Source organism: Spermophilus citellus, assembly GCF_964194105.1.
Source record: "Spermophilus citellus genome assembly, chromosome: 6".
NCBI classification, from domain to species: Eukaryota; Metazoa; Chordata; class Mammalia; order Rodentia; family Sciuridae; genus Spermophilus; species Spermophilus citellus.
This window is the reverse complement of record NC_138187.1, coordinates 116,416,831-116,477,953: the sequence shown is the minus strand read 5'-3', so window position 1 is coordinate 116,477,953 and position 61,123 is coordinate 116,416,831. Positions and strand designations below refer to the sequence as shown.

Here is a 61,123-nt window from a genome sequence, read left to right as displayed (position 1 = left end):
GAGCTTATTCCCACTGTGGTGACTGCTAGACTGCTGATTTTCATCGTACTATAATGGCAAAGCTGTTGGTTTCCAAAGCTATCTATGTGACTGAGGATCAGAGGATCACCAGCCAGAAAGCTCAAGATCCACAGAGCTTGCAGTCTTACCAACATTTAGCCATTTTGTCTTGTATAAACACTTCTCCAATTGTTGCAATGTTTTAGCTAATTTCCAGAGTTCTAAAAAAAGATTATTTTTAGTTATATTTTCCAGTGTTGTTGCTTTTAGAGAGAAACAGATTTTCAGAGATCCCTAATACCAACATTTAGTCCTTCTGGGTTTTCTCTGTTGGTTTTGTGCCATTGATCCTCTTAGATTTGTTGCCCTGCACATCTGGTATGATGCCTTCCCACATCTCCATCTAAATTATAAATACCAGTGTTAATCCAAGACTGGACCAGAAGCAATCGGATGCATATTCCTGAATCCAACCCTTTGCTTCCATGTCAATTACTGAGTGTCAGGGTTGAAGAATTCAATTGAAGAACATTACATTATCAATCTATATTTCATCATGTTGTCCAAAAATACATTATGCAGATAAGATAGAACAGAAGAAATAAGAGATGAAAAAGAAACAACAGGAGGGAAAAAGAGACTATGATTTCAAACTAAAACATTTGTGTTGAACTTCCTCGCACCTTCACTCCCCAAGCCAGTGTTTTCCCCAGGCCTGCCACTCTCCCAAATTTCTGGGAAATCTACACATATTCACTTAAAATCTTAAAGTTACTGGAAATTCACCCATTTAAGAAAATTTCACTGTGCGCTCTTATCCCACTAATATATGTATGTTTAGGATAGATAGAGCAAAGGGGAAAGAAATCTATAATACAGGGTAGTTTCTCAATGTTATCTATTGATTGGATAATGGAGAAAATGTTAATCTAAGGATCCTGAGAATTGCCAGACCATCATAAACCATCCTGGGATCACCAGATTGATGTCATACCCACAAACATTCCCTTGCCCACCCCTTACCAAGTCTCCTTTAGAAGAAGAGTCCAGGACCCCCAACACACCTCTCCCACCCTGATCTATCTTGAGATAGCCTGCATTCTCATTTGAACTTGTGCTCCTTGCTTTCCTAAATAAATCTATTTGTGCTTCTTCTACAATGTCTTGAAATTCCTTTCTGAGTTGTTTGTCAAGGACCCTATTGTCCCGAGTTGAAGTCCCCCTCCTTAGATCTGCTCCAGTGACACAGTCATTTAGAATGCTTTGCTTATAACAAAATGTAGCTTTTCAGTGTTACTCCTCTTATTTGTATCCTTTTATCCTGCTTTATTTTTTTACAGCATTCTTAACCATAACATATCATATATCTATTCATTTTTTGTCTGCCTCACCACTAACTTTCATGCTTCTTGAAAGCAAGAGTTTGTTTCATTTTGTTCTCCTAGGTTGTCAGTGTCTAGAAAAGTTCTTAGCAGTTAGCACCAGGTTCAATAAAATTTCTTGTGTAGCTCAAAGTTAGAATGCTTGCCTAGCATGCATGAAGCCATGGATTCCATCCCTGGTGTCCTCCCCATAGAAAATTATTTGTGAATTTAATAAGCAAATTACTTGATCAACTTAGTAATCTTTCCTTTGCTGGGGTGGGGGATACTGGGGATTGACCCCAGGGGCACGTTACCACTGAACAAGTTCCCCAGTCCTGTACTTTTCTTTCCTTTCCTCCCTAGACAAGGTCTCACTATGTTGCTGAGGCCTTACTAAGATGCTGAGGCTGCCCTCAAACTTGAAATCTCCCTGCCTCAGCCTTCTGGGTAACTTGGATTACAGGTGTGTACCACCATACCCAGCTACATAATAATTTTTTTAGGAAAAAATAATGTGATTAGCTTGACATAACTTGTTCTTTAAAAAAAATGTTGCTGTGGTGGAATACTATGAAGTTTTCAAAATGCAAACAACTGATTGACTTGAAACTTCAGTCCAGAGTTTCCAGGGACCAATATCATATGTACTAGTCTGAAATTTATAACCTTTTAAAAATTTGGCCTACTTTTGCCTCTAGATTTTGGAATTTTTCCCATTCTTCATAAATTCCCGAAAGTATAGTTAAGAATGAATCTAAGATGATATCAGAATGCTTTTAAGCACTTTGGGATAAAAAAAAAAAACAATGAATCTGAGCCTAAGAACCAAATTAATTTAAAACAACCACTTTTAAGTAGCTTCAGGAGTATACTGAGTTGGAACTCCAAATTTACATTACTTGTTATAATATTATTTGTAATTTCAAAACCATTCTCCCTAATGGAGAAAACTTGAGTAAAATAAGTGGGGGCCAATTCTTATTTCCTTTTGTTTTTAGCTCATATAACCTCATTTTCACTGAAGCCTGGTGCTTTTCACCACCCCACTCTTTATTTTTCAGTTGTAGATTTAAACATCCTATTTATTACCAGTCTCATCTGTTAGAAGTCTAATTTCACCCTGGACTCTAGCCATTCTACAACTACTCTTTGAAATTCTTGTTATTCTCTCAGACTTCTCTGGAAGTTTCAGCTTTAACCTATGTTTTTTTTAAAGACTGAATCCTACAAAAGAGTCCCCTTATAACTATTTTGGCTTTAGATGTTGTCCCTTCTTCCATTAAGATCATGTAAAATTGTTGGGTCTGGCATTTAGTTGGAAAATCTTTAGCACCATCTAAGACAAATTTCACATTATAAACATTGGCTATCAGATAAAAATTACATTGTTCAAATGATAGCTCTATAAACACCCACATTTTTCTCTTGTTCTTAGGTGATGTCAAAATTAACAGAACAATGATATAGTCCTGCTTCATGGAGGATTTATCTTCATAATGGAGCTTATGTTGAAAGCATTGGAAGAACCCTAGAAATAAGCTTATTAAACAATTATATTAAATATGTTTCAAAGCAAATTATAATGAGTTGTAACTACCAGTCCCTACTCATTATGGAATCGATCATAGATTTCTGATTGGGAGTAGGTTAGGCTAAATGTTACTGTCCCCTCCTCCTTCCTCCCATTTTTTCTTTTTCTTTTTTAACATTTGGCATGTTCAGTCTTGAGAGGGTTATCTGGAAAGAACTAAAACTAAGAAGAGTAAAGTTTCAGCTGCCAGGAAAGCTAATCAGTAGATGTAGCTAAGACTACCGCAGAAACTGTGTGATCTCCATGGGTAGATTATAGCACAGGAAATCAGAGCCCAGAAGGGGTCTAGCAAGAAGTAAAGGGGTTGCCCCATAACAATGGCTATGAGGATAATATGGACATTTCTAGTCATGTATAACAAGGCCCAACTTCTCATGGAAGTTGAGGAATGAAGCTGAAGTAAGGCACAAACAAGGGAAAAAAATGACAGCACCATAATACACCTTTAGTATACAACATTTTATAGTGACTGTGTTAGTCAGCTTTATGTCACTATAACAAAATACCCAAGGAAATTTTACAAAGAGAAAATATTTATTTTGACTTACTGTTTTGAAGGTTCCAGTTCATGATCTCTTGGCTCCATAGCTTTGCGCCTGTTGTGAGGCAGCACTTCATGGTGGCAGTGTGTGGTGGAACAAAATACCTCATCAGCTAGGAATAAAAGAGAAAGAGATAGAGGAAGGGGCTAGGGTCCCATAATTCCTTTGGAGACCCCAGTGACCTAAAAACCTCACAAGAGATCTTTCTTCCTAAAGTCTACCACCTTCCAATAGTGCCACCCTGGGGACCAAGCCTTTAACATTTTGACTTTTGGGGGATATTCAACACCCAAACTATAATATTGACATCTATGAGGAGGACATGAACACTTTGACTTACAGGCCTATATAGGAGGGCCAGATCTCCAGGAAGTTTGGATAGAGTTAAAGCAAGGGAGAAAACCACCAACTGAGAAAAGCAAATAGGACAGTTGTCATACACCTCTAATATGTAGAAGTCAACAGCTACTAGTAAGAAAAAACATCTCAGAGAGAGAGATGAGTGAAGAAGAAAAGTCAAACTAAAACAACTAGAAAGCATGTGAAAATGTTGATTTCACAAAAGAAATACAGAATTAAAATAGTAGCCTGGAGAAACATTCAGCCTAATAATTTAGTGTTTGTTTTAAACCACTAAATTTGTAGTAATTAATTAAACCCTATAGAAAACTAACCCACCATAGGTTTGAGACAAATTCCAATTAGATTCTGGGCATCTAGAGGGAGAAAATCACATCTGACTTCATGAATTAATGTTTATGATTGAATCAATGACGTCACCAAAATGAGAAACACACTGACAAGTCCTGAAAATTGGTTCCTCTGTTGCCACTGAGCCTAGATTAAGCTCTGTGTGACCATGTCCTCCTCATTCTCAATCCTGTTATGGTACTTATAATTGATCTCCAGAGGATACTGAGAGTTCATATAACTGTTGACTATTTATTGGTGAAATAAAGTAGATGAAAGGGGCAAAGCTTTCTTCCCCAGTGTGTTACTAACTCAATAAAATTGCTGAGAGTTTGTTGTCACCTGCTATTGACTCTGATTATGGTGCAGAAGTAGTGACACATAGCCTTTACATTTTCTAAGCATCTAGCACCAAGGGTGGAGAATGATAGACTTAACAGAACATGGGGGTATGACAGGGCCCTTGAGACCAACTAATACTCCATTGCCTTTCTTTTTCTTTTTGGTACTGGGAATTGAACCCAGGGGTATGTAACCACTGAGCCACACCCTCAGCTCTTTTAAAAAATATTTTATTTAGAGACAGGGTTTTGCTTAGGGCTTCGCTAAATTCCTGAGGTTAGCTTTGAACTCGCAATCCTCCTGCTTCGGCCTCCTGAGCCACTAGAATTACAGTAATTACACTTGTGTGCCCCCACACCTGGCCATTGCCTTCATTTTTTAAAAGAAGAACTGAAACCTACAGAATTTCTTGAAATTTAGACAAACTTTTTTTTTTTTTGGTGACTACACCTATATTTCCCTTTTAAATTATCTACTGTGTGACATCTTCTTGGAATTAACAAACAAACAAACAACAGGTTATATGATACTTGGCCCTAAATTGTGACATATTTAAAATGATATCAAAAAAGTGGTTTGTAGTCAGGCACGGTGGCTTGTGCCTGGGGTCCCAGCTATTCAGGATGCTTGAGCCCACATGTTGGAGTCCAGCTCATGCAATAGCAAAACCCTGTCTAAAACAGAAACAGAAAGGAAAGTAAACAAATAAAAAAGGTGTGTAGGAAAAAATGCATACAATATAAGAGGATTTTCTGTAGATTTTTAAAAAAAGATATGGAAAAGAAGTCAGAAATGAGACCATCCAAGACGATCTACAGAACATGTTTGGATTGTGAAAGAAACAGTGGATGTATATTTGGGAGGAATGAAGCTATTGCAAGAGGATGACAAGAATGAGCAAGACACTGACATCCTGGTTGTTGTCAACTAACAAATCTTCACTGAACATTATTGCCTGGTGCTGTTTATGAGAGAAATAACGGTGAACCTGCAGAAGCTGTTTTCTTGGTATTTGGTTCAGTGGTGATAGACAAAATAAGCATGTGTAAAAAATAAACAAAATCATTTCAAATATTCACAAATGTGCTAGGGAAAATGAAATAGGGTAGTGTTACAGAAAGGAAGGGGTAGGGGGACTGGGGTTGTGGCTCAGTGGTGGAGCGCCCGCCTTGCATGTGTGAGGCACTGGGTTCGATCCTCAGCAACACATAAAAATAAATAAATAAAATAAAACTATTGTGTCCATCTACAACTAAAAAAAAAAAAAAGAAAGAAAGAACAAAAAAAAGTGAGAGTGGCTTTCAAGGAGAGCCTCTTTCACAGCAGTGGAGTTGAACTCTGAGCCACACACAGAAGGTAGTCATGCCAAACTCCAGGGAAGGGTGTTCTAAGCAGAGGAAACAAAGCAGAAGTGCTAAGTCTCTGAAATGAGCACGCTGTAGAGACAGACAGATGACCAGTGGTGCTGGATGTATAGGGAATGAAGAAGAATGAAGGGAGGGAGGTGAAGTCAGAGGGCTGGCTAAAGTGGGGCCCTGTATGCCAAGGCATCTCGAGGGGCATTTTCAACTCTTGGACTGGAAAGAGGCAGAGAGCATACTAGAAGAGAACGGATGTGATTGAGTAGAGAGAGTGAGGCTCAGTCAGTGACGACTGAGAATTTCATGTACAAACACCAGTCAAGATTCTTGAACAGGGTATTATGAGGGGGCATTGGTATCTGGTAAAATTCTAGCCCATTATCTATAGAAAGAAGAAAAACAAGGAGAGACTGGAGAAGAAATGTGCATATTAGTTAGGGTTCTTTAGAGAAACAGAATTAATAATCTATCTATCCATCATCCATTCATCCATCCATAGTATCTATCTATCTATCTATCTATCTATCTATCTATCTATCTATCTATCTAATTGGCTCATGCAATTATGGAGGCCAGTGAGTGTTATGACCTTCCACCTGGAACTGGGGAAGAGAGCTGGTGTTGTAGTTGAAGTTTGAGATTGAAGACCTGAGAATCAAGAGAACCAATGGTATAAGTTCCAGTCTGAGTGCGGGAAAAGACCAACATCCCAACTTGAAAACCATCAGGTAGAGAGGGTGAACTCTCACTCATATAGATTTTTGTTCTAGTCAGGTCTCCAAAAGATGACATAAAGCCCATCCACCCTGGGAAGTGCAGGATGCTTCACTTAGTCGATGACTCAAGTGTTAATCTTGTGCAAAAACACCCCTATAGACATACTCAGAATAATGTTTAACAAAATATCTGGGCATTCCATGGTCCAGTCAAGTTGACACATCAAATTAACATCAACAATGAGCAAGAAGGCATGGGACCAAAAATGTATGTTCAAATGAAATGTGCACTACTTACTGTGATCTTTGGACAGTTACTTAATCATCCTAAACTTCCCTTTCCCCACATGAAATGGAAATACTAAGGATAGCTCCTTCCTGGGCTTGATTTTAAGAATCGAGTGAGATAATGTCTACAGAAGGCTTAACAGCATACATGCTCCAAGTTTGGGAGATGTGGAACTTGATGGACAAGAGAGACAAGTAAATTTTGAGTGGGTGGCTAGATACAATGAGAATCAAGGAATCATTCATATGGATTTGTAACACCAAATCCCCTTTTCCTGACTCTAGACTTGAATCACATAAATCGTTGTCAACCATTCACTATGTTTTACACGCCAAGGAAACCTGTGAGTGCCAGCCTAAGTTTTTAGTTATCTCCTGCTCACATGAAGATGAGAAGCCACCCAAGATCTCATCTGAAATGTTAGAATTCATGAAACAAAATTTGACCCAGCTATTTCTCTCCTCGGACTATACCCCAAAGGACTTAAAAACAGCATACTACAGGGACACAGTCACATCAATGTTTATAGCAGCACAATTCACAATAGCTAAACTGTGGAGTCAACCTAGATGTCCTTCAGTAGATGAATGGATAAAAAAATGTGGCATATATACACAGTGGAATTTTACTCAGCATTAAAAAAGAACAAAATCATGGCATTTTCAGGTAAATAGATGGTATTGAGAAGATAATGCTAAGTGAAGTCAGCCAATCCCCAAAAAACAAATGTTTTCTCTGATATAAGGAGGTTGACTCATAGTGGGATAGGGAGCGAGAGCATGGGAGGAATTTATGAATTCTAGATAGAGAAGAGGGGTGGAAGGGAAAGGGAGGGGGCAGGATTAGCAAGGATGGTGGAATGTGATGGACATCATTATACAAAGTACCTGTATGAAGACTTGAATTGGGTGTCAACATACTTTATATACAAACAGAGTTTTGAAAAATTGTGGTATATATGTGTATTAAGAATTGTAATACAAAAAAAACCACAAAAAGGTACATGTATAAAAGCATAAATTGGCGTGATCATACTTTATATACAGAGATATGAAAATTGTGCCCTATATGTGTAATAAGAATTGTAATGCATTCCACTGCTGTTGTGTATTAAAAAAACAAAACAAAACACCTTTGTAGATATTGAAGAACCACTGAGTTAAAAACAAAGTGGGTCAAAATGTTGAGTGTTATGCTATAAGGTGATCCACCTACAAATTTATGACAATATAGTTACAGCAGTCTCCCATTACTCATGGGGGATAAGTTCCATGACCCCGAGGGGATATCTAAAACAATGGATGGTGGCAAACCCTATGTATATTATGGTTTTTCTATAAATTAAACATTAAGGTTTAATTTATAAATGAGGGACAATAAGAGACTAACAACAATAACTAATAAAATAGAACAATTATAACAATATACTGTAATAAAAGTTATGTGAATAAAGTCTGTCTCTCAAAATATCTATTGTACTGACCTCATCCTTCTTCCTGTGCTGACATGAGATGATACAATGCCTACTTGATGAGAAGTGAGGTGACTGATTCATTACCGTGACATAGTGTTAAGTTACTATGTATCTCTCTGTATGTGCTGGTTGCACAAACACTATGATACTGCAACAGTCCATCTTGTAACGGGGATTGAATGACTAAAAGACAGATTGTCTAAACAGCATGGATAATTCACATCCCAGGCAAGATGGAGTTGGACAATGTGAGATTTAATTGTGCTACTTAGAATAGCACACAAATAAAATTCATGAACTCTGTATTTCTGGAATCTCCCCCTTTCATATTTTTGGACAGTGGTTGATGGTGGATAACTGAAACTTTGGAAAGCAGAGCTGCAAATAAGTGGGCGTGCTGTGTATACATATTCAACACTGTGAGTTCTCTAATAGGGACTGGTTAAGGATTGATATGATTGATATGATTATGGTTTTTTTATACATACAGACTTGAATGTATGATTTTGTCAAAATGAACCCACTGAATATCCTGTCAATTTACCTTCTGAATATCTCAAATTCTTTTCCTCATCTCCATTCATATCCACCTCCCCTGCTTTAGTTGAAGCCATCCTCATCTCTCTTGGGTACAGTTTTGTAACCAGGCACGAAACACTGATTCAGTGCTATGAAGGATTTTTTTCCCTCTCCCTTCCAGTGCTGGAGATTGAACCATGGGTCTCATACCTGCTAGGCAAGCATTCAACCACTAAGCTACTCTTCCACTCCTTTTTATTTTATTTTGAAGCAGTGTCTCATAAGGTTGCTCAGGCTAGCCTTGAGCTTTGCAGTCCTCCTGCCTCAGCCTCCTGAGTAGCTGGGATTACAGGAATGTACCATTGCATCTGGCTAAACTGAAGCCTTTTGTGACACTGGGTCTGCCTTTCTACTTCTTTGCAACTTTGATTCTCTTTCAAGACTCATGAAGAAAAATATTATGGGCATTTTAATACCTAAGAGTTATATGCACCTAGGTTGTGAAATATGAGGTTCAAAAGTGAAAGACTATTTTTCTTGTGTTGTCGGAAGGCAGTTATATCCTACAAGACTATTCAGTGCTGGCCAACATGAATAGAAGAGCCACAGGGTTTAGGGTAAACATCTTTGCTCCCCTCTCATCATTTAGAGTAATTGTGGATTAAGAGGCCAGAACTTGGAAAAACTCTAAAGTGCCGTCCTTCAATCTTCTTCTTCAGTGTCCTGCAAAGAGACCATCCCCTAAGGGCCCCACAGTGCTGCCTGTGTACCCCCAAAAGACTTGTCCCCTTATGCTCAGAACTTCCTCAGAAGATAGAAATCTTCTCCCTCTTCCCTTGCCTCAGGTATTTTCCCCAAAAAAGGGTCAGATAAACAAAACCATGGCACAGTGCCTCATCTCAAAGAAAGAATTCTTCTGGAGTATAATTTTATATATTCTGAAAGAAAGGGAAGAGGGGCTGGGGGTGTAGCTCAGTTGTAGAGCGGTTACCTAGAATGCACGAGGTCCTGGGTTTCATTCCCTGTGTGTGTGTGTGTGTGTGTGAGAGAGAGAGAGAGAGAGAGAGAGAGAGAGAGAGAGAGAGATGGTGGGGGGAGCATGCACATGCAAGCATGTGGGGAGGGTGAGAGAAATTCTTTTTTAAAAAATTAGAGCATCATAATTATACATAGTATTTGGGTTAATTTTGACAAAATCATACATTTAAGAAATTTGATTTCAATCCGTATTTCAATCTTTCCCTTCCCTCCTCCTATCCTCTCTCCTTCTCTATTGATCTTTCTTTCACTCCTTTATTTATTTTTGATTGGTATTATGTATATATACATATGTGAATTTTTTACATTTATATATGTATATGATGTGCTTTGTTAAATTCATTCCATATTTCTACTCCTTTCCCTTCTGTCCTCCCTCCCTCTCATTCTCCTTTTTATACTCTACTGATCAACCTTATGTCTTTATAATATTCAATCTCCTTCCCTGCCACATTCTTTCCCTTATTTTGCTCTAACTTCCACATACAAAAGAAAACATCCAGCTTTTGCTTTTTTGACTGTGGCTTAATTCACTTTAACAAGATTTCCTCCATTTGCATCCATTCCCCAGCAAATGCCATAATTTGAATCTTCTTTATGGCTTCTTTATACACATATATATGTGTATATATACCACATTTTCTTGGTCCATTCACCTGTTGATGGGCATCTAGGTTGATTCCATGATTTGGCTATTGTGAATTGTGCTGCTATAAACATTGAAGTGGCTCTATCATTATATATGCTAATTTTAGTTCTTTAAATTGAAGAGTGGGATAGCTGGTCACATGGTGGTTCCATTCCTAATTTCTTGAGGAGTCTCTACACTGCTTTCCATAGTGGTTGAAGAGAGAGACTCTATAGCCAAGAGTTTTCCTAAACCTCTGATCATATATTAATTGTGTGGCCACCAATATGGCTTTGCTTAACAGTGTTGTATGTTTTAATTAAGGAGGAGGAGAAGGAGGAGGAGGAGCAGGAGGAGGAGGAGGAGGAGGAGAACGAATTATTATTATTATTTCTCTATCTACAACAATATCCATCCCATTGGTTAAAACCAGTGTGTATTCTGATTGAGGGCAGAGTTCTTTCTCGGAATAAACTGCTTCCTCTAAAGAAATTGACCTGGTGGCACAGCACTGGCCAATGAGTCAGAAAACCTAGCCTCTGCCCTGTGCAACACCATTTCCTAACTATGTACCTTTGGGCAAGCCACTTAACCTCTCTGAGGATCTACTTCCTAAACTCAAAATAATTTCTTCTCTATATCCTTACAAGCGGTTATTTTGAAGAATAAGTGAGATAATAAAATGAGAACTGGCCTTGAGATCTGTAAAACATACAACATTACTAGTGAAGGATGAGCACATAATATATTAACACATAATATATTTCCATATTGTTGGCAATATGGAAGGAAATGGCTGTTGGTCAAAGCCAATTTTAGAAACCTGCATTTTTGCAAAAGGAGAGTCAGCTTTCATAACAACAATGTTGCTGGTACAGGGTGGGCACGATCAGAAAACAGTGTGGAGATAGTCCAGCAGGTGTCAGCAGAGAACCAACTTTCCTTACTCCAGCGCTCACTTGGGAGGGAGGCTGTGCTCAGGCCTGGTGCACTGGGACAGAACTGACAAGATTCTGCCGTGCATTCCAAGGCTATCCTAATTCTGGTGTGGTGTGAGTGGGCACACTGGGTCCACTGAAATAGGGACAACCTTTGGACTTTATCTACAAAGTCCTTCTCATTGACTCCAGGATCCTTAATCCTCAGAATATCTCTCCCCATTCTGGTCTTGTGTTCTGAGCTGTGTCCCTCCTCTGCCCTCAGACCTGTGCTCCAGCTTGGAAAACTTGTCTCAATTTTCTTTGCGTTATTTGTTTAGAGAAGTATTGTTTTGGGAGTAACTTTCATCTCTACCTCTGAAATCTGGGGTTGTTTTGAATATATAATTTTTTAAACCTGGAGTTAGTTCGGGCAACAAATCCAACTTCTCCAAAGTATATGGCTAATGTATTGGGAGCAGAAAAGCAGTTTCCAGCAACCAAATAGTAGCCTATGGAATAAAGTATTCAATTTTGTACATGCTATAGATGATCTTTCATATTTTATCTTGTGGGAACATGAAATCATCACAAATACATGTGCACTTATGTTATAATGTGCCATGTCACAATAGATCTATTGTAGGAACTTTAAAGTCTTGAGGAAAAGAGTAGAGGCCTAGAAAAATAGAAAAATCCAAGCACTGTGGTGTGTGTGTGTGTGTGTGTGTGTGTGTGTGTGTGGTGTCTATTGCAGGTCCCTAGAATTCTAAATCCTAGTATCTAGAACCCACAAAGAACAGAAATCCTGTATCCACCACTAAATGTCAATGAAGGGCCCAGTGGTCTATAAATCTTCAGCTGACAGAATGACAGGCAAAATGTACACAGATTCCTACATGCTACAAATCTCTGAGATTCTTAAATAGCCAAGTAAGCTGTGTTTCCTTTTCCTTTTCTTTTTGACTGGGAATATTTACTTCCATCTCCTTTTTTGAAACCAGTAGGCTCCATATTTTCAGTAATATTTAAATTTAAGGTGGGGTGGTAATCCAAGTGTACAGAGCAACCACCTTGCAAGAAAACATTTTTAAAAAGCAGATGGCAGAGCTGGCCAGTTTAAACCCATCCAGAATTACCTTGCACTCCTGTAATAAACAAAAATCCAGCATTCACTTTCATTGATTTTTTTTTTTTTTATGTTCCTGGGACTAGGACAAAAAATTTGCACTGGTGATTTAAGTATGAAGGCTCTGAAGACCAGGGAGAATCAATGGATGATGAGACCCATGGCTTGCCTAACTCATTGCATAAGCCCCTGATTCAGGTCTCTGCCTTTCATTTCTAAATCCCTATAAACCATGTTGTTAAATTACAAACGGGACCTTCTTTGACTCTGTCCATTTCAGTACAAAATAGTCTTTGGCTCTGTCTACCCAGGAGGAGAAAAGAGGAAAGCTGCAAGTGTAGAGACAACAGTCAGAAATGATCAGAAATCCTCGCTAAAATGCGGCATCAAAAAAAAAAAAAAAATGCGGCCACATGTGAGTTCAGGCTGCACGGACCAAGTTCAAGTTAAGTGGGTTTAACCGGGCCCTTTTCTTTTCCTCACCAGGCCCCAGGGAGCCTTTGCCTCTCTACCCCTCTCAAATAGATCTGGGCCAGTTCATTTTGCCACAGCCCGGAGCCGCTCGGAAAGCAAAGATTAAAGGGGAAAGTCGCGGCTGTATATTTATATTTTCATTGCTAGAAGGGAATTGATTTCCGCGCATTTATTTTGGTAGTTGTAATACACAAGGGCGGATTTGCGTCACCCGAGCAACTTGCCGGTGGAGATAAAGTTGCACAAATATTGAAAGGGGAAGTGCTAGGAGTCATTATAGAGTTTTTCTCCGGAAGAAATAAGGATTTCTGCAGTATCCTAAAATACTAAGGCTGCTTCTATTTTGAGACCAATCTCGCAGGCACATCCGCTCATTTAGTCCGAGTTTGAGCCCATCAAAAAACAGGAGATGACCTGAACTCAGTCGAGCCCTGGGCTTCCTGCTGCTTTCTTGGTTTGGAGGGGTAGGGAACAGGCAAGAGGAAAGAATCTAAGGGCTCAGACCAGGCGAGCGGCCTATCCGGGCGAGGCTTGGGATTGGGGAATGGGTGGTGGGGATCGCCCCAAAAACTTCCCTTTCGCCTTTGCCTCTGGGAGCTCTGGTATGCCCTGGGTGGCGCTGATGCGGTTGTAGTGAGGCCGAAGGCCTGGGAGAGCAGAGAGGCGCACGGGCGGGCGAAGTTGCAATTTGCTATGCTGCCGCGGACCTTGCAGAGAAAGAGGCGCGCGGCAGAACGAGGAGTCGGTCGGGAAACCAGCCCTCCCGTCCTCTCTTCTGCGGCGTTTGCCAGAGCTTCAAGTCTAGAAGCAGGGCTTTTGCGGGTCATGGACCGCGCAGGGAACTTGAGGGCGTGTGTTTTCCCGAGTCTGCATCCCGAGCTCGCCCCGGGAGGGTTTCAAGATTTGGAAAGTGTGAAAAGGGGCGGGGAGTCTTGCTTCTAAACGAGGAGGTGAAGGTATGGCGCCGCTTGGGGTGAAGCATAAATGGACTTCTTTTAGAAAAGCTCAAAGTTTGGGCTTAGGCCACGGTGTGAAAATTTACAGTCACACTGGAAGAGCAACCGAATTGGAAGTGGTACTAGAAAAGAGAGGAGAGGGCTCAGGGCCACCCCTACATACATTGGCTAGTGACTTTCCCTGGGACCTGTGAAACTGCAGAAAAGCTGTCCTCCTAACCAAAGCACACCAGAACCCTTGGCCAAGGCCTCCAACGGCCAGTACTTGTTACTTCTTTACCTCCAGCCAGACAGGACTTTTTGGCTCTCTTGCTTCAGGTGCCTCTGCCCTCAACTGACCACACTCCTCCTTTGTGGAAATATCACCTGGGACCTCTCTGTGAAACAGCAGCGCAAGAAAAACCCTTTAATAAGAGAGTGAAGGGGAGAGGAAGAAAAAGTGAAAGAAATATGAAATGAATGTTATTGTGTTAGATAGCAAGTGATTAGTTAATGACAGCCTCTGTGACAAGGGGTAGAAGCCACTAGAAATTAATCAGACCACGCAAATCCTGAATTTGAGATAGGAATGGCAAGTTCACTTGTATTGGGGGCTTCACTTTGTGTTTAAGGAAAATAAAAATGCCAAAGAACTTTTGTTAGGAGATGTTTATTAGGACAATCGAAAACAAAAGATTTCGTGGTTTCATTATTGTTATTATTTTATTTTCTTCCTGAAAATGTGCAAGAACAGCTCATCTGGGTGGCCTGTGGTTTGTTTGGGAGAGGGATGGGGAAATCCATTCTGACTATAATTTAAACGAGAACGAATTCTTAAAATAGAGATGTTGATGTTGCAGAAACCCTCCCCCCTACTTCTACCCACCCTGCGTTCTAAGACCCAAAGCACGAATCAAAGGCGTTGGCCACCACTGAGCTCCTCCTGCGACCAGGCCAAAGGGGATCTTGGGAGAAACTGTCACTGAATTGAAAGTAGAATTTAACCCCAAGGAAATCTGCTCAGGAGGGCACTTGCAAAACAACACACCACACGTGACCCGAGGATGTGGCGGTGAAGGGAGGGTGGCATTTCCTACAAGGTACAGCAGAGGAGGGGACATGCTTGCTGTACTCCCGGGTTTCGGAGGTCGGCTGTTGTCTCAGGCTCCGGGGAAGCGTTGCTGTGTCTAAGGGAGTCGTTCGGAGCCATCCATCTTATTTTGTTTGAAAAGTCACTAGTTCAAGTTGTCATTAGTGTGACAGTTCAAAATAAAACTAATTCGCGGCCTCCCCTCCTCCTGGTTTCTCTGAGGACTCCCCGGAGGCAGCGAGGCGGACACTTTGGTGAGTTGGGCCGCGACTGAGAGCCGCAGCATCCAGGCAGAGGCCCAGGAAAGATGGCTGTTGGGATAAAAACAAAGTGAAGGAAAAATCCGACAAGAGTGAGGAAAAAAAAAGGGGGGGGGGAATCCAAGGGACCGCCAGTTCTCTGGGTTCTCCACCGGGAGACACACTGTGCACCGGATAAAGTGCAGGAGAACCAGCTCTCCCCCTTCTGGGCCGGCGGTCCAGCGCTCCAGTTATCAACTCTCCTCGCCCGGTGGCGGTCAGAGCTGCACAAGTTAAAATTAGTTGCCGCTGGAGCCGCCGCCCAGCCTCTACGCAGCTGAGGGACTCGCAGGACCCTGCTCAGCCCACGCGGCCGCAGAAAACACTTTGGCGTGGCCGGGGGCGTGGCTGAGGTCTGGCCACGCCCCCTCTTTCCCAATTCCCTTCCAAGCCTGTATCCCATTGGTTACGGGGATAGCCAATGAGCTCTTGGATCGAGGTCCTACCCCGGGTCTGACTCGAAAGCTCCTGCCAAAACTTTGGGAGTTTTTAGAGAGGAGATTTTTTTTTTGTTGTCCCCCCCCCTCCTCCTCTTAATACGTTTTTTTTTTAAACTAACGGATTATTTTTGTTGTTTTAAATTTAGCTCTTAGGCTTAGCTGTTCGGGTTTTTCTTTGGGTCACCGGCCCCTGTCTCCCGGCTTCTCCCGCGTGTACGGAGCCGCGGTCCCCTCCCGCCTAGTAGTGGCTCCGGCGCTCAGTGTTCGCCTCTGTCCCGCGAGGAGCGCCGGCGCCGCGCCGCCTTTGACATAAGACCCGGGGCCGAGACGGTGACCGGCCAAAATCTGGCCCCCGCCTCCTCCGTCCGAGGCGCTAGGGCTCCCGGCCTCTCTTCTTCAGGGCGGGCGGAGAAGCGAAAGCGGATCGTCCTCCCCGGGGCTGCCGCCCCTCCCTGCGCACCCACCCATTCACCCACTCACTGGGTCAGGCCCGACAGCGGCCGCCGCGCGGCTCACCCGGCTAGTATGTTCGCGGCCGGGCTGGCTCCTTTTTATGCCTCCAATTTTAGCCTCTGGTCGGCCGCCTACTGCTCTTCGGCCGGCCCGGGTGGCTGCTCCTTCCCCTTGGACCCTGCCGCCGTCAAGAAACCCTCCTTCTGCATCGCAGACATCCTACACGCCGGCGTGGGGGATCCAGGGACGGCTCCAGAGGGACTGGTGGGGGCTTCAGCTGCCGCCCTAACCGCGCACTTGGGCTCGGTTCACCCGCACGCCTCCTTTCAAGCTGCCGCCAGATCCCCGCTCCGTCCCACCCCGGTGGTGGCGCCCTCCGAAGTCCCGGCTGGCTTCCCGCAGAGGCTGTCTCCACTTTCAGCTGCCTACCACCACCATCACCCACAACAGCAGCAGCAGCAACAACCTCAGCAACAGCCGCAACAGCAACAGCCCGCACCTCCGACCCGAGCCGGCTCCCTGCAGACCTCGGCCTCGGGGACCCGTGTGATCCCGCACCATAGCGGCTCGACACCGGCTCCCTCCAGCAAAGACCTCAAATTTGGAATTGACCGTATTTTGTCTGCAGAATTTGACCCCAAAGTCAAAGAAGGCAACACCCTGAGAGGTAGGTCTTTGGTGGAAGACTTCAGGCCTCGATGATCACAACCTTGTCCCACTCCCAAGGCCTCAGGCCGGTTTTGGAGGAGGTGCGGTTCAGTGTGTTTATAATTAAGGACAACTCAGTAAAATAGGGGAGAAGAAAACGAATCATAAGAAAATTACAGAACATTAAGTCTAAAACTCACCTACTCTCTGGTTAAAAAAAAATATGCCTGGGATGCTTCAAAATCACAAGATACAGAATGAATATTCACATAACGGTCGGTGTAAATGTTTGCAAAAATTACTATACTTTGTCTTATGAACCATATTTAGAGAGAGAACTATATATTTTTTTCTGTCTAGGAGAGCCTTGTTGGGGAACAGCTTTCCTTTCCATTTATCTGATTTCATCCCCAGCAACACACACACACACACACACACACACAAATTCATTTATCTGATTTCTCATAATATTCTACCCAAGCAATGTAGATAAATAAAATTGACCCTTGAGGGTAGACAACTGAGTGGGGATGGAGATTTGGGGTCTGTAAAATTCCTGGAAGTCTCCTGAATGTGACTTCCTTAAGGCTGTTTTCATGGAAAGCCATATATGTGGGTGTGGACATGAGGGACACACAGTAACATTTCCAGCATTGCTCTTTGGGGACTGTGGTGGGGAGGGAAGGTTTCCTCATGGAGAGAGGGGTCTCTCTGGACTTGCTCCAGTGAATCCAGGGTGTGGGGAAGAACAGGAACAAATCTCTGAAGAGTGTGCATTTGCCTATGTAACCAACTATTTTCCTTGTTCCCAGATCTCACATCCCTGCTAACTGGTGGACGACCTGCAGGAGTGCACCTTCCAGGCCTGCAACCCTCCGCTGGCCAGTTCTTCGCATCTCTAGATCCTATTAATGAGGCTTCTGCCATCCTCAGTCCCTTAAGCTCCAACCCAAGAAATTCAGTTCAGCATCAATTCCAAGACACATTTCCAGGTACCGAAAACATTCAAATTATGGCCCAAGCAGCAGGACATGTGACTGTCAGAAATCTCAGGACTGATTCCTCAAGTGGCAGACACAGTGTTGCAATTCTTTAATTGGGGTGGGAGAGGCTACCAAGTCTGGAGAAAGAAATGAGGAAGATTTCTCCTCAAGCTAGAGCTAGAGCTTGCTTTAGACAGCTGAGAGTGGAAGAGAATGGAGGGAAAGGGGATTGGGGGGGGGCAAGAAAGTGTGTGCAATGGCGGGTCACTTGGTGGGGGTTTTTCCTAGTTTTTTTTTTTTTTTTGAAGGATAGATTTGTGAATGAAGCCTTAAAAGACGTTGCTTATTAAAATACACACATTTGGGGGGTAACTTCAAACACTCCTGCTTTTAAGAGGTTTTGAATGCGTCGGCACATGAGGAAATACATACACAAAGTAAAATTTAGGGGTGCCATCCCTAGATCCTTGATGTCTCAGGGATGTTTTAATCTACTCTTTGCATGCCCAAATATTAGGATTATTTTTTTCTTGGAGTTGATTGACAAGCTACTTGGCTTTCCCACTCCACCCTTGCTTTAAGCTTTCTAACTATCATTCTAAGAGCGGTGAAATTCCTCCTTAGGAGAGGCCATTCAGTGTGTGTGGAGCCAACTGTTAATACGAAACACTTTTAAGCAGCCCAGTGAGACAGGCCTGCAGTTGTCTCTCTTCCCTCTCTTACCTTCTGCTCCAACTCCGTGGTAGGTCCCTATGCTGTGCTCACGAAGGACACCATGCCACAGACATACAAGAGGAAGCGTTCTTGGTCACGCGCAGTTTTTTCCAACCTGCAGAGGAAAGGCCTGGAGAAAAGGTTTGAGATCCAGAAGTACGTGACCAAACCAGACCGAAAGCAGCTGGCAGCAATGTTGGGCCTCACAGATGCACAGGTAAGTCAGCCAGGGATCCAGCACATAGTGCCCTACCGGGTGGGCGGGCAGCAGCGGGTGTCCTCCTCAGTCCCCCTCAGTCCCCACCGACTCACCTTTTGAAATCAAAACACAGTGTCTTGAATTAAAGGAGGTTTTGTGAAGTTGCAAAATTGAGGCAGGAGGAGAGGAGGGTGGGGTAGGGGTGAGGGAGAACTAGGAGGAGAATTGTTCAACCCCGAAGATGTCAACAAGCAGTATGTGTTTATTTTGGCCAACAGGCAAAAGAACCACTGAGAAAGCAAATAGACTGCGAGAGATGATAATTATGTACTCAACTGGAGTGCAGTTCGCTATAGGAGGCAGTTTATTTCAGAAGAGATAAAAGCCCAAAGTCAAGAGATTGTTGTTGGTTTTTTTAAAATTTAATTTTATTTTCCTTCTGCCCTTCCTCCTCCTCTGCTGCTGCTGGATTGTGAAATCCCTAGTTGTGAGGAAGTGAAAATATCATTTCAAACGGAATTACTTAGCTCCAGTAGGGTAGGGTCCACAGGTCCAAGTTCTAAGGGCTTTGGCTCTGTAGGATGTCTCTGTGGTGGGGGTTGGGGTGTCAAGAAAGAAAGTTTTCTTAAAATGCCCAAGAGAATTTCAGCAGGTTCTATCTACTTGAATTTTCCCCCCAAGACAATAGGAAACCTATTGTACCTGAATTAGTTTTCTTTTTCTTCGATTCAAGAACTGTCCTTTCCTTTCCTTTTCTTTCTCCTCTTCTTTTAGCTTTGACTTCAGGAGAGACACCTCGTTCCACCTATCTCAGCAGTAGCTCTGGCTCACTGTCACCAGCAGGGCAGAAGCCAAAGTTAGCCTTCTTTTTCTTAGATCCCTGTTGGTCCCCTGACTTATCTCTGTATCTTTCTGTTCTCCATTACACAACTCGGCTCCCCAGTGTGCGTGGCGTGTGCATACATTCCCCCCCTTACACACACACTGGAGGAGCCCAGCCGTTTTCCACCAGCTGTGGATGTTATTTTTAAAAGGGAAGCTGGAACTTGTGTGGAGGGGTTGGGTCCCCCAGGGAATCATATATTTATATAGATTCTCTGCTCCATCTTTTACCCTGTTCTTCCATTTTGCTCACATTAATTCCATCATTTCCTGATCCCCAAGAAAGATTAGTTTATCCCTGGCAGAGGCAGGGTCCTTATCAACTCTGGAGTAAAAATATGCCCCCCCCAAAAAAATCTCTTTTATCCAAAGCCTGGCAATACCCCTACTTGGCTAGGATTAACTCTTTGCACCTCTTTTCTCATTTGCATCCCGCTTTTATCCTTTAAAATAATAGCTTTTGCAGTGGCTTGCTTTGGATCATGATAATACAGGACCTTGTGGAGAGAAAAATTTTAACATTGTCTCACCAAAAACTTGAGATTCTGTGTATCATCATGGGGATATATCCCTTTTTCTGGGTCAGCAGTCCACAACTTTAATCAGGTTCTTATAGGAATCCTGACTCAAGTGAGGTCAAGAAATACAGATTTAGAGTAGAGAGTTTTAGTAGGTTTAGGGCCAGTTGCAGGAATCTGCCTTTTCAACAAACTATCTAGGTCATTTCAATTAGCAATAATCACGACTCGGATAAACCTCATTGGCTACGATACTGCCACTGCTCAAAGCTATCTAGGTCATTTCAAATCTGAGGTCTGGGGGCCACATTTTGAGAATGGTCCTAGTAGGTTCAGTGGTCCAAGATCCCTAGGCTCATTTTAGTCCTTGGCTGCCTCTGGGTCCCTTGTGCTTATATGGGATTTTGGTAACTGCACCTAGTAAGGTGCTTTCACTCTTAGAAGGTGACTGGCGGGTGCAAGAGAGTCAGCCTGTTATTCATCTTGACTCCCTGTCCCGCTCAGGTGAAGGTGTGGTTCCAGAACCGTCGAATGAAGTGGCGCCACTCCAAGGAGGCCCAAGCACAGAAGGATAAGGACAAGGATGCCGGAGAGAAGCCTTCAGGCGGAGCCCCGGTTGCCGAGGGCGAACAGGAGGAGAGGAGCCCCAGTCGCTCAGAGGGCGAGGCCGAGAGCGAGAGCAGCGACTCCGAGTCCCTGGACATGGTCCCCAGCGACACCGAGCGGACTGAGGGGGCTGAGCGATCTCTTCACCAAACAACTGTTATCAAGGCCTCGGCCGCCGGCACCCTCATCGCGGCCAGCAGCGGTGGGAGTGGAGGAGGTAGCGGCGGCAGCAGTTTCAGCTTCGGCAGCGCTAGCAGCCTCAGTAGCACCAGCACCTGCACGGGGAGCGCAAGCAGTCTTGGCAGTGGGGGCAGTAGCACCTCGGAGCTGCTCCCTGCACCACAGCCCACAGTCAGCAGTGCTCCCAAAAGCCCGGAGCCTCCCCAGGTCCCGCTGGGCAGCTTATAGACTTCAGAAGGACTCAGGGGACTCGTGGCTCTACGCGCAGCCTCCCACATACGGGCTGGATTTTGTGTTGGCGTTGGGCTGGGGCCAGAGATGCCGCAAAGACTACTCTTCAGTGTTCACTCCATGCCCCTTGGTGCCCGAGCTCAGAGCTCAGAGGCCATAAGTGTGTCCCCACCAAAGATTCCTATGGAACTCTTCTCTGGACATGTGCAGCCCACACTGTGAAGTGTTTGAACTGTTCCTGCTCGCCAGGGATCGTGGCATAAAGACATGCTGCACTTAAGAAGCCTTAAACTTGTAAATAAAATGTTTACCATGGTTTGTAAAAGGCCCTTGGCTTGCTGGGGTGATCTCCAAGGATCTTTAAACCAAATGTTAGGCCTGAACCAGGATCTTAGGTGGGGGGATGGGGCTTTTGGGGGAAAGAGGTTCAACTTGAGAGCCATCTTGTTGCAGAGATCGGAGTTAGAGGATTCACCTAATTCAGTGGGTAGGTAGCTGGTGCCAACCACCAGCTAACACGGGGTTTGGTCACCCTTTGCATGGCCTGAGAGAAGAATAAAGAGCAGGCCCTAGAATCTGTTAGGCCTGTTCAGCAGATGGTCTCCCCATTCAGAGGCTGGTTGCAATGAGTGTGTATCCCTTGCTTTCCCTGTTCCACAGTGTGCAAGAGAAGTGGAGAAGGCTATGTTCCTGGCTATGCTTCTGTCAATTTAAGGCATGGCAGTACTCTTTAGGCGGACACTCAGGGCCCTGGCAAGAATCTCGACTCTCTCCCAGTGCAAACTGCTCTTTGCTCAGGGATGGGGTAAAGGACACAGGGCAGGTCTGTAGTGTCTATTGGAGGAAAGGACAGGAATGCCACAGTTGTTAGGGCTGTAAGCCTGTGTCTGTGCTGGGTTCTGGTTTTAAAGATGCTAAAATAATTTACAGACAAGGAAGTGCCTTGTTAAAGGTTATGCAGAGCCCAAATCAGAATTTAGACTTCTTGGCTCACATTTTGTTAGTAATGAATCTATAAAATTGAACCCTACCACGCTTCATACTATATTGCACAAAATCTTCCTTCTTATTCCTCTGGGGCAGGCACCCCATTGAGTTATTTCTCTGCCTCATTTCTGCCCCAGCCTCCCTAGAGTTGAGACAGTTTCCCCACTCCACTGCAGCTACAAAATAGTAAACCTAAATCTAATTCACCTTGCTGCTGCTGGTAGGTTCCGGTTTTTTTTGTTTGTTTGTTTGTTTGTTTGTTTTGCCAAAGGAGGGGGGTCAACCTTTTCCAAGACCTGTTCTCTTCTACTTTCCTTCCCTGGAAATTTCTGAAATGTTTAGAGAAGAGCAAAAACAATCCTTTGAAAAAATTTGAAACAAAGAGATGGCCCTAAAATTTTTTTGGCACTGAAAGTTGAGGGAGATAACAAGGTCTCTCACAAATCCAGCATCCTATCATAGGAACTGTATGTTCAGTACTTAGCACGGGGGAGAGATGCTGAAATCAGAGAGCCTAAAATGTGCTCCAGTCTCCAGGCCAAGTGAGAAGGTTCCCAGAGGCTCCAGGGGTCTTGCTTATCTTCTGCCCCATCTTGACTCATTCCCTGGAGCTCCTTCCAGGACCTTTGTACTAGACCTATTGCCCACCCGGGTACAGAGCTGTGCCACAGATACAGCCTTCTCTCCCTAGGCTAAGCCAGATGCCTAAACTAATCTCAGAGCAGTAAGCACAGGGATGTAGGGCTGACAATTCTCTGTTCCAATCAACCTCCCAAGCCCCCAAATGGAGCTGAATTCCTGGAGGAAAGAGCCAAATGTAAAGGGGGTTAGGAGCAACCAGGGTTGTCAAGAATAGGGAAGAGTAAATTAAACCCGACCTTGGACTAGCTATTCTAATTGTTCCACAAGAGTGTTTGGGCCAGCAGCAGCCTCCCAATCCTTATGGGCTTCAAGCATCCCGGGAGTAGAGGCTCTGGTACCTTAGCTGTGGTATTCTCTCTGTACCTCAGTTTTGCCTTCATTATAGAGAAATGAATCTCTGACTCCCCAAATGTTGAAATTCTGGAACCGAACAAATCAAAGACCATTGACTTTTGAGGCATTTAAACCCAGTTTTGACATTAAGGAGATGTGCATGGGGGCGCATTTGTGTATATTAACTGGGGAGCAGAGCCCGGCTGGGGAGGAGAGACTGGGAGGGGTTAGGGCTTTATTGCAAACTGTACCCACCTCCACTGCTCGGAAGTGCTCTTCAGGAGCTCACTGCCCTCAAAATCCCTGCCGCATTTCTTCTTCATTCCGGGTTTAGAAACTGAAGAAACTAATTACTCGGGGAGGGTAATGGTGTGATTTCAAGTAGAATTTCGGCCCTACCTCCGCAAGGCTCCACCACACCAAAGGGCGCGGGGAAACTGGGATGGAAAGTAAGCGGCTGGAGTTGGAAGGTCTGGAAGTTCCTCTAGTGCTTCCAGGAGGCCCCCCTGCCTCTGTCAACCCCACCCCTGGTCCCTGAATATTTATCTTGTGAAACTCTTGAAGGGCTTTTCCCGGGTGGAGGAGCTTTTCACATTTTCATCAGAAATGGAATATCACAACCTCTGGTGAAGTTTAAAAGTTTATTTGGAGGAAGAGCAGCTGCAGGGCCTAGAATCCTTTCTGGGAGGAAAGGCGGCTTTTGGGGAGGATTGTTCCGCCCCCCACCACCACCACCTCGGGGCTGCTCTTTAGGGCATCGACTATTGGAATCTTTCTGGCAGCGCTCGATCCTGCCTAAGCAATTAGAACTGAGGGTTCTGGGACACGAAAGAGAAGGCTGAGCCTGGTAAATCTGCAGACGCCAGACTTCTGGGCTAGAGCCCGGAGGAGGCGGGTGCGCGTCGGAGAGCCGAGCAGAGCTGAGGCCCGTGTCTTTCACATGCCCCACAGGACTGGAGCTTTTCTCCAAGCAGTAATAACTCCTTTCTCCGAGCAGGGATCTTGCTCGCGCAGCCCTAGAAGTTCCCGCAGCACCAAGCCCTCTGAACATTTTCCCTAGGCGCGCGAAGCACATGGAGGCAAAACCAAAAAAACTGAACCGACCAGCGCGTTATTTCGCTGGGAGTGGGGATGGGTGAGAATCCAATACTCAGTCCCCTTTCCCCGCAGCACTTAAACACATAGATACACACAACAGAAACATAGACGCGAAGATGCATATAGGAACAAGAGACTGGTACTCAATTGTGGGTGATACCATACAAATTTCCGCGTTCTCCTCCATATGGCAAAGCAACGTGATGAGCCTCATGTTGTCATACTCTGCCTGCGTGGTGGATGGGATGCTAGTCTCAGTAGAAAAGTTTCCTAGCCCAAGTTCCGCAGACCAAACCATCAAAACCCAGGATGCATAGCCTTACATTTGCTGGCCTCATTGGAGAGGGGGAAGGGACTTAGATGCCAGTAGTTTGTCACTCTCTTGGACAGTCCCTACCAAGGCCAAAGCACAAGGTCCAGAGAGACATCAAAACCTTTATGGGGGGACTCCTATTGATACTCCAGCCAAGGAAAAGATTCCTTGTCCTCCCCACTACTCTACCCTCTTCAAGTACTGAAATCTTTTGTGTGTGTGTGTTGCTCAGACTTTGATTGTCACAAATCAGTCTGATCCCTTTGAAACTCAGAAAAGACCACAAAGTCCAGTACCTATGAGATTTTTTTTTTCTCTGACTGCTCTCCCTACCCAGGGTCTGGGTCTGGAGTGGAATGTTGGTGAGGCTTGACTGTGCCCCGCCTAAAGCAGGCTACACAAGGCAGAATAAGATTGTCCATCTCTTCCAAGCCTTTTCTTTGGGGTCCCAGAGGTCAAAGTAACCTGAGAGTGAACCCAGCTTCTTCTGCACAGACTCACAGCCACTTTCAGGAGCTTAGGGGTCTTAAGGAGGGTTGGGCAGGAACTAGACCTGCAGCAGTGGATTTTCTGAGGGTGTTTTAGACTTGAAGTTTAATCTGTGGAGTTTTAACCTATTCCGGGATGTAATCATAACTCGCCCCATGCTGAAGCCAATTTCAGATTCCAGATTGGTGAGATAGGCTTGGGGCTGTTCTGGAGTTATTAACCGTGGAAAAGAGGGCAGAGGCTGAAGTTTTCTCACTCTCCTTTCGTTTTTGTATGTTGAGTCGCCCCTCCAGCTTTTTTTTTTTTTTTTTTTTTAAGTAATAGGGGCAGGGTAACTACGAGCTTGGTTCTCCCCATAAAATTTAATGGCATAGCATTGAAGATATCCAAGAAGATGCTTAATGCCAGAGGAACACCACATTTCCTTTATTTAGCCTCTGGGGAGTGGGGATACTGCACACTCTAAGGTCTTTGTGAAGATGCAAGTATTGGGTTTAAAGGAGAACTTTAACTATAGATAGTGGGGAGAGGAATAAAAACCTTGATATAACACGTCTTATTTCCAGCTTCCACTTTCGATGTTGTGATGGGATTGGCCAGCAACTCCAAGACTAATGGAAGTTTTTCAGGTCATCTCCTCATCCATGTAGACGTTAAAGCTGTGATGCAGCTGCTCTTGGAGAATCCAGATAATTTACACAAGACAGAATACACTTTCTAAGATATCTCCAAGACGGTTTCCAACAGAGCAGCAACATTTGCTGGGATCTCTGCCTCACATAGACAGGCTGGTTTGGAGAACTGCTGGCCCTTGGGTCCCTTTGCTGTCCCATATGCTGTGTCATTTTAGAAACCAAGGATGTATGTCTCCAGAGCTGCTCCACAGATTTACTTCAGACTCCCTCATCTTAAGGATGTGACCAACGTCCCCAGAAGAATGAGTAAGAGGAGTAAGATAAGCCTTGGGGTCAATGCCTATTGAGTTCCACAAGAACGTGAAGGCTCCTCCAGGATTCCAGTCCGGATTTTTAAAGCTTAATTGTTTTTTTAAAATAGCGTAGGAGGTTCTGCTGTGGCCAGCCGTGCGACTTTGGGCTCTTGTTAGCTCCTCCCCTCCCCCTCCGTGGTCCCTTTGGGAGTCGCTGATCAGGCTTGGTTTTTCTCTAGTTGACACCCGGCTCTCCAACTTGCGCTGTCTCAGGAGCAGGTAAAACTTTGTTAACAGTGATTAGGGCGCCAGTCACACCTTGCTCTGGGACCCTGCACTATCCCAGGCGCTTTTCAGCTTTTGTTGATGGACGCTGACTCTTGGGATTCTGGGCAGGACGCAGAGCTCTTGGAGGCCCTTATAGTGCCTGCAGAGCATGGGGGCGTTGCTTCCTTCTCTCTCTCCAGAGCCTCGGACTTGCTCTGGAGGCTGGGGATACCAAACCTCCCACTCTCCAGCAATCCACTGCACGCTACAGACAAGGAACCAGAGAGCGAGATCCAGGCTTCAGGGGCTGCCGCAGCCACACTTCTCAGAGTTCGTGGATCTGGTGACTTGCAGTGACTCTGGGTAGGGGAAGATATAGCCAAGAGGCCAGTGGGTGAAGCTGGGAACAGAGTGCACTGGAAGAAGTATATTTAATCCCAACACAGGATAAGGGGACCCAAACTAGCTCCAGAGCATTCATTCATTCATTCAACCGCCAGTAACTGTCTGTGTGACCTTGGGAAATTCATCCTAACCATTTGGATTCACTTTCCTCACTGTAAGGTTATAATTAAAAGTGTCTAACTCATAAATTGCTGAGGATCATTACATTTTCTAAAAAGTGATAAAAGAGCAATGCTAGTATACAGTTAGCGGTATAGGCTTATTTATATTCCTTCATGCATTTGTTTGGAAGACCCTCCCTCATGGCTATTCACTGCAGTATTTATTGAGCTCTTAGTTAGTGTCCACACAGCAAGGAATAATAATAATAATAATAATAATAACAACAACAACAACAACAATAATAATAAAAAGAATGTGTGACTATCCTAACTCTCCAAGATATTAAATCATTAGGTGGAGACCCGTGAATGGGTCTCCTGCCCTGTGTCTCTGGGAAATCATTTAAATACTGGTGCAAGATGTTTGGACGCTGACAGGGGCTGTATGGTATTCCCAATGATTCCATTAGATGCTCATTGGCACAGCCTTCCGGGATACACAGCAGGTTTTCAATACAACCTTTGTGTAGGTGTGTTTGGGAGTTACCCTTGAGATTTAGAAGGGGTAAGAAGCTAGGATTTCCTGACACTTAGGTTTGAAGGAAGCTTAAGCAAGTGTTTGGGGTCCCAGGAGAGAAAATTTGCTCAGGCTGTTGAAAGTATGTCAGGAAAAATGGCACTTCGGGAGGGAGTTTTAAATTCTCAACTAATAGCCATGAGGGAGGGTCTTCAAAACGGAAACAGGAAATTAATAATCCCTTTGAAGGACACAGGCACTCTCAGTTACTTAAGGGAAGGACCAGTCTCTGTTGTGTTGTCGAAGAAACTCTAGCAACTGGCACAACGCTCCCACTTGGTGCAGGGAAGGTGCTCCCCAAAGTGTTTACTGAATAAACGAATAACGTAATTGTGGTTGCCCTTGTGGTTATTTATAGTAGCAACGGATCCTCAAAAACAATAAAATTGCTCGGTTAGCGTTATAAACACAGGAGGAAGCTGAACAAACAGCTACCACGTAGTGACCCTGGAAGTGGAGTAGGAACAGCGAATCAAGGATTCACGAGAATCCCTATTCTAAGACTATCACAGCGCAGAACGAGTTCACTAGTGCGCCGCAATGTAGACATTGGAAATGCTCCTCCGCGCATTCACCTGTAGTGTAATGTGCAGGCGTTATTGGCCTCATCGGGTAGGTGGATGTGCACTAGCAAAGGGGTTGAATGATTTGCTCACTGTCACCTCTCAAAGTAAGAAGGAGAATAAAAGTCAGAAACGTTCTGTGCTTTGTCCGGGCCTGGCGGCACAGTGAGCTGGGATCTTCCGACTCCGTGTGGGAATAGGGAAGCGCAATGCAGCAGGAGAGAATGGAAGGCAGGTTTGGCCTCAGCGGCCCCGAAACTGCCTTTCTCCCACCTAGGCTCCGAAGCTTACGTTTGTTTCATAAAGTTCCAGAGTCACCCTTAACTTCTACTTGCCACGGGAAGGAATTTCCCGATCTGCAAGTTTCGGCTTCGCTTTGATTTGACGGGGTTGTTTTTGTTTCTCAGAATCCGGGTGAGGAGTGCACCCACCACAGTTCCCAGCACGTGGTGGAAGCTCCAGAAATAAGTGAATGAATGAATGAACAAAAGAAAGAAACTAATGAATAAATCGGGTTATTTATCTAGAAACTCCCCCATGGGCATCTGCCCACGCATAGATCCATTTTCAGGATTCCACGTTGTAGAAAATCGTGGGCCACATGCATTCTCCAAAGGAGTGCCTCTGAGGCTAGGCGCTGACCCAGGGCACAGATCTCGCCCTCAAGCCTCAGCTTTGAGGGTTGCCTGGCTTCTCCGGTTGGCCAGTGGGTCGAGTCTGGTGGAGAGTTCTTTGCAGGCTCCCCCAACCCGCCCGCCAACCATGTGGTCCACAGGGGACGTTTTGGCCTAAACTTAGCCCTGTGTGATCCCCACACCAGTCTCCGCTGATCGCTGATCGATAGTGCCATCTTCCCTTTGAGATCAGGGATCAATGTCCCTCAGCCTTGGTCACCTGAAGCTATTTAAGTTAAGTCCCCCTTTCCTTCCCTCCTGCAGGGTTCATGCAGATTGTGCTAACTAGTCTTCTAGGCCAGGAGAGTGCAGTTTATAGCTTAAAAAAAAAAAAAAAAACCGGAATGAAAAATTATAATGAGTCAAACTAAAGACTCATTTTTCTGCACACAGTTTAAAAATTAAATGCCTTCTATAATTAATTTCCCCCATTTCCCTCCATCTTTACTCTCTTTTATCCTTTTCCTTGATTTCACATATCCATCTCTCCCCACTTTCTGACATCCCCCCCCCTTTTTCCTTCTGGAATCATCTAAAGTTTCACTCAGGAGTTTAAGAGGAATTGACCCTCCACCCCTACTCACTTCTGGAATGACCACAGTTGAGAATATGGACTGGGTGTGTGTCTGGAGAGATATACAAATGGGTCAGCTGGGATGCTCCAGCCATGTTGGAAGGTAGTGTATAACTCAATCTAATGACAGGCGAAGAAGGAGGAGGAGGAGGAAGAAGAAGAGGAGTGAATTGAAAGGAGTGAAAGAAGAAAGAAAGAGGGAGGAGAAATAAAGAAGAAGGTAAAGAGGGAGGAGAAGGAGGAAGAGGAGAAGAAGGAGGAGGAGGAGGAAGAGGAGGAGGAGAAAGAGGAGGAGGAGAAAGAGGAGGAGGAGGAACTGAAAAAAAAATACCACAAATGGGTCTGCATGATTAAAAAAAAAAAAAGAAAGAAAGAAAGAAAGAAAGACCAGCCCCACAAGGTGCTATCCTTCCCAAGGGCATTATTCAGGAGGCAATGGAGCTATGCCAGTAACACACAGGCTACCTACAGCCTTGGGTCATCCATTCCTACATGCATGCACCATTTAAACTCCAGCATGTGCTGGCTACTTTCTGAGTTAGGAAGTGTCAGCCTCTGGAGTTGGAGAAATCTGAAAGTGCTCTTAGGTATGTCCTCTCTAACAAAAGTTTCAGGAAACCTTCTTTTCTTTCTATTTTCTCCTTGCTTCTCTTGCTTTCCCCATATCTCTGTAAGGATTGTGAGAAGATGTTTCTCTCCATCCCCCATGCCATACTTTCCCACCATGCCTGTTTTCTTCCTCAGTTTGCAACCTGAAGACACTTTGCACCCCCTCCAGGTATCTGATGCTGAGCAGTGTCATAAACAGATACAATTCTCTTGGAAAACAGAAGGTGCTCAGCCAGAAGACACTGCTATTAAACTACCATCACCACTGCCAACTTTACACCCAGAGTATCCACATTGGAAGTTGGAAACTACCTGAGTGTGGGTACATGAAGAGTGGGGGGAGGGATGGGTGGGTGGAGAAAAGACTTTTCCACTCTAAACAAGAGATGGAAGTCTTGTATCTTATTTAGCCGTCTCAGTAAATCAGAATAAAAGATATTATTTTTCTTCTTTTACAGAGAAAGCAGAGAGAACCATTTTGAGAAGCCAATAGGTTGGATAATTCAATCAAGGTATACAGCTGGTAAGGGGTATTGTGATAGAGCCTCTGAATCAGAAATCTGCAAGATTTTTGCTTTAATCCTGGAATGGGGGGAGGAGAGGGGGGGCTTTTGGTGATTCTCTTCAATCAAGGAAAAAAAAGTTTAAAAAAGAAGTTTTGTTCTCTTTTCTTGCTGTATTATTCTAACCAGTCTTTCAAATATCCACCTTACAGTATGACTATAGATGCAAACTCAGAGATTTTATTTTTGTTTTTGCAGAACTGTAGATGGAACCCAGGGCATACTAGGTAAGCTACACTCCCAGCCCCACAAATCCTTAATAAATGATCAACTCACTGCACCCCTAGGAAAGGCTCATCCATGGTGCTCACTGTACAACGGAATGAAGCACGAATTCATGGCAAAAAACATCTTTAGGCAAAGAGTTGCCACGTGCACTTACTGTTACCCCAGTTCAGACTTCTGAGTAAAACCGACACTAAGGGGTTTAGAAGTAGCAGAAGTTTCTTTCTCCTGGCTCCTAGTCATCCCCCTCTCCTTCCGTTTTCACCTGCCTTCCCCAGGCCTCGCCTCCTTCCCTCTCTATTGTACTTCCCAAACCCCGGGCCTCCCAGGCTACTCAGGGAGTTTCCTGCAGGCTGTACTTCTATGGTGCTTGCAGCTTGGCGGGGCGGTACGACCTGGTCAGTCATTGCTGGGAGGGCTAAGTTAGCGCTCAGCCGACTGCAGTTACCAGGTCGCGAATAAGCGGCCTGCACGTGGAGCCAGCTGGAGGCCGGCAGACCCTGGCCTCCCGGAGCAGCGCGGGGCGGGGCGGGAAATTTACGGTCTGTGTACCCTCTCTGGCTCCAGAGCCCCGCGCGCCAGAAGCGGGAGGCCCTGCGAGCCCGAGGCTATGAGCTGGGGCCGCAGACGCCGCGGCCTTCCATGGTTCCTGTCTGGTCTCCCATAGGGCGCGGCTAAAAAATCAAAGTCCAGGCTAGAGATGGGTACAGGCTGCGCAGTCCCAATGCGGCATGAGAAGCCTAGGAAACCCGCCAGGAACCCTAGGAAACTCTCTGATGTATATTTTGGGGCGTGTCTATACAGCTTGGAATTGTGCACAGTACTTTCCGGGTGGAATTCCAGGTCCAGAGACTGACCGAATGGCCCAAAGTATGGACAGGTCATCAGGCTTGTCCCGACCAGGGTGCTTCCTAATTGGTGTCAAACCGAGACCTAGTCTCCAGTCTCTGCCCTTAAGGGTCAAATTTGATTCTTGCGTAAGTAAGTCCGTATCAGATAAAAGGGCCAACCAAGATGCAGGGGCAAATGAGAGAACCCCGTGGGCCTTCAGTGCCAGCCGAGGTGGGAAGACCATCCTGGAATCGCGCCTGGAGCAGATGGCCCATTGCTGGGAGAGAGCAGCGGTCGGATCTGGCTGATCGCGCTTTATTCCTGTTAGGTTAGTACAAAGAAGGTCCTCACAGTTTCCTCATTTCCCCGCTGCCACTCCGGCCCCACCTAAGCCAAGGAACTGTGAGTGTTGGTGGGCAGTCAGCTCAACGCATCCCTTAACTCACATTGTTATCAAAACTATTGTAATAGGGCTGGGGATGTGGCTCAAGCGGTGGCGCGCTCGCCTGGCATGCGTGCGGCCCGGGTTCGATCCTCAGCACCACATACAAACAAAGATGTTGTGTCCACCGAAAACTAAAAAATAAATATTAAAAAAATTAAAAAAAAACTATTGTAATAAATACCAGGCATAACCTTGCAATTTATATGCAATAAATGGCTGCGAGCGTATATGCCATACTGTTCCAAAAACTTTATATTAGTTAATTTGTTTTCTATCAAATTCCAGTTATGCCATTCTGACATCTTTATTTTACAGATAAGTACATTGTAGTAAGAGTTGAATTAACTTGCCTAGATACACTAGTTTAGCAAGTAGAATTGGGAATAACTCTCATCTCCCTCTCCTACAATTTCTGAGTCATCGATGGTACTAACGAAACAAATACTTATTTCAAGCCTTATTAAGAGTCATGTAGGCAAGGGAGGGCTGAATTCCCGCAGTAGTCGGATCGGTTCAGCCATTCTTAATTCTCCCCCAGAAGGGGCGTGCTCAGGGCTCTGGAGTTGTGAGCAGCCCTCAATGAGGTTCAGCTGAACGAGGTGTCCTCCTAGTAGAAGAACAGGCACCATTTAGTAACTACCTCTTGGGCATGTTATAATGCCTCTCATACACCAACTTCTCGCTCTTCTGCTTAATAATAATAATAATAATAATAATAATAATAAATAATATATTTAGTGTTGATGTCAGGTCCCTATGATAGATGCTCTATCAGAACCTAGGTTTGGCTTAAAGCGCACATCAGGGACACGAAGAGCCACTTGGGCAAGGGGTGAGGTGCAGGAACTGTACTTACACCTTCTTTCCAAGGCCATCTGATTTTTAAAAATTTATTATTGTTTTCCTTTGCACTGGGAAGGTGGGGATTGGCATTTCTTAGGTTTTAGCATTCTAACTGAGTGCCCCCGGAGATTTTTTTCCCCGGGGGGGGGGGGGGTAGGGACGTGCCCTGGCGCTGAGGGAGTGGGCGATTTATTTGGAAACAGAAGAGGTAGGTGTAAAAGGAGCAGGGTGGAGTATGAAAACAGAGAGGAAAAAAGGAAGGAAAACTGAGAAGGGGAAGATGAAAATAAGTGGGATTTTGAAGCATTTCTCACTTTTTTTTTTTTAAGAGAGTGGGCGGAGTTGACATAACTCGTTTGGGGTTGGGCCATAAATTAATAGAAGATTTATCCCTCAATCAGGAAAAAGCCATTAAGATATTCTTGGCTTCGTCTGTGGGAAAATAATTTCTTTGATTGAGTTGCCCCAGAAGACCCTGTGAAGCCCTCTCTTCTCTGCCTGGAACGGTCTCTTCTTTCCTGCCTGCCGGAAGGAGCAGAGAAGTGGGAGACTCCAGGGAGAAGAGGCCTTTCCATCTTTTCCAGCAGCTTGGATTTCACTTTGCTCATTTCTATTTCTTGGTTTGATCCTCCTGCCTTGGAACCTCAGAGGGAAAATTCTCCAGCAGCAAGCCCAGCCGGGGTCCCCGCTCCCCTTCCCTGAGGCGGGCTGCATCCACCAAAAGCAAGCCCTCTGTGCCCCAGCAAACCAAAAGTCCTGCGGTGGGGCGGTGGGGGGGGGGGGACGGGGACGGGGACGGGGTGAATCTTAGGAACCCAACTGCAAGGGGCGGAGGCGGGGTCCGGGCAGACTCCACAAAAATGGAAGGAAGGAGGCTAAGAGTAGGGTGGAGGAGGAATCTTCCTCCGGAGCCTGGAGGAGTTGGACTGTCAGCCCCTTAAGACTCAAAGTGTGGTCCCCAGCCCCTTAAGGGTCCTTTCAGAGGGTCCCTGAGGTCAAAACTATTTTCATAATAAAAGGTTATTGCCTTTTTCACAAGTGTACAATGGAGTTTCCCAGAGGCCACATTGCATGTGGTGACATCATGACTCTGATGGCTTTTGGAATGTTGAATGCATTTGTAATGTTTTACAAATGTTTCAGTTTTGTATTTTGCTTAGTAAAAATGTTTTAAAAAATATGTTATGGTTTTATAGCCATACCTGTGCTGTATGACTATCATATTTACATTAATTAATATGAAATGAAACAAAAAAGATTATTTCCTTAGCCACAGCAGCCACATTTGAATTGTTGAATAGCCACTTGTGGCTAGTGGCTGTCAAACTGGACAGTGAAGATATAGACTATGACTACTATCATAGGAAGTTCTACTGGTGAGTGCTAATTATACAGTGAATAGAAATAGGCTTAATCACACAAACAAATGCCCTGGGATGTTTTCAACAATTAATTATAAAATAATTCAGAGGCCTATAATGCTTGAGATTATCTCTTTAGAGCATTCTTTGTATTACACCTCTTAACCCAGACATTTATACTATACAGGCTGTGTGATTGGACTCTGCTCTTGCTATCTTCATAATCTTGGACTCTTAAAAAAACAAAACAAAACTCCAAACTTTGTTTTTTTTTTTTTTTGCTTCTAAAATGAGGATAATAATTCCTGATAATAAACTATGGAGAGGTAGTATAGCTGGTTGGGAAGAACATGAACTCTGGGTCTTCAGTCTCAGTCCAGCTCAGATGACTTTGTGCTCACTTCAAAACCTCTCTGCAGCCTAGTTTCCTACCAGTAAATTGGAATAACAATAATTGTAGTGATAACCTCTCTCTGCATTTTTGTAATGGTAAAATGAACTAATAATAAAAGATGCTTAAACAGTAACTAGGGCATTGAAACTCCTACTATGCATGGTAGGTATTACTGCATATATAAAGTTCAAACCTCATTGGGCAAGAATAAAACTTAAATGTTTAATTCAGTATTGTTAAGGTATCCACAATGTTGTACAACAAATATCCAGAACTTTTAAAAAAATTTTGTAAAGGTCAAACTCTATACCCATTTAAAACTTCCCTTAAGTAATATTTTTAAGTGCTTATTTATTTATTAGTTCTAAGTAGTTACAGATGACAGTAGAAAGCTCTTCAATTCTTTATACACAAATGGAACAGAATTTTTTACTTCTCTGATTGTACATAGAGTCACACCATTTGTGTGGTCATACCTGTACCTAAGGTAATGTCTGTCTCATTCCACCATCTTTCCCACCCCTTTGCCTTCATCCCTCCTTCCCCTTTGCCCCAACCAAAGTTCCTCCACTCATCCCATGTCTTCCCTCCATTATGGATTAGCATCTACTTATCAGAGAAAATATTTGGTCCCTGTTTGTTTTTTTTTTTTTTTGAGATTGGCTTATTTCACTTAGCATAGTATTCTCCAACTCCATCTATTTACCTGAAAATGTCATAATTTATTTTCCTTTAATGCTGAGTAATATTCCATTGTGTGTATATACCTCAGTTTCTTTGTCCATTCATCCATTGAAGGACATCTAGTTTGGTTCCTCAGTTTAGTAATTGTGAATTGTGCTGCTATAAACATTGAAGTGGCTGCATCATTGTAGTATGCTGTTTTTAAATCTTTAGGGTCTAGACCAAGGAGTGGGATACCTGGGTCAAATGTTTTCATTGATGTGTTTCAGACTCTAAGACTTAGAGCAGAAGCACTAATTAAATGTTAAGCATTCCAGTTAAGAAATCAATGTTTGTCATTCAAAATAGCCAAAGTGGTTGGGATAGGACAACCAGAGTACCAACAATGTAATCAGATTCCATTGAATACACCATTTCCATTGATTCCTTGGGATCCCAACAGCTCCCTCCCAACCAAGCACTGCATATACTGTTGGGTTGAAGATGATGTGATAATGTTCAAGTGACTGTTGATCCTGGATATAGGGAGTCAATGATCACTGATGAAGAGGGTCATTGAGTCTTTGAAATAATATTTTTTTTTTATGGGAAGTGCCTGAAAGGATGGTGGCACAATAACAGGTAAAGAAAAATAAGCTTACGATTAGTCTCTGGTCGCATGGAAAGTCCTGAAGATGGTTAGCTAGAGGACAAAAATCAGGATGAGTCACCCAGGCTCCTCACTCAGCAATCCTTTTGGGACAGTGGACAGAAGACAGAGGAAAAAAAATTCCTAAAATATCAATAGTTAATAAAAAGATTCATTTTTTTGGGTAGAGGTTTGTCTCTCTTCAAGGATTTAGATTTCTGTTATTTTCCCTAAAGGTGGAGTTTCTAATGAAAATATTAGGTAAATACAACAGGTATACTGTATAGGATGCTTTTAGATGCAACTTGAGCTGGTGTCCCAATAAAGGGAATTTATTGTTTCACATGATTTAAAAAGTGTAATGGTGGAGTGAGTTTCATGAATGTTTGGACTGGGACTCTACCTCCATTTTTGAGGGGTTCTCACCCCTGTGATTTTCTTCATACTCACTTTATGCTCAGCCTGACCTCTGTTTTAGTTAACTTTTGCATTGCTATGACCAAAATAGCCAAGAAGAACAATTTAGGGGAGGGTAGGTTTATTTTGGCTCATGGTATCAGAGGTCTCAGATGGCCAAGTCCCAAGTACATTGCTCTAGGTCCAATGTGAGGCAACATGTCAGGGTAGAATAGCATGGTGGAGGGAAGCTGATTCCCTCCTTGGCAACAAGGAGGCAGAGAGAGAGAGAGGGAAGGGAGAAAGGGTCACAGGAAAGATGCACCCTTCCAGAGTAAGATCCAGTCTCCTCCAGCCATGACCCATCTCTCTACAGTTATTATCCAGACTGCCATTCAGACTAGGATGGACTGATTAGGTTACAGCTCTCACAATCCAATCATTTCACCTCTGAATATTCCTTTATTAACAAAAGAGATTTTGGGGGACACCTTATATCAGAACCCTAACAGCTTCCTTCCCAATATAAAAGCCTCATATCTGTATGTGTTATAACCATTTAGAAAAAGAAAATGCCTCAATCCAGAATTCCACAGGAAAGTCCTGATTGGATTGGTGTAGTTCACATACCCCTCCTTGCTCTGATCATTGTGGTCAAGGAAACGGAAAAACCTGTTTGCATGAGCTCAGTTTGCCTCTTTAACCCTGACTGCAGGGATCCTCAAAAGTATGTTGGGCAGCTATCTGGAAAGGGGAACAGGAATTCACTACAGTATGTATCTTTACTTAGGGCAGAGTTAAGTTGAAATTTTATTTTTCATAATAACACTTCTTTTGACTTAACATTGTACCAGGGATTGAACTCACGGGCCTTAATCACTGAACCACATCCCCTGTCCTTTTATATATTTTATTTTGAGACAGGTCTTGCTGAATTGTTTAGGACCTTGTTAAGTTGCTGAAGCTGGCTTTGAACTCCAGATCCTTCTGCCTCAGCCACACAAGACACTGGGATTACAGGCGTGTGCCACTGTGCCCAATTTTTTTTTTGTCATTGCATGGTAAAGCTGTACTGGATGAGCATTGGAGACAGAGCTTCACCCCAGATGGAGGGGTACATAAAATTGTGGCATCTTTCCAGTTTTGAGATGATGCCTTATTTTCATATCATTAACACTGTTCCCCTTATGAATAATCCTCATTTTATTTTCTTATCTTATAGATTTTATGATTTGTCTAACTCATGTTGGATATTTATTAAAATTCAGATTCTTAGATTTTATGACGTTTGCTGGTGAATGGATAGATCTTGAGATTACCATGCTAAGTCAAATAAGCCAGTCCCCCAAAAAGCAAAGGTTGAATGTTCTCTCTGATATGTGGAAGCTAACTCACAATGAGTGGGGGTGGGGGTAGAGGGGAAGAATAGATGTTCAGTGGATTATACAAAGTGAAATGGAGGGAAAGGAAGGGGGATGGAAACAGGAAAGATAGTGAAATGAATCTAATATAACTTTCCTATGTACATCTGTGAATACACCACAATGTATTCATATATACACAGTGAATCTCAACATTATGGTCACCCATAAGACTGGGATCCCAATTAGAATAAGATATATTCCATGTTTGCATAAATATATCAAAATAGATTCTACTGTCATGTATAATTTAAAAAGAACAAATAAAAATTAAAAAAATTCAGATTCTTATGACTTCCCTACTACATTCTGATTTGGCAGATTTTAGACGAAGTGATAACTGGGTATTTGGATATTTTGCAGGGTATCTGTGATTCCTCTTATCAATTTAGGAAATAGTATACTAAAATGCTTTGTGAGGGCTGCTGGGGAGCTTAGAGTTGTATCTGTAGGCTAATTATTGACAAGTGTTCAGGCCTATAAGGAGTGAATTTTGGATATGAATATTAGTCTTGGTTTCATGCTTCTTTTGTACTCATTTCTATCGCTCTCTAATTTTCTCATTGAACACAATTTTATTATTCCATTTAAAAACTATGCCATCATCAATTATTTTTGGGATGAAATACAATATATCAGTTAGGATTCTGGAAGAATACAGAAGACACACTCAGCAGAGATTTTTGAAGAGACTTTTTCCGGAAGGACCATTTACAGAGGTACAGAAACCAACGATGGATGTCGCCACTAGCAATGGCAGGCTGGGGAGGGCTATCAACTTCCTAGAATGCTGTCACAAATTAACACAAACTCAGTGACTTAAAACACAGACTTTATTCCCTTACAGTTCTGGAGACCAAAAGTCTGAAAGGAATTTCCTTGGGCTAACGTCAACGTGTTGACAGGGCTTGTTCCTTCTGGAGACTCCAGGGGGAGAATCCATTCCTTGCCCTTTTCAGCTTCTGGTTGCTTCTCGAATTCCTTGGTTTGTGTCCTTGTCATTCCAATCTTGGCTTCCCTGGTCAAATTTCCCTCTGCCTTTCTTTTTTTTCCTTTTATTTCTGCAGTGAACCTAAGGGCACTCTACCATTAAGCTATATCCCTACCCCTTTTTACTTTTTACTTTGAGACATTGTCTCTCTAAGATGCCAAGACTGTCCTTGAACTTGTGATCCTCCTGCCTTAGCCTCCCAGGTAGCTGGGATTACAGCTATCTGGGATTACATTGCATGTGGCCTGTTTTCCTCTTATAAGCACACTTGTGGTTGCATTAAGCACACATTTGGTTGCACTTGTATCACCCAGATGTTCTCCCATCTCAAGCTCCTTACTTGAATTTATAAGGCAACTTTCACCAGTTCCAGTTGCTTACCTTTGGGGGCCATTCTTCAGCCTCTCAGGAGGGCTATGGTGCTGCTATAGCTGAGTGTTGGGGAAGAGAAGGTGCTTAGCTATGGCTGTGGGCAGTGGGCATAGCCCCTGTCATAATGATGTGCCTTGTCCCTGTAAGGAGGGAGCAGAAGGTAGGAATACTCTGAACTCATTCTCTACCCTCTGTCCAAGTCTCCAGCCAGCATATCCCATTGATTAAGACAGAAGATGAGATCCATAAAAATCAACCTTTACATACAGCACAGGACAGAAAAATGCAGAAAATGAATGCAGAGAAAAGGCAGCCAGCAGGTAGGCATCAATATCAACCACTGTCAAGCTCTGGGCTTGATTTCAATCCTGGTTGCTGAGGCGTGTTCCTCAGAAGAGGGTTTTATGTTACAGAGAGCTGATTAGCACGTGGATGAATGCTGTGATCCAGAAGTGACAATGGGTTTCCAATTTGGATTTCTCTTTGTCATCCTTGGTGTCCTAGTCTAAAGCAAAAAAGAACTGTTTGGTTGACATGAAAGGGAGAGATTGAGCAGTAATAGGATCCCAGGCATTTGGGAAACTGCACTCTGAAATCAGCACCAGCCCTTGTCTCCATCAGAAAGTTCCAGTCCCTAGCAATTTCATTGTGTATCTTATCTTCAAGAACCCCATGCTGTTCCTGAGACTTGTAGTAGAATTGTGATATCTACAATACCATAGCAACCATCTCTATATAGAAATTTAAAACTGTGCTCAGATCAGCAAGGGACAGGGGTCTAGTCTTGGTATGATGAGTGAGACCCTGGCATTGGAGGTCCAGCCTCAACTGTAGCACTGGCCACATACTCCTCAGTTTTTCTTCCTTTCTGTCACTTCCTAACGGTACCTTCTCCCTCTCTCTGCCAGGGCCCACCTATCAGCTGTGACTGCAGCCTTCATTTTGGCACCATATCTTCTCCTTCCCCTTATCTCTCCCAATTGAGTCTTGAGTGAGCTCTTCTGGCAAGCCAGATGGGGTCGACATCAGGTGTTTTGGGAAGAGCCCATGTCCAAATTCCAGACTTCTAATGATTGCCCTGATATATATATATATTTTTATTGACATTTGAAACTAAAGACAAAACCAGCTGCTCCTTGAGGGGAATAAAAGCAAAACATGAAAAGAATCTCCCATAGAACCCACTGCATCCCCAAAAGCCCAAACCAATAAAATGAGCACAGTCAATAATTCAAGCTCTGTGCCTTGTGTTCACTGTGACTCAAGCCAGAAGAAGCAGCACAGCAGGGTCCCCTCATTGATGAGGAATTTATCACTAGTAATTTTATTAGCTTCAATGTAGCCAACAGGGGCTGCTGATAGTTTCAGTATTCTTTTTCCTAAGGGATATTTTCCCCACAAAGGACAAATGTTCTACAGAACTGACATTTAATTGCCTTTATAATTTAGTATAACTTGGTTGAGTGACAAACTTTCCAAAACACCATCACTGAAAAAGGATTCCCCAGTTTGTAATCAGTATGAATTTGCCACTTGTACCTTTCTTTTAAAAATTTCTCAGGGCTTAGAAGCATATCGACTATAATTATTGGGATAAGCCCCTAAAGGGAGAGATGTATCTGTCATGGTTGAAAGCAATTCATTTTTTATAGTGGGAATACTCTAAAATGTCTTGTTTGGATAGAAATGGCCATCCATTAATTGGTAATTTAAGTAAGTTACTTAAAGTCAAGCAATTAGGTTAATGAGACCACTGGCCGTTTGAAGTTGGATGGAAGGAGGGATGAGCTCACCGCTCTTTAAAAAGACGTTAAATCAATTTGGTGTAAAAGGTAGAGGAGTATAGTCCTCTCCTACAGTTTCAAGGAAAGATCATGCACACACAGATTTAGCTCCAAGCATGGAAATTAGATGGTGGGCCCCTCAGGAGTTCTGGCAACCACCCTACTATCAAGGAAGAAGCCACAGCTGCCCTAGCTATATCATTGCGAAAGATGACAGGCCTGGATTAGACCTTGCACGGAGGCCAGGGACTCTTGAGGGAGCAACCCAGGCAGACATGACAGAACCACAGACACAGTGCCCCAAACTCAAGCAGATGGAATTGCTGATAAATGAGTTGAAATGGTAGAGGTCCCTTCAGTGGGAGCCAGCTGGATTTACTGAGAGCTACTCCACAGAGGGGCAATTTCAGGGGGCCAGGCTGCCTTTAGATGTTAATCAGAGGCATTCATATGTTCTGTCCTTCACCCTTCAAAGGAAGGTGTCAAATGTCTTGATGAAATACCTCCCATGCTTACCCAGACAGGAGAATCAGCCACCTTGTTGATAAATGAGTCAGGGCGAATCGATAGAGTGAGGGTCAGGCTTGGCTAGACCCATGGTCACAGGGCAGGAGTAATTGTGTCATAAGTGGTCTATGGGGCAGAACCCAGACCAGGCCATGGTCCACATTTGAAGGTAAAATTTGGAATTGGAGGGTTATAAGAGGGGTTTGGGGTGAAAAATTCAAAAGCACTGAAGCTCTATTATAGCATCCAGCTCTCATCAGATTCACTTATTGTAAAAGTCCTGTCACCATATATAGATGTCTGGGCGAAAGAAGCTGCAGAACTGCAGGACGATATCATGTGTACCTGCAAAGCCTGAGTAATCTAAGAGTTTGGGATGTCTCTGGGCAGAAATGGGCTTCCTAGGTCACACTTGGGTGAAGGAAAAAGTATGTTCTGTGGGGAAGTGCCTTGAAGTATAAATTCATATTACCAAATAATCAAACTGAATTTAAGTAGGGAAGAAAAATATCACCTTACACAGAAACAAGGTTGATTTTGAAGTCTGCTGCTGGGAGATGTCACCATTCTGTGTCTGACTTTTCTGTTGTGTCCCTCTTGCCTGTGACAGAAGAAACTGTTTTGTCTGGGAGAAACCATTTTGCACCATCTATATTTGGGGGCATAGAATTCTTTTCTCCATGATGCTGATGGGGAGCCAAAGGAAAACTTCTATGTATATTCAGGATGTTGCTAGGGTTCTGCCAGGGGAGGGTCACACTGGGCTTTCTGCCTTGGGGGTTTTATGCAGCTGCCACTGGGCAGTGATTATGACAGAAGCTGCTGTGTTGGAGGAGCAGTCACTTTGGCAGCTGGTGCTAGAAAGGCCTGGGACCATGTACTGAGAGTGGTTGGCTGATGCTGCCTGGTCCTGTAGTGTTGGATACACTTTAATCCTTCCCTCCCCTGCTTGCTCACTCCTGGATCATCCTGAATGTTCCATTGGTAGTGCCTGTTGTGACTGCCCAGCTTCTGGGCTCTCCTACTAGGGTTAGTCTTTCCTGCCCAAGCCCATCATGGTTCTTTCTTCTTTTTTCTTGGAGTTAGAAAATCAGGGTGAGTTCTTCCCCTACTTCAAGAAATTGAGTCTATGAGAGAATTGTATGTGGCCTTGATCTGTTTTGTCCAGCCTTGTGATTGAAGCTTCAGACCCAGTTGCCAAAGCTATTCAACACATGGCATCAAGCTCAGAATGTTGTATAGAGTGTAACTTGAATTCCTCTTAGTTCAGGGGAGGTGGGGATACACTGGCTAAAGCTAGCCAGGTTAAAGTGGTTCTGGATTTGACAACTGTCATGGTCGGCACCAACAGCATCTCAGAGGTGAGCTTTAGGGCTGCTTACCTGGGCACTTATAGAGGACTTTTCTCTCCTGATTCCTTCATTTCTAGGCTACTCAGAACCACTTGGATTGGGGTTTTGGGGGCATTCTGTTAACTTGAACTTATATATTTTTTAAATGGACTTTCAGACACCAGATGCTATGCTATATCTTTAGGAAACAGCAACTAACAAGAGAAACATTGTTTCTGCCTTCATAGAAGTTAAAGTCAAACACAGAAGCAGATAACAGGGTAAGAAATCATCATATAATAATACACGCTAGAACTTTAAGGGAATTAATTATTTAGTGCTACAGGGGGTCAGAAAACACTTTTTGGAAGATGTCTCCACTGGGACCCTTAGAATATTTTTCAGACAGATGAAGAAATGATTTTAAAGAAGAAAGAGAGGACATGGTGAGTCCCAGGATATAGAGTAAGGGAGACCTAGAGGAGAGGTGGGTAGGAGCTTAGCTGCATAACATGACCTTGGTTCCCTACCAGGTGGGGAAGTTGACTTAGTGGCATGTGGACCTTCTTCCAGGTACAGGCTCTGACTTAGGTATTGTAGGGGACACCAAGATGGGCCGCAAGCTAGAGATAATGTGCTTGGAACACTCCCAGCTGGCGGTCTGAGAATATGTGTCCGATAGTGGAGGTAACAAATACCCAACCATCCACATTTTCTCCCCTTGTTCTTCTGTGATCATCAGGCCTAAGGGCTTATTAACAGACTGGGTCCAGCTGACATTATTCCTGAGGCCGCTAAGACCTTCCTCTTTTGCTTCTAAGATTTTCCTCCAGCTTTGTACAGAAAACGATTCTTTCTTCTTTCGAGCCTATCAACATCCTCTTTTCTTTTCTTTTTTTTTTCTTATATTTCAAAGTTGAATGTACCTCTTCCAGGAAGTATGCCTTGATGGACTCTACCCATCACCCTGAAATCTCTAGTGGCCTCTCTCCCACACATGATAATGTATTAAATGCGTGTGACTTTCTATCACTTCTGAACATTGCAGTTTTCTCAGGGCTGTATTGTCACCTTTGCTGTTGCATATGCAGTTTTGAGACCCATACACCAGGTGGTGGTAGTTTCCTCATGCTCCAATGATGCATTCTGAGTCATTTGCAAAGGAGGAATATGTAAGGAGAATTAATTTTTCATCGAGCATCTTTGCACAATAGTTAGTTTAATCATAGATTTAAAGAATCTATGTGAGATAGATCTTGCTTTTTTCATTTTGTAGTTAAGGAAACTGAGTTTGGAGAGAGGTAAAGTAACTTTTCCAAACTCACCTTCCTTCACAGTTAAGCTGGAGTTGGTGTCAGGTATGGGTTTAAGATGAAGATGAAGGTTTGTGTTTAAGATGCTTATCTTTTGAATGTGGTTATGAAAACAATAATGATGTCAATGACTGTGTGCAAGCTATTGTCCTAACCCCACTTTAGAATTAATTAGGTATCTTCCTCACTAATTCTTGGATTGTAATGATCCAAATATTTGGAGGTGGTGATGAACTGACTTGGGCATATCTTGGAAGAAGGAAAAAAATTAAGTTTTTAAGCATCTTATATCCAACAGTGTACATATATTTTCCCATGATCAAGTTCTCTTTCCTTTTTCTTCTTTCTCTTTCCCTCCCCAATCCATCCATCTATTCCTTCCTCCCTTCCTTCCTTCCTTCCTTCCTTCCTTCCTTCCTTCCTTCCTTCCTTCCTTCCCCTTTTCTCTCTTACTCACTTACTTTTTTTTTTCTCTTTCTGTTTGCTTAAGCCTTGAGGCTGAGGTCAAGTATTTCTGTTATTATGGTAGAAGGGACAAAAATAGATCTATCTTATGAACTTGTTTTATTTATTTATTTATTTATTTGTTGAAAGGAATTCCTAAGGCTACCCTATAAGAAGATATCAGTCAGAAAAGAAATATTTATTGAGCATGAAATAGCTGTGTTTTCAGGTCCCCTTGCTGGTCCCTGGCATAATGTTAAGGGGAAGTGATTCTAGGCAATGAAGCACTGGAGACCAATTTGGCAGTTGTGGCTGAGCTCCGACCTCTTGCATGACTTGACTCTTCAATAAGGCTTGTATCTAACTGTATTCCACTCTGACCCACTATTGGGTTTTCTATGGCTGCTTAGAGGGCCCACCCTTACCCAAGAGAGTAAACTCCAAGAGACCCCTTCAGGATCATGAGCAATGCCAGAAGCTGGGGTTGTGCAGTGACTGGAAGAGGCTAGAAAGCCCCTTGTTCACAGATCAGGTCCCTCATTCCCAGGGCCATAGCATTTAGGAGCCAGGCAGTCATTAGGACTCACTCAAAGGTATATGCTGAATGCAGTTGTGCATGAAGGACCAAAGTGTGCAGTAAAGCCAGAGTTCTTAAGGCCCAGCACTTCCTCCCTTAAACAAGTCATCCAGAGGTCTTGAGAGATGTTTGCACATCTCTCCCTTGGAGGTTCTTCTCGTAGGGTTACAGGACGTAGTGTCTATGCAAGGCACTGTCTTGTGAATACACACATTTTGCCAATTTTATTAACCAAATTCATTCAGAAAGGTTTATTATTGATGCATTGATAATATGATTTTTTTTTTGTGAGCACCTGGTCTTTGTTAGAGTCTGGATGTGCCAATATGGTAACATGACTAAGAAATAATGTGTTAGGAAACTGAAGTGCTGTTAGGAAGAGCCTGCCTCCAGGTGTGTGATATTCAGACAAGAGAGCTAGTGATTATTCTTGCATATATTCTATTTATTCTTCTTTCCTTTATTCTAGTACGTGCAATGCACTCGCGTGCGCGCGCGCGCACACACACACACACACACACACACACACACACACCCTCATTGAGAGCTTGTTATTATTCTTTCTTACACGAAAGAAATATTCTTGATGATGAAAATAATATATGCAATTCATGGAAACAGAAACTTTGGAATAGACAGGAAAAAAAAAAGAAAAATTCTGTGTTGCTGCTACCTCATTACTGACTTGCATTCAACATTGAGCTACTTAAATTATTTCATGACTTGCTTGTTTTGCTTTTTCACTTATACTACAATGGAGCATCTCTGAGTACCCACATTGCCTTGTAAGAACACTGAATAGATATGCAATCTGACATTATGACATTTAGTTCAATTCTTTTGAATATTCTTGTATTAATGCAGCAATAAACATAATTACAGTAACTCTTTGTATTCTTTTTAGAAGTATTACCTTTGAGTAGATTCTGTAAGGTGGTAAGACAGTTCAAAGGTTTTCTTTTTCTTTTTTTTCCTGTGAATTTTCATTTTTTGATTTCTGGTTCCGACAGGAAGGAGCTTATAAGAAGCACATTTTTCTAACCTCTCTGAAGCACTTGATATAAAATGAAAAAAAATTTCCAAAAAACATTAAAGGTGATCCCATTTTATTTTTTTCCCCCTCTACCAGGAATCAAATCAAATCATGCATACCTACGCAAGCACTACCATTGAACTATATCCCTAGCTCCCTCATTTTAGTTTAAATGTCTTTTGTTACTAGTGAGACTTCTATATTTTCATATGTTTATTTATTTCTGATATTTTTTTTAGTCAATTTTAAGCTAATGTACTCTGCACATTATTTTTTGGTGTGCTTTTTTTCTTTTGTGATTTCTTATAAGGTTTCTATACAGATTAAGGCATTCATTTTGTATGCATTTTTTTTTAAAGAGAGAGTGAGAGGAGAGAGAGAGAGAGAGAGAGAATTTTTAATATTTATTTTTTTTAGTTCTCGGCGGACACAACATCTTTGTTGGTATGTGGTGCTGAGGATCGAACCCGGGCCGCACGCATGCCAGGCGAGCGCGCTACCGCTTGAGCCACATCCCCAGCCCCAGCATTTTTTTCTTTTAATTTTGTTTATGGTATTTTTTTAACACTCAGAAAATTTAAATTTTTATGTAGTCAATATTTTGATTTTCTCCTTTGTGATTTCTGCCTTGTAAATTTCTTTGAAAGTCAACATGTAAATATGCATTTATATATTCTTTGTATATTTTATATATTTTTAAGAATTCAGTAATTAGTTTGTAGTATAGTAGACTGTCATTCATCTGGGATTTATTTTAGTGTGTATCATTAGGAATCTTATTTATTTTTTTATATAATTATTAGATTGTTACATTTATTGAATAACTCTTTTCTTCACCAATTTCAGATGTCTCTTTTAAATAATTCTATATGTAAATTGCAGAAACACATTACTAATCTGCTCACCTTTCTAAAAAAATGTTCTTAGTTGTCAAAGTTTATAAAAATAGTAAGAACAGTTCTAGCAAAGAAAGAGTAATGGCAATAGTAATCAGAACCTAGAGGAATATCAAGTATCAGCAAGTGTAAAACCGCAAGTTTTATTTCATTGATTTTGACAAGTTAATCACACTAGGGTATATAAGTATATTTTTTTTCCTTCTTTCCTTTATTCTAGCTCATGTGTGTGCACATACACACACCCCTATACATATGTACACACACACACACACACACACATACACTTGGTGCTAGGCATTGCTCCTATACATATGTACACACACACACACACACACACACACATGCACACACATACACTTGGTGCTAGGCATTGATCCAAGGCCTTTCACATGCAAAGCAAGCACTCTGCTACTGAGTTATGTCCCTAGACCTTATGTGACCACTTCTGGACCAAATTCCAGAGGGACTCAGACACTAATAAAATAAAGTCTCTGTCCTTGAGTTTCTCACTGTCTGGAGGAGAAGCATATTAGCTAATAATGCTTTGAATTTCAGGAAAAATGCTTAATTAAAAATGACTTCAACTAGAAGTGTGGTAATATTCAGTTACTGATGCTAATTTAGCAGCTTAGAGATTTCAAGGCTCTGGATTGTCTTCGCTTTGGTATCCTTGATCTTCTCCCTCATTGTTGCCCCAAAGCTGCGTCTATGCCAATCATTATACCGCTATCCTTCCATGGTCAAAATCAGGAGGTGATGATCAATGTAGGGTAAGTGAATTTCCACTTAAGGATCTCCCTCTCATCATGGAAGAAAATCTTCCCAGAAACCACCTACAGACTCCCTCTTTTATCTCAAAGATCAGAAATGAGTCACATGCCTGTTCTTTGTCCAGAAGCTGGGTTCACTTTTGGAGACCAATGCATCTCTGGCCAGAACATAATTCTGGTTCTATGAATAAAGAAGGAGGGACTCATGACTTTCAAGGAGGTAAATGAGTATCTTCCACAAATCTGTACACTAACATGAAATAAATACTTAGAGGAGTCTAATATCTGCCCTGTTTCCTACTACCTTGGTAAGCCTAATGCCTCTGTCTCAGTTTTCTCATCTGTAAAGTGGAGAAGTTAATAGTTCTACTCATACCTATTAGGCCTCATTTTAGATGAGGGATTTGTAAAACACAAGGCCTTAAGCATGTTACACCTGCCTATTTTTTTTTTTAAACAAAACCTTGTCTGGGTGGATCCACAGATCTGTAGTTTGATGTGGTCAATTTGGGCATGGAGGTAGGGTAAAGGACAGGGCTGGGATCAGGGCCAGTTTAGGCACAAAGTGAGGCGATGTCAAGAGCTTGGAAGCATGTTATTACATTTCTATGCACCAATCCTGAGCCAGACCAGGAGTTGGGAAGGTGAAGGTTTTCCTCACTTGCTTGTGGTCTGTGTATGGGGACAGTATTTTTTTACTGTTGGAATTTCTTAAGCTTCCATGATGTGGAGAAGACAGATATCTAGGAAATATTCCACAGAGAGTATCTATGGTGGTCAAGGAGGAATTGTGGATTCGCATCCCTTTACTTGGTGCTTTCTCTCCTGGAAGATTAGGAAATTCCTTGCCTGAGTTAGATGCTCAGTCCCTTCCACAGGCAGAGGACTTATTTCTCTCAGGCAAAGAGCTGTAGACAAGCCTCAAAAACCTTGAACAGGAGGAAAATCTGAGTTTGCTGTAATGGGAGGTGGGACAGAGAAGGATTTGAAGGGGACCGTGGTGATTAAGTCCAACTGTTTCCTTTTTTGTGGGTGTGGGAGAGAAATATTTCTGTATTTGCATTGACCTTTTAAACTTTAGCCTGCTTGCTGAGCTGGTCGAAGCCCAAGTTCCTCTTCTAACCACAAAAGTCCTTTGCCTTCTTTCTGGAAATGTGGAGCCTTGCCATTACCCACATCTTCCAGGGGCTCTCCTCTCCAAATCTTTCTTGAGCCTTGGTCCATGTTTAACCAGCCCACTTCCATTTATCAAGGCAGCTTGGTAAACAGATGGCTCTGGAAGCAGTTAATAATCTTGTCATTTTTACCTTGTGGTCTTTGTATCTACCTCACCCATCCAGTTAAATTAAATTACCTTCAGTCTCTTCCCCACCAGGGTGAAGATTAATGAGCCTTCAGCTGTCCCCTTAGTGCACCTGCAATCATCATGATCTGAAGAGAAAGGCAGTGGCTAATAAATTATAGGTTGTCATCATAGACAAGGGTGGGCAACTCCAGAGCCCTTCTCAATTCATGGCTTTAAGCTGGACCTGTGCAGGGTCAGGGATGGGCACCTTGTTGTGGCATTCATTAGTGCTGATGCTTCTGAGAGGGACAGGGGAGGTTGGAACCAAGGGAAGTGTCAGTCAGTGAACAGTTTCTACAGGTGGTGCTCTGGGAATTCTGGAAGTAGGTGAGTCTATTCCCAGAATGGATGCCCTCTGTTTTCTACAAAACAACCACTTATTGCTTCCACTATCCCAATGCCTGGGAGAATACAATTTCATGTGTCCCAAGAACTTAACTTCTGATTCCCTCTAAGACTTGTCTCCTCTGTCCCTATCAATTAATTGCTCCTGAGTCCCAAAATAGCTCCCAGGGCCTTAAAAAAAATCATCACACAATGAACTCCTTCTGACTTGCAAAAGGTGTGGTGGTCTCAGTGTCAACACATTCCCCCCACACTCCAGTATCCCTGTGCTAGACTGCTGACCAGTTGTTGGGAGGGATTGCAAAGTCATTGGTGGAAATAGAAATCCAGTTCTATTTTCATGGAATGAGTTCTCTTTGCAGTTGTTCGTTTTTTTGATTGATGGGCCAAGTTCTAGAAAGACATAAAATGTTTTAAAATAGAAATCTTATTGATTCCAAATATCTTTACCAATATTCCAAAGAAGTAAAACCCAGTATGCAGTTGAGAAGGCAATTCTCCTAACTCCAGTCTCTGGAGCTTCATGCTTCCTTTCATTTCCTCCCAGGATTATTTTTGGGAAATGCTACCCATGGCTGATGACATTCTCTCTGATCTGGGAACTATTTCTTCTGTTGGTTGGGTCCCTGAGAAGTGGAAACCGATTCCTGTAAGGAAGCAGGTTGCACAAACCCAAAGAACCGCTAACTATTATTTTGCTTCTTGCTCATCAGTCAATAAACAACATTATAAAACTATAGCATTTTAATTAGGATATACAGAATACTATATTCTAAGGAGCCACGTGTTGTTGAGGAAGAAATTTCATTTGTTTTTGACTTTCAGTTTCTTCATGTTTAAAATGAAGATACAAATGATCTTATTGCTTCATAGTTAAAAAGCATCATGGTTAATGTTATGAGAAGCTACCTCATCATAGCATTCAGTACTAATGATATAAACAGGTCTGTGTATCTTCAGTTCAGTGGCCAAGTAGCCACTTGTCACATTGTTCAAGGTGCATAGCATGTATTGTCTAATATTACTTCCTACCTTATCTATTTGTTGAAAGTATAATTATTTTATCCCCTATATAGACGATAATAACAGCAATGAACATTTATTGTTTTCTGTGTGCCAGGCTTTAGTTTAAACAACATGCAGGTTTCAATTAATTTAATCTTCACATCAATTTTATGAGGTACAGACACTATTAATATTCCATTTTGCACATAAATTCGTCAAAGCCCAGAGAGGTTAAAGTGTCTTGCCTACAATTGCATCGTGTGTAAGTGGCAGAGCTTGCTCAATGCAGGTGGCTCGGCTCCAGAGTTCTCACTTGTAAGTTTCTAAATTATTTAATTAGGGTAAACCAGCTAGTAAGTGTGGGACTCAGATCCTTTCTCAAATTCCAAGCCTTTTCTTTACCCTTACTGCTATTCGTTTACCCAACATCGAGGACATTTATAAATAGTTTTAGAAATCGTTTTGGAAACTATATGTATGTATAGTACATAAACACACACTTATCTCCGTGTATTTAGACAATGTCCCTCAAATGTGTTTGTACTAAGAATCCAGCAGATGCTCCCCATTCTGATTAGAACAGAGAAGAAAATGTTAAAGGACCTCGGACTGGAGACCTCTCCATCTCGGCAGTCACCATTTATGCTGAAACGTGCACTGTTTTCAGCAAGAAGTATGATCGCCATTTTCAAAGGTCAAATAAATCACCTTTAAAGTCGTGAAAAGATAAACAGAGTGATGCCTGGGCAGCTTTCCTGAGTTTATGAGGTCTTCTGGCAACAGGGATAGACAAAAGCTCCATCCATCACTCCTGACCCTCCACTCCCAAAGCATTTATTCCTAGGGTGGATCATTCTATCATTCAGGGTAATTTCCCTTAAAACTATTATTAGGGGATATTAAATCAAGTGACAACGGAAAACCCCAGATTTAACATACCTTTATTGAAAAACACTTTTCCTTCTAGCCACATTTAAAAGGGGTAGCTGTGATTCAAAGGAGGTTGGAAGGATGGCTGGAAGTATTGGGGTGGGGAGGGAATTGAGGGGAGGTTGTAGGGGGCCGGGAGGAGTCGGGAGATATCTAGGGCAGGCCGGTGTGACATAACATAAACAGCATAGTTGTCACCGATGAAGAATAATTCCACGGTGCACCGGGGGCATGTTTGACTGTCAATCATGCCTTACGTTGCCAGTATCATCTTTTAAGGTCTCTGAAGGGGCTCTACAAACCTTCTTTCAGCACATTCTTAAGTTATGCATCTATAGAAAAAGCTCCCTGTAAATCTATAAGTCACCTTGGAAATGACTATTCCATACAAGAAAATAAATGTCTTTTAAAGGCCTTTTCATTGGAGTCCTTAAATTCTGTGCTGTTATTTCACTGTCCTGTAACAAGAACCTGCCTGGCATAAACAAAAGCCCTTTAAAGAAGTGATTATAGTTGTGCCTTGAGAGCTGCCGAGTGGAACGTTGGCCATCCAGCCATATTGAAATCCATGCCAAGACCCCTGGGAGATGTGGTCTCTCCCCCAGCTTTCCTTCTGGGTGCAGTTACAACCCAAGTCAGATTCTTCCTCCCAGGAGAAGCTTTTGTAAGCTTACTATGTGGTGGTGTTTTCTACCATTCAAGATTTCATGGGGGATATGTGTGGAGAAGGCATACTGAATGCTTTTGAATTTCATGAGTATTAAAACGAGCATTAAAATACATGCATAATAAATAAATAAATTAATTAATTTATTCATTGTTTTTGAGATGGGAAAAAAGGCAAGGGAAAGAGGACTGGAAAAGAAGATGAAAAAAAAATTAACGCTTGCTCCTTTTGAAATCAAATGCTGCTCTATTCCATCAGTCTCATTTACATTTGATTTTTGATTCCTTTTCTTTTCCCCCAGTGAGCTTAGTCTGGGATTTGTCCAAGTCAGGCAGCAGAGACCACCAAGTGTTCTCATCAACCAGAGACCTAATTGTGGTCATTTATTATAGTCACTTATCTGATAGTAACTTCATTATCTGTGATAGTTTTACAGGGACAAAAGCCACCAGGCATCCAATGGAGTGTATAAACATGTTACCTTGTGACAGGGTGTCTGTTACTTACTGTCAACACTTAACGGGCCCTAGCCACATATCTGCAGCGTATATGAAGTAACGATGAGTTTAATAAGCTCCAGTGAAAGCTGCAGTGTAAACATCGCATCAGGAGTGTTTGCCTTGTCAGGCCTCTTAAACAAATAAAGGTGATGGAGAAGAACCAATACAACCGGATTGGAGCCTAATGAGATGACCATCAGACGGCCCACGGAAATTCCACTGATGCGTCCCTGCAGTCTAGATTATCACTACAGACCATGCATTGATATTTATGGCACCTCAGAAGGCATAACACCCATAAAATTTCAATTGAAACTCACCCCAAATTCTGATTTTGTGATTTGGGTGAATTTTCTCTGTTTTTGGGGAAAATATATGCTGAAAAGAAGAACTGATTTCTCAGGAATATTATTTTAGAAAATATTTAGTAAATCAGTTGGTTTCAAAAGGCACCACACTGGGCATATATAGCTAGCTTTACATGGGTTTATTCCTTATGTTGGAAAATGTTCATGTATGATGGATGGTAGGGTTTAGTTCAGCCCCACTGGAATAAAACCATAAACCAAGCTGTTGATAGAGGGCACAGTATGTGGGTTGCATGAATCAGAATACCTGGAGTTGTTTTTATGTAACCCCACTCCATAGCTGTGCCTACCCACAAGTATGGGCTATCTGCATATTCTTACAACCTTAGCTTGGAAGAGGATGGAAGTTTCTCTGGCTCAAGCAGGCAGACTTTCCTGGTACCCTTGGGGAGATGGAGCTATGGTCTGGGAGACAGGAAGAGCAAGCAACCTCCTCCCATTCTCTCTCCCTTTACTTCTTCCAAGTCTACCATAATTCCTGTTAGTAGGGATTCATTCCATTCTTCTGTGATTAAAGTATTTTTTTCCCTTTGATTGGAAATGTAAACAGCGCCGGGGAGGTAAGCATATTAAGATCTTACTGACAGAATGGCTAGCATAAAAGAAGTCATTAGAAGACCTGGGCTCCAATTCCAGCTGGACATCTAGGGGTTGGATAAGACTTAGAAAGTTCTTTACCTTATTTCAGTCTCAGTTGTTTTCAACTATGAAATAAGGATGTTTCCACCCGCCCCCCACAATATTTCAGAAAGCAGGAACTAGTACCAGATAATCAAAGTAAGTGTCACAATTAGTTTAGTTATCTAAATGTATCCCACAGAGTGAGACACAGAATAGATTTGGTGGAAGAGGAGGAGAACAGAAGAGAAAATTGTTTGGCAGCAGAATTTCTTGATATGCATAATAGTAGTTCCTTCTGCCATTGTTAGGTGTCAAAAAAGGTAGAGTGCTTGCCTTGCATGTACAAGGCCCTGGGTTCAAACCCCAGCACGGAAAAAAAAAAAAAGGAGGTGTGTGTGGTCAGATGCATTTAGGAAGGCAAGGTTGCAATTGGGGCAGATTAATGGCCTAGTTTAAATCCTTGGAAACAGGTTAGCAACCCCTAGGAGCCACCCACCTTGCTAGGCACTACTTCAAGAGTGAATGGCATTTGGCAAAAATCAGATTAGATACTTTTCTTTATTTCAGGGTTTCCTGCTGATATACATTGTGAATCTCCAAGAGAGGCACCCAAACCTTTGAAGGCATAGTCAAGTGAGAGGCAAAATATAAAAAAGGGGAGGAAACAGGGAGCGAAAAAGGAGGAAAATATAGTGAGTGACTTGGGGATGTCGGAGAACCTGGTGGGCTCTTCAGAGACATAGTTACCATCATTTCAGTAGAGGATGACTCCTCTACTGGAGTCTGAGCCTTGTTTTGCTCCTACTCCATGTGACCTGCTTGTAAGTGTGGTTCTGTGGTCAATAATAGGTGACGTGTGAATGACTAGGTGCAAAAGTATTACAACTAGGATAGAAAATCTTAGGTATTCTATACAGCATTAATGGGGCCTGGAGTGGAGACTGCCATGGTGCTGGGTATAAGGCACAGTCCTTGTTGGGCAGTTCTTGAAGGGGAAAGGCCAGAAGGGCCAAGGTGTCCTTTGGATAAACCGATTCAGTTCTGTGTGGTGGGCTAGCACAACCTGAAGACCCACAGTGTATGGAAGAGAGAGGTGGAGACCTAGTAGTGTGGCAAATGATACCTCCCCAAAGCCTGGACTTTTTCGCTGTCTAGAATGATCTCAAACCTGTAAGAGTTGCCTAATACATATTGGTTGAATTGAATAGAACGTATGTGGAATTTGGCAGGGAGAACAAACCCCGAACTTTGTAATGCTGCTTTTCTTTAAATGAGAACAAAATGGAACTGAACAAGACAACACTAAAAATAATGTCCACTATGAGGAGCACAATGGCTTTGTTTTAGCATCAGAGGCATTCCTGAAAAGCAGGCTACCACTCACAGTCCATTCACCATGATTTTAATCCTGCCTTATCTTTATTTCTAATAACTTTTTAAAAGGCAGGAATCTCAAATACTTGCCATGCAAGTACTCCTAATTTTAACAATTCATAAATGTATGCTATCAGATAAATTCTTGGATAAAGTGACAATTCCTTTTAGATAATAAATTTCCATGTTGATAAAGAACTTTATCTTTAGAGCAGGATATGCTAACGACTACAGGAGAAAGAAAAATTTGTGTTTAGGACTTTGCTTGAGCCCGAGGTCCTGGGATTACTGTTTATTGGAGTACGTGGTATGTGCCAGAGGTGATTCTGGCTAGCATGTGTGTGTGGGGGGACCTTCAGATGAAGAACATTCTTTACCAGAGAAGTATGGACTGAATTGTGTACCCTCCAAATCCTTATGTTGAAGCTTTAAACCTTAATGTGACTTTATTTGGAGACAGAGCCTATAAAGGAGTAATTCAGGTTGGATGACATCCTAAGGGTGGGGCCCTGATCTGACAAGATTAGTGTTCTTATAAGAAGAGACTCTCTCCCTTCTCTCTTTCCCCTTACCCTGTGAAGACATTGAAAAGGATCCTCACCTGGAGTCAAACTGGTTGGCACCTTCATCTTGGACTTTCCTACTGTCAGGACTGTTAAAAAATAAGTCTTTGTTGTTTAAGCCACAAATATGTGGCAATTTGTCATGACAGCCTGAGCTAAGACAAGCAACAGAGATGAAATTTGCCACAAAATGATCAATTCCAGAGAAGCTTCTTCCTATCAATGCTGCGCTCTTGAGTGACCATGGAAAGTGCTGGGCTTTTTGCTTGCTTTCTTCAAATTCTTGTCTAAAAAAGACACAACTCCATAGATGGGTGGCCTTTTGGTCTGTAGAGGGGGAGTTTTTTCTCTCCATCCATTTGCTTTCCCTCTGCACTCCATTTCATCACTATTTCCCATTATGTTTAGTCGCCATCTATTAAGTACATAGGTAAGAATGTGCCAGAGAAAAGTAATGTTCTGATATATGGGTAACATGCCACGATTTAAAAAAAATATGTGCTGAGGCTCTTCCCCTACAAGTGGTGAGCTTCCTAGCAGGAAGTGGTTTAAAATTCAGGAAGGACATCTGTGACAATAGAGCTCAGAAACACAGATGGTTTCTTGAGTTGAATGGAGACTGAGTTGATTATTTATTTAGAAAAAAATATAGCATATATTTATATACTTAGAAATGCTTGGTTATTTAAAAAATCTATTAATTTGTATCAGCAAGTATATGCTGTGTGTTGCTGCTTGCATAAATAATTGAATTTGGCATTTTCCTGAGTTTCCTTGTATCGTCTCAGGCCCTGTGATCATCTCCTGCTTGGTTAGAGAATTATCTGGGTGAAGATTGAAGATCTTAATTGTGAGAAAAATGTCAATATCTCCATAGTTTTTAATATATATATGTATATATATACATATATATAATGTTATGTAATTCATATAATAATTTATAGAATATTTTATATATATATTATGGTTGGTGGGCATGAAGAAATCAGGTGCCTTCTGTTTCCACATACATGTTAGGTCAGGGTCCATGCAACTTATTTTTAACTGTGCAAATTGCTGACCTGTCTCTGGAGAATCAGAGTTTTCATTGGAATTCTCAGGAGTGGGGCTCAGGCAGGGAGCGGGAGAGAGGAAGACTCGATGTCCTTGGCAGCTGGGCTACCACACCAATTTAGATTTGGAAGCCTTGGAGCAATTAGCAGATCACATGCCATCTGCAAGCATTAATTAGCTGCCCCGGCCACCTGCTGCTGAGGGTTTGCTTTATTTGACAAATGGTTAATGAAAGTAGAAGGTCAAAGAGCAGTGAAGATTATTACCAGCTTCTCTTTTACTGAGTGTCTCTAATAGGCCAGCTATTGTCTACTTATTTTGTCTGAGTGTTGTAACAAGCTGTGGCACTGTTACTTAGCAATATGTACATTATCATCATGCCCATTTTCAGATGTGAAAGCTGAGGCTTGCAAAGTGACTTGCCCAAGGTTATGTGGCAGATAAGGAACAAAACTGGGATGAGTGTTTGGGTATGAAATTTTCTGCTCTGACCCAGAGCCAAGCTGAATGACCTGCACTTTCTTAGGCATTTTGCGAATGCATGCAACTAAAGGAAGTCTTGTTTTTCCTATTTTTAAAAATTTACATACTTGTCGAGAAAAGACTCAGAGAAACTATTTTCATATATTTAAAATAATCAGAAAATCTCTCATTAATAAATATAAGGATATTTACATTCCATAGACCAATTATCAAGTTGCAGAGTATAAGGATACAGGTACCAGCAGAAGGGACATGGAGTGTAGAAGTAATGAAACTACGAACAGCAGAATTATTGGTACTGAAGGCATATGATCATACCCACAAAATTTTAAATTCTATGAGACTAGGGACATCTTATTCACTAATCTAAAATGGTGTCAAATACCTATCAGATATTAAAAATTAATTATTATATGAATATATAAGTATGTATCTCCTGGTTGATTTTTCTGTCTTCTCCAAAGCATTTCATTTGCATGAGTAGCATTGATTACAGTATACCAAATGAGTGCTCAGCCTTTTTATGTTTGTAGCTCATTTTGAAATACTAGAATATTTAGCTACACATTGGAAAGCATTAAATGTTTGAAATCACATTCAATGAACTAGTAATAGTCAATAAACAATTACTACTGTAGTAGAACAAAAACTGTGTTTGAGTTTTGAGTAAGTACCCATAGTTTCTGGACACTTCACTTATTCACTGTAGAGGCATCCTTTTTTAATATGCTTTTCTTGTGAAATTCATCTCTCATCACAGAGGCTAAAAATACCAGACACATGTTTTCCCAGACTCCCTTGCATCCGGGTCCTCACCATGTTGTTCAATATCAGCAAATGGTACTTGAAGGAATCTGACTCTAAAAAAGACCCATGGGTGCTGACCTTCACCATGTTTAACAATGATGATGGTAACTATAGCAGTCATTTTGCATCCATGAGTATAGATGCTTAAAATTGGAATCAATGAACTTAGATATGAAGATTGGAAAGATGGAACAAGCCTGGATTTAACAACATCACTGAGTTGCTGAACTAACTTGGAACTGCCCTCACCCAGACTTTTTAGGTAAGATAATAAATGTCCTCCTATTTCATCCATTTTATTACAAACAGACAAAAGGTATCTTTGAGTACTCTTGGCATTTGATTAGAACTACCTGTTACCCAGTAACACTTTCTTTCTTTCTTTCTTTTTGGCAGAGCTGGAGATTGAACCCAGGGCCTTATGTATGCAAAGCAGGCACTGTACCAACTGAGCTATATCCCCAGACCATAGAATCACTTTTTATACACTTAGGAAGCAAGTTTTTTAACAGCTTTTTTAAAAAATATTTTTTAGTTATAGATGAACACAATATCTTTATTTTATTTATTTTTATGTGGTGCTGAGGATCGAACCCAGTGCCTCATGCATGCAAGGCAAGTGCTCTACCACTGAGCTACAAACCTAGCCCCAGAAAACAAGTTTCTTACATTTTCCCAATAGTATGCAATTATTTGGGGGATGCAAGCTCAGCATTACTGTTCCTTCTCTACACGATACAGTCTCTTCCACTCCACTTAATGAGTTAGCTAATGAACACAGCTATTAGAATACTTATACTTAGTGTAGAAAATGTTCCTTTTTATCATTTGTTCACAGTTGGACAGTAGCTGTGAGGTGCTTGAGGTACATCAGTGTGTTGTAGCAGACTGGATGAGAGACCCTGCTTTGTTGAAATCCACTGCCTTGGTGACTTCTGTTCCATAGACTGCATTTTCCTATAGGGTTAGAGAGTGACTTACTAATCATGATATCTCCAGGGCTATCCAAGAACCCAATTGACGATCACAACAATAACTATTATACATTGAGCAGCTTAGTATACATCAGGCAGTTTGTAATTATTTTGGGTGTATTAACTCATTCAGCTTTGCAACATCCAAAGAGATAGTGACTCAGCCTGTGAAACAGTCCATAGACTCAGAGCTCAACTTTCGCACACTGTGCTCCACTCATCACTAATTAAAGCTTCCCACTAAACCTTTGCTGAATTGAACAGAACTGACATGGCTCCTTTCCATCATGCTCACCATGTAATAGGCACTTAGTAAATATTTGTTGAGTGGAGTCCAGTCCCTACTCAATTACTAAGGACAAACTAGGGAAGCGTCCCTGGAGAGGCTGTGCTTTGAGCAGGACTGTGAAGGAGACAGCTGCTCCTGGGTACACTGGAGCCATCTCCTTCAGGGTCGCCAGCTCAGGTTCAGCCCAGGTCCTGACTTAGCAGATGAAGATATCAGTGGCAGGCCAAGGGGAATAAGTGGTGACTTTAGCCTAGAGTCAAATGGAAAAAAAAATTCTTTGGCAGATCTAACTTCTCTGCTGGTAACCTGGTCAGAAGGCTGGAAGAACTAGATGGTTCTCCCTGTGGCCTGGGGTAGAAAATTCCCTGGAGCCAGTTGAAATTTGCTTCCACCTTTTCTGATAATTCCAGGAGGCTGGGAGAAAGCTGTGGGTGTCCAGTGCACCCTACTTAGAGCAGTGTTGAGAGAGGTGGCAGGGTTTCTGTTCAAAATACATGGGGGTAGGTGGGGGTTGTATATGAGCAAGTGGATATTTCATTCCTTTAGTTCATGGTAGTATATTTTATATGGCACAAATGTCACATGTGGGTGCTGACTTTTAGCCCAACTTTATACCATGTATATTATACAGGGCATATAATGACACAAGGAATATGTGTATTTTAAAACACGTATGGTAAAGAAATACATGTATTTGGGGCGTGTTGTGGTGTGATGTGTCCCCATAGTCTATGTGTTGGAAACTTAATCCTGAACCGTGTGGAATGGTGGGTGGTACCTTTAAGAGGCGAGTAGGTCTTGAGAGTTCTGTTTTCAGGAATAGATTAATGTCATTATTGTGGATAAGTTAGATCCCCTTCCCTCCCTTTCTTGCCCATAAGATGTTTTCTGCTTTTTTATGACATAGCAAGAAGGCCCTCTCCAGATGTGTCCCTGGATCTTGGATGTCCCAGTCTCCCGAATCATGAGCCAAGTAAATTTTTATTCATCACAAATTACCTACTCTATGTCTTTTAAAAAAATATCAGCATAAAATGCACTAAGAAGGGAGTATTTTTTAGAGTTCAGGGTGGGTAAGGGGCCATAAATGGTAGGTGGTCAACTGATTTGGAGAGAAAACTGTGGTTGTTATTACAAATTTTATTGCTCCTACCATACCTGATGAATAGAAGTTGTCTTGTAAAATCTAATTTTCCTCCTCAGTGGGTAGGTACCTACCATCTGTCATATGGTTTGGACAAGTCAACAAGATGCCTGTCCACGGTTTGAACATGGGCATTTGTAAGCCCTGAGGGATCCCTTGACTCTCTATCATGACCTCCGCAGCCCTAAACAGATGTGATAGGTCTTCTATACATTACTGGAGTGATTTAACACCTCTGAAATATGTGACAGTGAATTTAGCCGTGAGCAACAACCATCTGAGCTGGTAAGTGATGGCACTTGTAGGGTAGGGCTGTTTTCCCAAGACATGTGATCTATTTCTACTTCTAACACTCAGTCCAGTCCACCCACTGGTGGGGCCTGCATGGGCACAGGTGACTCCAGGTGCTGACCTGCAGCCCCACTGGTGGCCCCCCACCCTCATGCTAGGCTATAGTTTCTTCCTCCATCTGACCACAGCTTCTTGCTGTCTGGAGCTGATAACAGAACCATAAATTGTCTTTCTGGCTGCAAATTGGCACCTGAAACCTCAGCCCAGGCTTGATGTGAGAAAACAAGATACGATATTATTACTGGTATTTTTAAGGTATCTGAGGAGGCACAGGGAAATCTTGGTAGGTAATAGGCAGTGATAGTTATAGGCCATGGTAGCATTCCCCAAGGTGCTGTCTGCCCTGCCAAGCAAGTCTCTGTGAGTGAGATGAATGGCATTACCTGTTGATAGCATCTACCTGCCGGCTCTGCATCTGTTTTTTTTTTTTTTTTTCTTAAAAACTTGTCAGCAGGTCTGTGAAATAATATAGTAACATCAGGCAGACTCAGAACATGCTTGGGGTTGGGTTGGTCCTGTAGGGAGCTGGGGAGTTGCTGGGTTACTACTACCTACAACATGCAATATAAACATCTTGTCCAGTTCTTAAGGATCCCAACAAACTGGCCCTCTTTCTACCACATTCCATGGAAGAACTGGCAGCAGCAGGGACTCTTCATGAGGGTATTTGCTGCCTCTGA

General features: G+C 42.6%; 1 protein-coding gene and 1 long non-coding RNA gene across 2 annotated transcripts; one reads left to right on the top strand and one right to left on the bottom strand.

The window, feature by feature from the left end:
• Nucleotides 1-3,506: 3,506 nt before the first annotated feature.
• LOC308651716 lies at nt 3,507-19,038 on the bottom strand. Its single transcript, XR_014022650.1, has 3 exons — nt 18,949-19,038; nt 18,646-18,766; nt 3,507-3,609 (listed from the first exon to the last, which is right to left on the bottom strand). It is a non-coding gene; the product is annotated as an uncharacterized lncRNA (long non-coding RNA).
• Nucleotides 16,364-21,571, top strand: HLX (H2.0 like homeobox; the record flags this gene model as incomplete). Its single annotated transcript, XM_081299140.1, is given in 5 exon segments — nt 16,364-16,958; nt 17,752-17,931; nt 18,669-18,853; nt 20,740-21,220; nt 21,223-21,571. Coding segments are annotated over 5 exon segments (1,734 nt in total). The 3' UTR covers nt 21,516-21,571.
• Between the last annotated feature and the right edge of the window lie 39,552 nt (nt 21,572-61,123).